At 48.5% G+C, this 66416-nt stretch overlaps 3 protein-coding genes across 10 annotated transcripts in view; 2 read left to right on the forward strand and 1 right to left on the reverse strand.

Annotated features, from left to right (window-relative positions):
* Positions 1–12610, forward strand: part of Tspoap1 (TSPO associated protein 1) — a 25723-nt gene extending 13113 nt beyond the window's left edge. For 5 of the 7 annotated variants that reach the window (XM_028772317.1, XM_028772319.1, XM_028772320.1 and 2 more), the window contains 15 exons: positions 1291–2121; positions 2277–2428; positions 2748–3113; positions 3200–3442; positions 4016–4201; positions 4725–5564; positions 6163–6262; positions 6363–6514; positions 7118–7286; positions 7781–7852; positions 8213–8245; positions 8417–8520; positions 8608–8679; positions 8880–8984; positions 11451–12610. In XM_028772317.1, the coding sequence (XP_028628150.1) occupies positions 1291–2121; positions 2277–2428; positions 2748–3113; positions 3200–3442; positions 4016–4201; positions 4725–5564; positions 6163–6262; positions 6363–6514; positions 7118–7286; positions 7781–7852; positions 8213–8245; positions 8417–8520; positions 8608–8679; positions 8880–8984; positions 11451–11627 (3602 nt within the window). In that variant the 3' untranslated portion in view covers positions 11628–12610. Of the gene's footprint in view, positions 1–1290; positions 2122–2276; positions 2429–2747; positions 3114–3199; positions 3443–4015; positions 4202–4724; positions 5565–6162; positions 6263–6362; positions 6515–7117; positions 7287–7780; positions 7853–8212; positions 8246–8416; positions 8521–8607; positions 8680–8879; positions 8985–9589; positions 9652–10204; positions 10254–11450 lie in introns of all 7 variants that reach the window. The other 2 variants (XR_003712009.1, XM_028772321.1) reach the window with 2 other exon arrangements.
* Positions 12611–20587: 7977 nt separating this feature from the next.
* On the forward strand, positions 20588–30760 carry Mpo (myeloperoxidase). Its single transcript, XM_028772448.1, has 14 exons — positions 20588–20867; positions 21117–21194; positions 21335–21428; positions 21762–21937; positions 22390–22513; positions 22608–22737; positions 22818–23024; positions 23871–24189; positions 26269–26429; positions 27373–27628; positions 27959–28129; positions 28863–29100; positions 29758–29969; positions 30677–30760. The coding sequence occupies exons 1-13, from the start codon at positions 20861–20863 to the stop codon at positions 29960–29962; spliced, it is 2166 nt and encodes a 721-aa protein (XP_028628281.1). The 5' UTR covers positions 20588–20860; the 3' UTR covers positions 29963–29969; positions 30677–30760.
* Positions 30761–32716: 1956 nt separating this feature from the next.
* Positions 32717–51946, reverse strand: Lpo (lactoperoxidase). 2 transcript variants are annotated; one of them, XM_028772469.1, is made up of 13 exons: positions 51579–51946; positions 48180–48257; positions 47043–47130; positions 44350–44504; positions 43728–43845; positions 43300–43429; positions 42423–42629; positions 40931–41255; positions 40293–40453; positions 36740–36992; positions 35769–35942; positions 33524–33761; positions 32717–33342 (listed from the first exon to the last, which is right to left on the reverse strand). In XM_028772469.1, the coding sequence occupies exons 1-13, from the start codon at positions 51583–51585 to the stop codon at positions 33135–33137; spliced, it is 2142 nt and encodes a 713-aa protein (XP_028628302.1). In that variant the 5' UTR covers positions 51586–51946; the 3' UTR covers positions 32717–33134. The 2 variants fall into 2 exon arrangements, with proteins under 2 accessions (XP_028628302.1, XP_028628303.1); XM_028772470.1 differs by lacking the exons at positions 44350–44504; positions 47043–47130; positions 51579–51946 and having other exon boundaries at positions 32858–33342; positions 48180–48255.
* Positions 51947–66416: the final 14470 nt, after the last annotated feature.

Below are 66416 nucleotides of genomic sequence, written 5' to 3' on the forward strand. Positions count from 1 at the left end.
CCCTCTGTAGAGCAGGCTGGCCTCAAACTCACAGAGATCTGCCTGCCTCTGTCTCCTGAGTGCTGGGATTAAAGGTGTACATTACCACTGCCTGGCAAAATGATTGTTTTATTTTTATTTTTTTTGTGGATTGATGTGACATCTGTGTGAGGACATTGGATCCCCTAGAACTGGAATTACAGACAGTTGTGAGCCACCATGTGGGTGCTGGGAATTGGACCTGGGTCCTCTGGAAGAGCAGCCAGCTCTCTCAGCTGCCGAGTCCTCTCTAGCCCCTCATGAGCCATCCTCACTTTTGAGATATGATATCACTATGAGATGAGATATCGCTATCTAATCCAGGCTAGCCCCATCCACCTGTCTCTGACCTGCTGAGAGCTAAGATGATAGGCATGTACCACTGCCCCCAGATACTTGAGCCTTTTAGTATGAAAGTTTCTAAATATGTAGAATACATCCAGAGGGGTAGGGGTGTACCTTATTTGGTAGAGCACCTGCCTACTATGTGCAAAGCTATTGGTTTAGTCCCAGCACTGCGTAAAACCATGGGTGATTCACCTTTGTTATTCTAGCGTTTGTGAGGTGTGTGTGTGGGGTGGGGGGTGCGGTGGGGTGTGGAATCAGAAGCTCAGAGTCATCCTGAGTTACACAGTGAATTCAAGGCCAGCCTGGGCAATATGAAATCACAACAGAATGAAGTGAAACAAAACATCAAAGCCCAGTGCTATGAATGTCTACATACCTCCCACCTAGATTTTCCAGTTGTCTGCACCTTGCCATGCTTGCTTGATCTGTATGTAAATGGGGAAAAAGAACTAAGTGGGTTATGGACATCATGACATTTTTCCTAGAAATAGTTCAGTATTCATTGCTTTAGGACACAGATGTTCTCGAAGGTCCTTGCGGTGCCAACCTTGCCTGGCAGCTGCATGGAAATACTGAAACTCGATACCTCCCAGACTGGGCTTACTTACAATCTGAATCCTAGCGATCCATAGTCTAAGTGATCCATAAACACAGTGAGATTTAAGTGGCCACATCCTGAGGGATGAGAACCCTGCCACCACACCCACAAAAGCCAACTGTAGCTCTCTAATTAGAATCTTTTTTTTTTTCTAATTAGAATCTTGATTGCCTTTGTAACTTAAAATCACTGATGGATAAAGGTTGACTAGAATCAGATGCTTATGAAGTAGCCATTGAGAAAACGCATTTCCAGATCAGCTTTTCTTTGCTTCTTCTTTGTCTGTCTTCCCTTCCCCTGGTCCCTCCTCCCCCTTCCTCTGCCAGGGGAGCTCATGGATGGTCGAAGGGGCCTGGTCCCCTCCAACTTTGTAGAGCGTGTGTCTGATGATGACCTTCTGTCCACCCTCCCTCGGGAGCTGGCCGATTCATCGCACAGCTCTGGCCCTGAACTCAGTTTTCTGAGTGGAGGCGGGGGTGGTTGCAGTAGTGGGGGCCAGAGCAGCGGGGGACGTAGCCAGCCCAGACCAGAGGAAGAGGCTGCAGGAGATGAACTCAGTCTGAGCCCCCCACCAGAGGGACTGGGCGAGCCTCTGGCTGTGCCTTACCCCCGACAAATCACGGTCCTCAAGCAGCTAGCCCACAGTGTGGTGCTGGCCTGGGAGTTGCCTCCTGAGAGAGTAGATCTACGTGGCTTCCATATCTTTGTCAATGGGGAACTTCGTCAGGCCTTGGGGCCTGGGGTGCCCCCCAAAGCTGTGCTTGAAAATATGGACCTGCGGGCTGGGCCTCTCCATGTGTCTGTCCAGGCCCTAACCAGCAAGGGCAGCTCAGATCCTTTGCGCTGTTGCCTGGCGGTGGGTGCCGGAGCTGGGGTGGTACCCAGCCAGCTACGGATCCATCGGTTGACAGCCACGTCTGCTGAGGTCACCTGGGTGCCAGGGAATAGCAACTTGGCCCATGCCATCTACCTCAATGGAGAAGAGTGCCCACCTGCTCGTCCCAGCACCTACTGGGCAACCTTTTGTAACCTGAGGCCTGGCACACTCTATCAGGCCCGAGTGGAGGCTCAGATCCCATCTCAGGGGCCTTGGGAACCAGGCTGGGAGAGACCAGAGCATCGAACTGCTACCTTGCAGTTCACCACACTTCCAGCAGGTATGTATGTGGGGGTAATTGTGTCCCCAAAACCCAGGAGGCCAGGCCATGAGTGCTCATGGGAAACTGGCTTTGTATGCATTCTCAGGGATGTGGCTATCATTTCTGTCAGGGAGAATCCTACTTTGTTTCTTCTTGTGCCCCACTTCTCCCAGGCCTGCCTGATGCCCCACTGGATGTACAGGCTGAACCAGGACCCTCTCCTGGAATCTTGATGATCAGTTGGCTCCCTGTCACCATTGATGCTGCTGGTACCTCCAATGGTGTCCGGGTTACAGGCTACGCCATCTATGCTGATGGGCAGAAGGTATGGCTTGGGGACTCCAGCTGATTAAGCCTAAGGGGCAGCATGTGGGTCCTTCCTTTCTATGCTTAGTCAGAAGCCTGTCTTCCTGGCCTGGCAGAGATGTACAGTCCTGGCCTTTGGGCACCGTATAGTAAACCTGTTAAGAGCATGGGTGTTGGCAGCCTATGAAAGACTGCAATACTTGTACTCGGAAGCCATGTGGTCAGGAGGACCAAGAAAGGGGCTTGGGAAAATGCTGTCAGGATGCCAGCAGCTGTCTATCCTGACCCCCTACTTGGCTATCTTAGTGTCCCTTCCCTGTTTTCCCTCTTCCCTATAGATTATGGAGGTGGCTTCCCCCACAGCAGGCAGTGTGCTGGTGGAGGTGTCCCAACTGCAGCTGCTGCAGGCCTGCCATGAGGTGACTGTACGCACTATGTCACCCCATGGCGAGTCCACTGACTCCATCCCGGCCCCTGTTGCCCCAGCCCTGGCTTCTGCCTGCCAGCCAGCCAGGATGTCCTGTCTCTCACCACAACCAAGCCCAGAGGTCAGAACACCCCTTGCTTCAGTCTCCCCAGGGCTTGGGGATACTAACTTTCCCCTCCGGCATCCTGTCCCCCATGGAACTCAAGATTCCCCTGCAAGCCTTTCCACAGAGATGTCCAAATGCTCGCAGGAGGAGCCTCCAGCCCCTTGCTCTCAGGTACGTATCTCTTTAATGGGAAGCTTGAAGTGCAAGTTGAAGGAAGGGTTGGCGTTTGAACTCATTCTCGATGCCATCCATTCCAGGAAGAGGCTGAGGCAGCTGTGCGGAGCATCTCAGAGGAGAAGAGGGCTATTGGGCCAACTTTGAGCCAGGAAGGCCCTGATCCTGTGGCTCCTCCCTCCCTGGCTAAGCAGGCAGTGGACTGTACTTCAGGAGATGCTAGCCCCACTCCTTGTTCCACCCAAGGAGAACTGACCCAGAAGGAGCCAAGTACCGAAGCCTGCCACAGGGGAGATATGGACTCTGGGCTGAACCTCAGATCTGAGGTAGAGCTGGAGACAGGCTGTGTAGAATCAAGACTTACCTCTCTCTACACTTCGTTAGCTCCTTGTGCTGGTCCTCTTCCCTGGCCTGACTCGGATAGGCTCTTTTGCTTTGTGTGTCAGCTTCTTTGTTACATTTTTCTGGATTTTGTTACCTGTTACGCTCTCTGGCTTACCTTCCTCCACCCCTACCATATTGTGCATTCTGGCCACGGCTCTTTCCTCTGTCAAGGGACCTTTTATGATTCTGGCTGGAGCTGACTCTTCCTAGAGCCCTTTCTGATTTTCCTTCTCAACTCTGCTTTTTTTTTTTTCTTTTCAATTTGATATTCCTGTTTGGAGACAGGGGCTTATTCTGTAGTCCAGCCTGGCCTGAACTCCCTCCCGGGAGGGAGTGAAGAATTCTTTCTGACTGCCCCGGCTTGCTCCCTCATGCTCCTGCCCCACAGGGACCTATGTCGTCCTCTGTCCAGTCTGGACATGTGTATGACTTAGATGGACTGTCACCCTCCTGCTGTAGCCTTCTGAGTATTAATTAGGATTGCAGCCGTTAAGCACCAGCCTTGCCTTTTACAGAAGGAAGATATGGCAGAGCTTGGAGTTCGCCTGGTGAACTCCCTTGTGGATCACCGCAACTCAGACTTATCAGACATCCAGGAAGAAGAGGAAGACGAGGAAGAAGAGGAAGAGGAACTGGGTTCCAGGCCTTGTTCCTCCCAGAAGCAGGTGGCTGGCAACAGCATCAGGGAGAATGAAGCCAAGGTAACGGGGTGGGGAGGAGCTGGTGGGCCCCAGTCCTCAGGCTCCACAGGGCTCCACTCCCATGGCAGCTGCTCCAGCAAGTCTAGGTGTGTGGCCTGGGTCCAGTCCTAAGCGGTGGATGTGAAGAGGCTCAGGGCGGCTGCCCTCATGGAGTGGGGGAGGGGAGCACGTTTCATTTTTTCCCCTACTCTCAGATGTAGCATCCTAGTTCTCCGAACCCTTCTTAGACAGGGCCTTGTGCTAGGAGGCTCGGGAGGGAATGGAGAATTTTTTCTGACTGCCCTAGTTTGCTCCCTCATGCTCCTGCCCCACAGGGACCTATGTCGTCCTCTGTCCAGTCTGGACATGTGTGTGGCTTTGGTCCAGCCACTGTCCCCTCTGATTCTTTCCTCTTGGCAGGAAGCTAAGGGAGGGCTGGGTGTGTGGCCCCAATCCCATGTCCTCGTCTGAGGGCAAAGGTCCCAGACCTCTCATCTTTCTCCTGGACGTCTCTTCCTTGCTGCTCTCTTCTCCCCACTCCCAGCCCCAGCCAGACCCCTTTTGTGAGACTGACAGCGACGAGGAGATCTTGGAGCAGATTCTGGAGCTGCCTCTGCAGCGGCTCTGCAGCAAGAAGCTGTTCAGCATCCCTGAGGAGGAAGAAGAGGAGGATGAGGAGGAAGGACTGGAGAAACCAGGGCCCAGCAGCTCTTCCCAAGACCCTAGCCAGCCTGAACTCGCATTGCTAGGGCCGGACTGTGATAGCAGTCAGCCACAGGGACTTGGCCTGTGTCCTTTGTCTCCTGAGCTCTCTGGGGCTAGGGAGCACCTGGAGGATGTGCTGGGAATAGTTGGTGGAAGCAGCCGGAGGAGAGGAAGTGGCTCCCCTGAGAAACTCCCAAACCGCAAGCGACCTCAGGACTCCCGAGAACATTGCAGCCGGCTTCTTGGCAATGGCGGGCCCCAGACCTCTACACGGCTGGTTCCTCCACGGGAGAGGGGCAGCCTCCCTGTGATTGAGGGCACCAGGGTTGGACAGGAGCCTGGTGGGAGAGGGCGGCCGGGTCTTTCCCGGAGGTGTCCCCGTGGCCCTGCTCCAGAATCCAGCTTGGTCAGCTGCCTCTCTCCAAAGTGTTTGGAGATCAGCATTGAGTATGATTCTGAGGATGAGCAGGAGGCGGGCAGCGGGGGTGTCGTCATCAACAGCTCCTGCTACCCCACAGATGGGGAGGCCTGGGGTACAGCAGCGGTAGGAAGGCCCAGGGGACCTCCGAAGGTCAATTCAGGCCCCAACGCCTACCTGCGCCTCCCAGCCTGGGAGAAAGGGGAACCAGAGCGGAGAGGCCGCAGTGCGATTGGCAGAACGAAGGAGCCACCCTCCCGGGTCTGTGCCCATTCCCTGCTTTGGGCGGCCCCCTGCCTGCTGCTGCCTGGTGGCTCTGCTTGCTGCCCGCCAGCCACTCCCATTCCACGCTGCCACCTCCATCAGCAGAGCTGGGGCTGGGCCTCAGGGCTGCCTCACCTGTCTCCTCCCACCCACATTCCACTGCTTTCTGCTTCTGCTGAACGGAACTGGGATGCACACTATTCTGTTATCACTGGCTGCTGGCCACATGCCACCTTGGGCAGGGTGGCCCTTTCCTCTGAGTAGCTAGTTGTGTCTTCAGAACACTTGACTGTGATGCCATGTTCAGAGAGTCACGAGCCCTGATGCTGATGGGAGACTGTCCCCTCACATTCTCCTTGGCCACCTCAGGCCCCTCTACTGCACTCATCCATTGGGGAGCCGGGCGCCTCCCGCCTATCCTCCCACCGTGTGGGTGTCTGGTGCCTCGGTGAGGCTAGCCCAGGCCCCTGGAGAGGAATTCTGTGCTCCTGTTCTGCTGTGTTGCTTACGCTGCTGCCGGGGCCAGAGCCGGGGAGCGTGGGCCACCACAGGGGATAGAATGTCACCTCTGCCTTCTGTTGCCCTCTCTTTGCAGGCAATAGAAACTGGGGAGTCTAGAGGGCAGGACAACTCTGTGCGGAGGGGACCCCAGAGGAGAGGGGCCCGGGTGCCTAGGTCTGGTACCACTGAGCTGGGTGAGCACCTGATTGTGGCCGGGGTGTATCTAAGGGAGCTTTTCCCCTACCTTGGATGGAGCTCACTAGGTCATTGCCATGTCCCTAACCCTCTCCACAGCCCCTCCAAGGAGCCCTCAAGAGGCACCATCTCATCAGGACCTACCTGTGAGGGTCTTTGTAGCTCTGTTTGACTATGACCCTGTATCAATGTCACCGAACCCTGATGCTGGAGAAGAGGAACTGCCCTTCAGGGAGGGCCAACTCCTCAAGGTAACCAACTTATCCTGCAGGGCCAGAGCTCCTGTCTCTAGCCAGAATCTTCTCCAAACTTCCTTTTGCATAGGGTTGAGGGAGGCTCAGAGAGCATGACTTTCTAGAGCCTGATGGTTGGATTTGGTTGAGCTTCTGCTTCTGCCCATGTAGCTTTGAATAGGCTGTAGAACCTCTCTGGGTCTGTTTCCTCTCTGGTAGAATGGGAATGGTCCTTATGACTTCCCAGAGTTGCCTATAGAGTGAATGATTCAAGGTACACACAGCACCTTAATCTACCATATGGTCAGCACAGCGGGATTATCTGCTGGTTAATATTAGCATTTTTATTATTCCCCAAGTATTGATGGAAGACTGATGTGCCCTGGGGCTGGAGAGATCCAGCCTGGGGAGCTTTGAGGTAGACAGCAGATGGGGGAGGGTACAGAAGAGGCGATTTTCTCAAGTTCCTCTTAGTCCTCAAGTTTTAGCTGCTTGCCCTCTCCTCTGCTCCACTCTGCAGAGGAGAGCATTCTTCTGCAGTTCTAAGTGGGGTGCTACATCAGGGCTGGGGTGCATGGAGAGGGCAGAACTCATATTGAGACAACCGGCCTCTGCTTCCAGGTGTTTGGAGACAAGGATGCTGATGGCTTTTACCGGGGCGAGAGTGGGGGCCGCACAGGCTACATCCCCTGCAACATGGTGGCTGAGGTGGCTGTGGACAGCCCAGCAGGGAGACAGCAGCTGCTCCAGCGGGGTTTCTTGCCCCCAAATGTTCTCACTGAGGGCTCGGGTATGACCTGCTGCTGCTTCTCACCCACTGCCACCTATGCTTGTCCCATCCTGAGAGACTCATACATCTGTGATGCCTCATTTGTCTTGAGTGTAGTGGAGACACTGAAGCCTGGCATGCCTTCCCCTGTCCCTCATCTTTCTGCAGCTGCCCCCAGGGTATTGGCTGTGGAAGAGATTACAAAGATGTAATTTAGGTCCTGAGGATCAGTTTAGCTCTTATTGCACATATGAGGTGCAGGTCCTTAAGTGAACTTGTGTATGAAATGCAAATAAAATAAAATAAAATGGAGGAAAGAAACTAGCTCAGAAAGCTCAGAGGACAGGAGAACGGCTTAGAGCTCTTGCCTAGTGTGCAAGGTCCTGCACTGGATTCACAGCACTGCAAAACAAGATAACAATGACACGGGAGCCCTGGGAGAGGCCTCTAGTCTGCCCTATTTCCTGACTCCTGCCTCAGTTGCTCTCTTAGATCTATCTGTCTTCTTCATTCAGGGAATGGTCCCTCTGTATACTCCTCAGCACACACACCTGGGCCTCCCCCCAAACCTCGCCGGTCCAAGAAAGGTAAGGCCCCAACATCCTGTGGTACCTTATGATCCCTCATGTGGGTTGGGGTGTGGCATCACCGTGTGACTCTCTGAAGAGACACCTGTAGGATTTTGAATAGTTAACAGGATGTAAAGCAGACTTCCACCCACATTGACCACCTGTAGTGGGGGTCTTTGTTGTGGCTCTGAGTACCCTGAAGCATGTTTCTTACTGGCTCTGGGTCTCAGTTCATTACTTAACCAAAGGCCTGTGCTGATGTTCCAAGTATCTCTCCTCCTGTGTCCTTCATGGGAGGGTGAGTACTCTGTCCCGCACCACCCCAGCCTGGGACAAAGGGAAAGGCAGGCAGGACTCAGAGTCACATTCTCTCCACAGTGGAGCTGGAAGGTCCTGCACAGCTCTGTCCAGGTAAGGAGCCATCTCTGGGCAAGGGTGTCTGGGAAGAGGTGGGCTAGGGAGGCTGCACTCTTCGAGAGTGGTGACAGTGGACTGGTGGGGAGTTTGGGGTGGTGGCCATGGGTCTTCAGTGTAGAGGACAGTGTATGGAAGAGTCCAGGGGCATCTTTCTTCTCTCTGTAGGTCCTCCTAAGCTGATCCACTCTGCTGCCCCGAAAACCTCCCGACCTATGGTGGCTGCATTTGACTACAATCCTCGGGAGAACTCCCCCAATATGGATGTGGAGGTGAGGGCCTCAGATGATGTCCGGTGATGGGGAGTGGGGTCACAAGGCTTTCCCAGGTCTGACATCTGCCCCTTGCTCCCTTCCCAGGCAGAGCTGCCCTTCAGAGCAGGGGATGTCATTACTGTGTTTGGGAATATGGATGATGATGGCTTCTACTACGTAAGATCCTCGTGGGGGAAGAAAGGTGTACTGTACTCTGGTTCACCGGCTGGGTAGGCATACGGGCAAGCCTTCCTGGCAGACGGCTGGAGGAATGAGCTGGATTACTTTCCTTAGTGGCCTCAGGCTGTTCCCCAGGGTCTCAGGGTCAAGGGGACTGGACTGGGGACTTCCCAGTCTCATCAGCATCTCTTCCTCAGGGGGAGTTGAATGGACAAAGGGGCCTGGTTCCATCCAACTTCTTGGAGGGCCCTGGGCCTGAGGCAGGCGGCCTAGAATCTGGGACATCTCGAGCTGAGAGTCAGGTCAGTGAGGAGCTGGGCTAACAAATCAGCATTGTGTCTCTACCTTGCTGGTATCCTGGGGCTGGGATAGTATGGCAGAGAGTCTCAGAGGCCTGAGTCCATGATACCAAGGAACACTAAGTCCTCAGCAGAGGAGGGCTCCTAGGCTACCATTTCCTCCTATATGGCCCTGTCTGCAGATCAGTGATGGCAGGGACCCTTCTTCTCAGGCCATCTGACCCATCTGATGATACTCTGGGGCTGATGTAAGTGAAGAGCCCTGTGGAAAAGGACCTTTCCACTAGCCAGTTATTCAGGCTGTTCCCACCTTGCTAGGTCTGGGTGCCTCCAAGGTTCTATTTAAATCATTTGTCCTGCAAAGTCCAACCTCTTGGGTTCTCTTTACATGGGTCTCCTTGGGATGGGTGGAATGCTATTAAGGTCCAGACTCAGAGAGCAGGAAGGGCATGAAGAGGCCACGCTTCAACCAGAAACCCCACACAGTGGCCACAAACGCAAAGGCTCTATCAAGCTGGAGCCACCAGGTACCTGAGCCACTTGGTGACTGACAAAGAGCATGCAGGCCTGTTGGTAACCTGTCTCCTCTCTTTGTTCCCTGTTCTCAGAGAACGAGGAGGAGAAGAGTCCAGTGCTAGACGGAGATAGGTATTTGTAGAGAGAGCAGCATGTAAGTGGGGGACTGCCTTCTGTGTCTCATGTAACCTCCATTCCCCACCTCACCATAACACCAGACTTCATCTCAGATGGAGTGCATGAGTGGAGGAGGGAGGTCTTGCCATGAGCCAGGTGTGGGTATGGGACCTCCACCCTCCCTGCCTCACCTTTACCCTGGGCAGTGCCAGCTAGCTGTCATGTGGTGGCATGTCATCCTAGCATATGACACCGCACTTTAGCTGACTCCTCATGTTCTGTCATGTGGCTTATAGAGCATCCTGCGATCCACACGTTATGACTCAGTGGTATCATGATACTACATGGCTGTGGTATTATTGCGATTACTATTGGTGACAGGGAAGTGACACAGTCATGTCACCAGTAATAATAGTCTTCCCACCCTGGTCCTCTGTGATCCAAACTATTAGAATATCAGACACCTGCTTTTATTCCTGTCTCCTAAGTGCTTAGAGGATAAAAGGGAGAGCTTGAACAGTTGAAATCTACAGGCATTCTTAAGCATCTCTTCTTTGGGGATCAGTGAGCCCTTCTTTTTGTTTCCCCAGCCCCCTCTCCCTCCCAGGAAAGGATCAGAAGTGGCCATGAGCCTTGGCTGTAAGTTTATTGACCCTTAGGACTGGACAGACTCACTCTGTATGCCTTTTTGTCTCCTCTGCCAAGTCACCGGTGATGGTGGCCGCAGCGATAGCTTTGGTTGTGTACCCAGTCCCTCAGCTCTCATCTGGGCTCTCTGGCTGGTTTTGGTCAGGAGCTTGCTAAGCTCTTGGCAGCAGTGAGAGATAGAGAGAAAAGAGAAACTGTAGTTTGCCAAGAGTTGGTAAAGCATCCAGGTCATGTTCATTTGGGAATAGTTTCCTGGTGATTATCAGGTTGGCCCGATTTCCTGCCCTTAGGTCACTAAAGAGCATCTTAGGTCACTAAGATGCCTGGTGGGCCTGAGTCAGGAGGAGACTCAGCATTATGGATTGAGCAGGGAGGAGGGTTATCAAGAAGGTGCGCAGGGAGGGGCTGTCCAAGAGGCCCCTCAGGGGCCATTCAGGGCGGAGCCTCACTACCTCTCCCTGGCTTGGTTCTCTGAAGACCCTCAGAGCACTGTGCCTACTGCCTTGATAGAGATGTGCCTGTCTTTTTGTCTGTGAGGGCGTTCCTACCTCTAAGTGTCTTTGTCCTTGCTCTTCCTCCCTGGGCAGAGAGATAGATGGTGTGTGAGAAGGTGAGTCAGCTTGGCACCTACAGTGAGGGCCCAGGAAGGGAAGGGGCACACCTAGAGCTACTCGTGACAGTGCAGAGCTCAGACTCTGTCCCATGGGACTTCCTTAAGCAGCTTCTCATTGTCATCTTCCTTCATCTCCACGCTGCATGTGCATGCGTGTGTGTCTTGTGAGTGTGTCTGTGTGTGTATGTGTGAGTCTATGTGCATCTGTATGTGTCTTGTGAGTGTGTGTCTCTGTGTGCATTTGTATGTGTGTATGTTTTGTGAGTGTGTTTGTCCGTGTGTACTGTATGTATGTGAGTGTGTGTATCTATATGTGTGTATGTCTTGTGTGTGTGTCTGTATGTGTGTATGTGTGTGTGTGTGTCTTGTGAGTGTGTCTCTGTGTGTATCTGTATGTGGGTGTATATTTATGTATGTGTCTGTGTATATCTGTGCGGATGCATGTGTGTATGTGTGTATTTGTGTGTATGTGTGTCTGTGGCAGCAGCAAGGTCTGTGACAGAAGAACAAAGGAGTAAAGGCATGGGTGGGAAGAGCTGGCCCTGGCCTTACCGTACTTCTTTCTTACATTTCAGGACTCTAGAATCACCATACAAGGGCCTCCAGTGCCCTCAGGCTGGCACTGTGCTCTCAGCTCTGGAAGTTCCTCCAGGACCAAACTGGGGGAGTCGCAGGGCATTGCTGAGAAGAAGCAGGGTCTCCTCGCCAAAGGAAAGGAACTCCTCAAAAGGCTGGGCTCCAGAAAAGACTGAGGCCTCCATCTGTCCTACAGGCAGAAGTGGCCCCTGAAAGCTCCAGATCAACTCAGTGGCTGGACAGGGAAACCCAACTCCTGTTCTCTGAGCAAGCTGGCACTCAAAGGGATCCAGGGGACTGAGTGAGGGTGGGGATACATGCATCGTTAGTAAGAAATTCTCTAGATGGGCTCTTCCAGGAGGGAACTGAGCCCCTGAGTAAGTAATCAAGCACCAAGCACTGTCAGATCAGGACTGGACCCACGCCTCTGGCCTCCCAGTCTGTCCTAATCTATTCCTAGTTTTCTACCAGGCTCTGTAGGTCCCTTGTCGGCCTTCCCTGCTCCAAGGATAGGCCCTGGGTGGAGACAGGGACCACGCTAATGATGGCTCTGGCTGTCCTCCCTCTGTCTTCCTCCCCCGAAGGATCGTTTGCACTGGACTGTCCTCTGAGGCAGGGGCAGAGCCATGTATATATGTACATACTCAGTGCCTCAGTCCAGCTCCTCCATCTGCTTCAACCCACAGGCCAGGGGAGGAGAAAGGCCATGCCAAAGCGGGCCTGACCTCGCCCCATAGTGCTCCACCCCTCCCTGCCCAGGCCACCTGGCCTCTGTGTGATCCCATCCCCCCAAACCCAGGGGACCAGGGGGCGGAAAGCAGGAGTTGGGTTTGCCTTATTTTGCTCATTGGATTCAACTTCTCTCTTGCATCATTTTCTTCCAGTCCCTGTTGGGGTCCAGGGGCTGAGGGAAAGGACGGATTTATGCAGCTATTTTCATAACTCCCTGTTCAGAGTGGGTAGGGGTGTCTCCCCTTACTCTAACCATCCCATCTTTCACCCCTTGTCTGGGCGAGTCTCTTTGCATGTTTTCTTTGCTGTGGTGGGAGATGTTTGATTGAACCCTCACCTCTCCCCTGGTCTCCAGGGGTGTGGGATGGTGGGGGCATTTGTTTAAAAAGACATTTTACTATAATAAAGTCTATTTTCACAAAATTGATGCTGGGCTCTGCCTGGGCAAAAGACTCCTTAGAGGGATGGGTCACGGTCATGGCTTTGGATTCATGACTTTAATACCTAGAAGCTCACCTTGAAGGGCAACTGAGACCAAAACTCATCAGCACTGAGTGCCTCTTGAAACCTTCCTGAGTCCTGGGCTCTGAGGAAGGGCAGGCTGGCAGAGGAGAAGCACCCTAGAAAGTGATTACAGGAAATAGAAGAGAGAAAGGCATCATTTCAAGAGAGCGGCCAGCCACACACTACCCTCTCCCCCCGCCCCCCACCAAGTCCATAGAAATAACAGACCTGAGGGGAGAAAAACCCATGAACGGACACGTTACATGCGAAGTCCTATTTGAAAGCAAGAAATGGGCCCCTCTGGCTGGAAACAGCAGACTTGTAAGAAGACAAACCAGTAGGGTTCATGACCAAAAATCCTTGGAGTAGGGTGTGCACGGGAAAGTTCAGCCCACTGCTCCATTCCAGAGACATAGCAACCGCAGCAGCCGCAACAACAACAACAACAACAACTCCCCCCAATCTCCATCCTTAAACATATTAGACAACTACAGTAGTTGCAGTGGTGACATATTAACACAGGATAGGTAAATGAACTAGTAGACCAGTGGATTGGAACATCTAGAAATACTCAAGTTATGGGTAAGTGGTGAAAGTAGTTATCACAAGGCAACAGAGAAATTACATCAATATTAAGAGAACTTGCTGGGTGTGGTGGTACACAATCTTTAATCCCAGTGCTTGGGAGGCAGAGGCAGGTGGATGCCTGAGTTGGAGGTCAGCCTGGTTTACATAGTGAGCCCCAGGTCAGCCAAGGGCCACATAGTGAGGTCCTGTCTCAAAAAAGAAAGTTTTGAGACAATTTGTTGTTTATGTGAAAAGAAATCTTTATATCTTCCTGTTTATATGCACAAAAATTTAAGATGAACTAAAAACCTAGTTTTTTTTTTTAAGGGCTAAGGTTTTATAAGCATACACAAGAACATACATTTACTCCCTTAAAGGGGACAGAGACAAAAATCAAGGTCTGAAAGAGAAAAATTGTCAGATTTGATGACTTGAAAATGGTATGGAAAATAAATGAAAAGCAATTATGAAGAAAATGTTCATACCATACAGAAGAATGGAAAGGTTAGTTTATTTAGGACACAGACAGCTTTTAAAAATCAATAGAAAAGTCTGGGCAGTGGTGGCGCACACCTTTAATCCCAGCACTTGGGAGGCAGAGGCAGGTGGATTTCTGAGTTCAAGGCCAGCCTGGTCTACAGAGTGAGTTCCAGGACAGCCAGGGCTACACAGAGAAACCCTGCCTCGAAAAAAAAAAAAAAGTGCCAATTCAAGAGAAAAATGGACAAAACCAGGCAGAAAACTGACAGTGGGTTGCAATGCAAATAAAAACATACCCATTCTCACTGTTAATTCAAGGAATGAAACCGAGCCATTATCATGTGATCCCATTTTATTTCTGCAAAAACAAAATAAACCAAACCGGAGACCAGTTTGGAAAAATCTATGGAATGAAAATTCAGAACAGTACCTTAGAGGCAGGGGATATGCAATGAAATATCTCCTCCTCTTAAAACGATTAAAATGCACAAAACCAAGGCTCAGTGGTTGAATCTTTGTCTAGCATAGGAGGGGCCAGTTCAATCTCCACACAAATGCTAAGTCCAGTTTACACCAGAGAATAAGTGTGAGTGTATAAAAGAGGCTTCCTACCTCATTGTTTTCAATAATGGGGAAATGTCAGCTTGTATTAAGAGAAAAGTTAATCACATAAAAGCCTCATAGCCCAATGAAGAAAAATGTAGCAGTTCAAATATATATGTAATAAGTCAAAGGACTTTTGGCAAAACTGTGAATTCACATGTGCACAGCAAGTGTTTACCCCTGAGCCAGGGCCCCAGCCCTTATAAAACAATTTGAAAAGTGACATGTTTTTAGAACATTTTTTTATTAAGAGACATTCATATACTGTAGTTTGATTATATGTATGTACCCTTCCCTCAACTCCTCTCCATCGTTCCTTCCCTTAACCACCCAACTTAGTGTGCATCTCTCTCTTTGATACATCTTGAGTTCAGTTTGTACTGCTTACATACTCCTGGATGTGGGGGCCAACCACAGAGCATGCTCTGCCTACCAGGAGCCACACCCTTAATGAAACCAGCTCCCCTGTAGAGGAGTGGTTCTGATGCTTTGATTGAATTGGGAATCTGTGTTTACCGACGCTGAAGGTCCATGCCCCTAATTGGTTTTTGATCTATCAATAAAGATGCCAGTGGCTAATGGCTGGGTAGAAAGAAAGAGGCAGGACTTCCAGGTTCCTGCAGGCTAAGAGAGAGGAGAAGGCAGGAGGGGGAGAACTGAGATACTTCAGGGAGAGACTGGATGCCACAGTTTTAAATATCTCCCGCAACAACACTCCCCCCACCCCTCTCTGCAGCTATCAGCGGCAAATAACAGCTAGAGGCTGGACTTGTGCTCACCTCTCAGTCTCCCCACGCTGGGATTTTGTCTGGCTTGAGCTTGTGAAGATCTTGTGCATGCTAGGTGAGTTTTTTTTTAAGTAACATAAGACAGATCTGCAAGAAATATTGTCTTCAGTGATGAAGAATGAGCCCAGGGCTTTGTTTAGGCAAATGTTCCACCACTGAGCTACACTCCCAGCCAAAATGTACTGCTGGGTGAAAGAAACACATTGCTGAGCAGTATGGATAGAGTAAATCAGTTATTGGAAAAATATTCTCCACAGATCCACAAATGAGTGACTATAAGGCAAATGGTTCAGAGAGAGAAATACAAGCTGGCTGAAAAGAGAAAAAACAGGATCAGGGTTGAGAGTGTCACTGTAACCCTGTGTAAGGGGAAGTATAATCTTGTCTGTAATTTTTTTTTTGTCCTAGGGTTCTTGTATTCCAGGCTGGCCTTAACCCTGCTATGTAGTCAAGCATGATCTTTAGTTCCTGTCTCTGTCTTCTAACACTGGCATTGTAGGTGCATTACACTATATTTATGCTGTGCTGAGGACTGATCCCTGGCCTCTTGCATTTTAAACAAGCACTCTACCAAATGAGCTATATCCTCAGCCCCTTGTGTAACTTTAAACTTTCACTTAAAGAAGATTTTGAAGAAAATCAAGGCAAGATCAGTCTTGGTGTGTTTGCATCCCCAATGTCAATGCCTGGTCTCCAGCTTCTATAGCTGGAGATACTTCTTTACACACACGCACACGCACAAATCTTGTTAAGGCCTAGGTAACTGTTACCTAGCTAGCCTGCCATTTTGTGCTATTACCACTGTTATAAGGAAATTTTCTCATATGTTGTTACTAAGAAACTTTCTCATGTTCAAGTTGTTTTCATATTCTGTTATAGTCTGTGCTCTTGGAAACCAATCACAATAGAAGTCAGAATGGCTTCATAGAGTTAGCCACAATAAGCTTGGACCTCAACCAACCGCCTAGCAGCACTTCCTGCATCTGTGTATAAGCTTTTATATTGTTTGCTGTTATAAGCTGCCCCTGGGATGGACCCCAACATAAGAGAGAGACACCTGCACCAATATAAAAAGCTATTTGGAGTAAGACTTCCATGTGGAGTAGTGGTCAAATAAAAGCTCAAGTTCCCAACACTTCCCTAGGAATTGTCATCCTACTTGGCAGAAAGAGACATGTGTGTGGGTAACTAGTATATTGGTTGTCAAGTTAAGACACAAATGTTAGGCAAGATAAGTCCCCTGCCACAGTTGAATTCTACAACCAGTGGGGGCAGGATAAGTGTACAACAAAGGCATGTTCTTAATGAAGTCCTCTATTCATAAATCCTGATCAGTGAAATAACTTAGCACAGATATTTGTGAATCTCAGTCTTAAAAACTCTATAAGATTCTAGCTGAGCATTGCAATCAGCTCCTGAGTCTGATCTGAGGCCCTGATCGATCAACCCCGGGGTGAATGCTCAATAAACTATACCTATCTGAGATTAGTGTTCTTGTGATTTGAGAGGTGATCCCTGGACCCCAACACCTCTAATTCCAACTGAACTGTTTCCTAAACAGTATTAAGATAAAAACCAAACAAATGAAAAACCAAAACCAAACAAACAGTGTTAAGAAAGAGCAATCTGTTTTGCAATCAGTAGCTGCCCAGTTATCACGCAGGAAGCTGGGCTAAACCCTAAGGCCTATGGTGTTTGGGAAAGTTCAGTAGGGAAAAGGGAAAGCAGAGAGATGTCTGTACTGTGTAGGGTATTCTTTCCCATGATGACTGTAGTCTGGAGATGCAAAAGTTCCAGAGGTACCCTTCAGAGACTTTCCCTGGGACAGGGGACTGAGGCTTGACTGTTGGGGCAATGCTTGTTTGGAATCTTTTTTTAGGGAGCCATCTTTCCTTCAGATGTCCCAAGTTCTCAGAGGCCTCTGAGACTCAAACACATATAAGGCTTAGCCAGGTGAGGGAAACAGAGCACAGATAAGGGAAGTTGCTGGCTTTCCAGTGGCCACAAATGTGGCAGGGTCAACTGGTCAGGATCATTGGAAAGTCACAAAGCATCTCTGGGCCCTGTGCCTGTTCAGGCCCACAACCCTAACCCTGAGCAGGTTAGACAGACTTCTATTTGAGAATTCGCCTCTCCCATGAGTAGAGAGTTACAAATATTTGCTTTCTCTTTCCCAGCATTCCTTGCTTCTTGCTGCCTATGGAAAGGCAGGACCAGCATCCCAATTGGTGGGAATTCACAGTGCTTTCAGCTTCTGGGTCTACAATCTCTGTATGACTGCCCTGTGTTGCCTGGGTGACCCACACTCTCTTGCTGCCTGGGCCCTTAAGGACAAAAAAATCAAAAGAGTATTGAGCCCTGGGCCCTGGGCCCCTCCTCAACCTAACCATGTGCCACTCTGCCCTAGTATTGAACCGATCTGAATGATGTCTTGTGTTTGGGGTACCCAAAATGTCTTTCCCAGTTTGTTTTTCTTTGGTCATCCCAAACATCCTTCAACACAGCGCCTAAAGCATAGATTTCTCAAGGAAATCTTTTTTGGTCTCCCTGAGTCCCAGCTGACCCAAGTGCTCTGATGTTCTGTGGGGTGTGTCAGTTGTGCAGGTGTATACCATTGTTTACCTTCTGGCTTCCTCCTGGGGAACTCCTTGAAAAGCAGGCCCATACATTGCTCCAGGGAGTGTGTTCCCTATCCACCGTAGGCCAAAGAGCAGCATATGCAAGCACTTAATAAATACCCATTAAATAAGTCACTGACGGAAGGTCAGCTGCAGAGACCTGCTTGGCTTGGAAGTCAGGGAGCCTGACAGACCTGAGCTGTGCCACACTGGTATCCTTGGCAACAGCATTTCCTTATTGGACTTTCTTCTTACTATCTCTGTTCTTTGTTTGTTTGCTTGTTTGTTTTGTTTTGTTTTTGTTTTAAGCCATTAAATGTGTCTTCCTTCCAATCACGTCAAAAGGCCTGATGAAGGCAATTGGGAGCAAGTGTTGTCACGCTTGGCTGCTGAAAGGAAGGCATGTAGTCTTCACGAGACACATTTGGCAACACATTCTGAAACCCTAAAATTGTGCAAGCCCAAATTTTATTGCTAAGATATTTTGAAAAATAAATAAATAAATTGAGACTGGGTCTCACTCTATCTCAAACAGGCTGGCTTCAAGGTCAGCATTCACTTGCCTTGCATACCCAGTGCTGGGATTAGGGGCAAACAGAGCTGCCCCCAATGGAGACTTCTTGCCTAAGGAAACAACCTAAGACGTGTCTGGAGATTTAACTCCAAAGATGTTTCTCCAAATATTGTCCATAGCAGTGAAAACTGGAAACAACCCAAGTATCTAACAAGAAAGGGTTATTTAATAAAGCACATACACTATCCATACAAAATCTGCAGGCATGAAAATAAAGCCAATGGTGCCCAGAATGGCACTGCAAATCTTTAAATCCAGCACTTGGGAGGCAGAGGCAGATAGATCTCTATAAATTGGAGGCTAGCCTGGTCTATGTAGTGAGTTCCAAAACAACTAGGGCTACATAGAAATACTCTGTAACCTCAGGCAGTGGTGGCGCACGCCTTTAATCCCAGCACTTAGGAGGCAGAGGCAGGCAGATTTCTGAGTTCGAGGCCAGCCTGGTCTACAGAGTGAGTTACAGAACAGCCAGGACTACACAGAGAAACCCTGTCTCAAAAAAAAATTACTCTGTCTCAAAACAAACAAACAAACAAACAAACAAACAAAAAGGGCAGAGACAAAAGAGGTCAGAGAGGTATTCAGTGGCTAAAGTCACCTGTATCCAGCATGAGGATCCACATAGTGAAAAGAGAGAGGGCTCCTACAAAGCTGTCCTCTGACAACGGTGTGTGTACGTGCATACACCTCCAACCAAGGAATAAATACACACAATGAAACCAACTTTAAAAATGGAACAAATGCATATATGCTGACAAGTAGATGTGCAGACTAAAGTGTTGAGTCCTGCAGGAGGTTGTACCAGGCTAGGTGGTAGCAAGTTCAAGAGAAGCTTAAGTTTAAGATCAGCCTGGGCAATGCAATAAGATCTTGTCTTAAAAATGATATAAAATAATATAAAATTGTTCTCTCTCTCTCTGCATCTCTCTCTGTCTCTCTCTTCTGAGACAGGGTTTCTCTGTATATCATTGGCTGTCCTAGAACTCATTCTCTAGACCAGGCTGACCTCGAACTCACAGAGATCTCCCTGCCTCTGCCTCCCAAGTGCAATTATGGGAAATTTTACTCTTTCTTGTTGCTTATTTATATGAAACACAATGATAACTCTTGAAAAAGAATCACCTACAGCCGGGCGGTGGTGGCACACGCCTTTAATCCCAGCACTTGGGAGACAGAGGCAGGCAGATTTCTGAGTTCGAGGCCAGCCTGGTCTACAGAGTGAGTTCCAGGATAGCCAGGACTACACAGAGAAACCCTGTCTCGAAAAACCAAAAAGAAAGAAAAAAAAAGAATCACCTACAGAAGCAATTGATTATAGGTTATTTCTATTTAATTTGTTTTATTTTGAGACAAGGTCTCATGTAAGTCAGGCTGGCTTCAAGTTAGCTATTCAGCTGAGGCTGGGCCAACTTCTGATCCTCCTGCCTCTGCTTCTCAAGTGCTAGGATTAGAGGCTTGTGCAAGCACTTGAGGCTCAGTTTATGTTAATCTCTTGCTTATTCTTGCCCCACAGGTTCTAATCAATGAAAATATGTTACCTGTAGACTCAAAAAATATTCTGGAAAGCTTGTAACACTCTAGACTCCAACTCTTAAAAAGCTACTTGTCGGAGTTCACAAATAGCAAAACCAGAAGAATAAATGATTTCTTTCTCCTGAGCCTGGAATCAGCTTCCCAGGTGATAGGACCTGGGACACAGTGGGAAGATGTTTGGGTGTGGCTTTGTCCTTAGCCAAGATGGATGGGATCTGAGCATAGATGAGAGTGGTTCATAGGAGATGACCAAAGTAGTCCTGCCCCAGGGTCTCTGGAGGTGGGCAGGCACCGGACTGTTCCTGATCGAGACTGTCTTGCCTTTCTCAGGGGAGAAACCCCCCCTTTTCTATTTCATAACGATCTTTAACCTGAACCTTCCTAACTGACTGATCTTGCTCAGACAGGCCCTGGGCTACTTCACCAACTGACCCTTAACCACAACCAGCTCTGCTCGCTCCGAAATCAGCTATGGGTCCTTCCCTGCCAGAGGTTGAGAGGAAGGGGCTGTGGAGAGAGAGGAAGTTGCCTTTGTCCTGAGCCTGTAGCCCCCAGTGTCGTCCTTCCTGAGACGCCTAACTGTCTCCAGCCAGATTTCCTGTCTCCTCTGCCCCACTGAGAACTGGGGGCTCCCTACCACGGTTAGCATGGGGGTGACTCTGAGGCCCTCAAGGGGGTCAGCATTGCTACATCTTCCCTGTGACCTCCCTTCCCTCCATGGGGCTACACTACTCCCCATAACTTCTTAGCCTTAGCTCCCTGAATTTTGGTTCTTTCAAAGGAATTGGGACACTCAACCAACATTTTGAGGGGCTAGTTGTTTGTGCTCTCTGGGAGTATCTCTGATCCATTCCCCTGTCAATCCCTCCACTTCATGGGCCCCTCTCTGTGCACCCCTAACCCCAGTGGGGGAGGAGAGTTTAGTCTTGGGATAGGTCTGTCTCTTTTTAGGTCAGCCCGCCCCCAGCTTCAACGGGATAAAAGCCCATTGCCAGTGAGAGGTGTTGACAATGTCAGGTAAGTGGTGGAGTGGAGCTCTTGGGGACTGGGGACTATAACTGGAGGGGGCCCTTAGGTTGGAGACCTCTTTCTCACAGAGGCCTTCCTCATAGACCAGGCCCACTGGGGTAGGACTGTGTATGAAGTGGGGAGGAGGGAGCTTGGGAGGAAGGGAAGGGTAAACCTCTTTTCTCTCAAAAGTTCAGGGCGCTTCTTGGGATGGTGTTTTTTGTTTTTTGTTTTATTTTATTTTGTTTTGTCTTGCAGAGATGAAGCTATTCTTGACCTTGGCAGGCCTCCTGGCCTCCCTGGCCATGCTTCAGACTGGCAATGGTGCCACTCCAGGTAATAGTGCCAAAAGGGGTGTGAGGGTGGGGATTTCCAGCCCAACATCTCCCCTTTCCCTGGGCAGTCCTCCTTTGGCTTTGGGGCCTGATGAAGGGCTTTGGGGCCAGCCCTGATCTTGTGATGTACGCTCTGGGCAGCTCTCCTGGGGGAAGTGGAGAATTCAGTGGTGCTGAGCTGTATGGAGGAGGCCAAGCAGCTAGTGGACAGAGCCTACAAGGAGCGGAGAGAAAGGTGAGAGTGCCAGGCCCTGTGCAGCCCTGGGCAAAGCTGCTCCAAGTCTTCTGGAGAAAGGACAAGCAGTAGGGGGTGGTAGACCGGATGAGGGCTTACAGGTGAGACCGGACCTGGTCTGTCTGTAGTTGAGTTTCTGGCTGTCAGAACATCTTCAAAGCCACTCCTTCAATGGCCTTGCTTTCTGTCTGGACATCCAGGTCCATATCTTTTTGACAGAAGAAATCCACTTCTCCTCTGTGGTTCTCTACATAGTTCTTTCCGGCTGCTCGCCACAGGCTGGCCTGTGCTGAGTGTCTGTACCTCTTCTCTGGCCCTCTCTTGTCTAAGCAGCATCAAGCAGAGCCTTCGAAGTGGCTCCGCCAGCCCCACAGAACTCCTGTTCTACTTTAAGGAGCCGGTGGCGGGCACCAGAACAGCTGTGAGGGCTGCTGACTATCTGCACGTGGCCCTAGACCTGCTGAAGAGGAAGCTGCAGCCCCTGTGGCCACGGCCTTTCAATGTCACAGGTACTGTAACTCCTTCCTTTTTAGTCACCACTCCGTGTCTCTCAGCAAATTCTGCCAGAAGCCTCCCTCTAAGGCAGTGGTTCTCAACCTATGGGTCACGACCCCCTTGGGTAAGCCGAGCGAGCCTTTCACAGGGGTCACCTAAGACCATTGGAAAACACAGATCTTGTGATTACGATTCATAACAGTAGCAAAACGACAGCTATGAAGTAGCAACGAAAATAATTTTACCGTTGCGTTCACCTCACGAGAAACTGTATTAAGGGGTCTCAGCATTAGCAAACGTGAGAACCACTGGTCTAAGGAGTCTCAGAGGCAACCTACCACTCTTTCCGCCTCTGAGCTGGCCAGCCCACTCCTCACCCTCCCTGGGCTACTCAGCCCCAGGCTGCCTAGCATAGGAAAGGAGGTGGGGGAAGGCTCAGATCTAAGATCGTGGCTCACTCTCGCAGATGTGTTGACACCTGCTCAGCTGAATCTGTTGTCTGTGTCAAGTGGCTGTGCCTATCAGGACGTGGGAGTGACATGCCCACAGCAGGACAAGTATCGCACCATCTCTGGACACTGCAACAACAGGTGCGGGCCCAGGGCAGTCAAGGATGTGTGGTGTAGAGGGTCTAGGTCCTGCCTGTGGCGACCCATTGGGCCAGAGCTCTGTGTTTCCCTCTAGACGCAGCCCCACTCTGGGGGCCTCCAACCGCGCCTTTGTGCGCTGGCTGCCTGCGGAGTATGAAGATGGCGTCTCCATACCCTTCGGCTGGACGCCCGGGATCAATCGCAATGGCTTCAAGGTGCCCCTGGTGAGTGTCCAGTAGAGGGAGATGGAGCCCAGCCCTATGTGCAGGACCTAGGCATCCAATGACTCCTGTTGTTGCTGCAGGCTCGCCAGGTCTCCAACGTCATCGTGCGCTTCCCCAACGATCAGCTGACCAAGGACCAGGAGCGCGCGCTCATGTTCATGCAGTGGGGCCAGCTTCTGGATCATGAAGTCACCTTGACTCCAGAGCCAGCTACGCGGTTCTCCTTCTTCACTGGCCTCAACTGTGAGACCAGCTGCCTGCAGCAGCCACCCTGCTTCCCCCTCAAGGTGCTGCCTCCTTCCATCCACCATGGTCTGTGCCTGGAGAGAGGGAAGACACTTTACATGAGTGACAGTGCCCCTTCTCTGCCCTAGTTCCTCCCCAGCCCTTGAGCAAGGCTGGTCCTCATTCCTAGGTCCAGAGTCAGTACTTATCTCCTTCAGCAGAGCCAGCTGTCAACTCAAGGAGCCTAATATGCACCCTGAACCTAGCATTGCCCTGTGTCGTGGAGTGACTGGCTCTTTGTGAGGTTGGGAGAATTCTGGGATGTGGACCTGACCTGTCTTCTTCACACTCCCAGTGGAGGAGCACTGGTCTGTTCTCTCTCCTGTGGGCACTTACTTCCCTAACCCTGCTTCATACTGTGTGTGTGTGTGTGTGTGTGTGTGTGTGTGTGTGTGTGTGTTTGGGGTGTTTGGGTTCCCCAGTAGTCAAGGTCAGGGTTTGAGGCACCTTCTGTGTAGGGGGAAAAGTGTGGAGAAAAAAAAAGGCAGAGATGAAGGAGATAAAGGGCCAGGAGTCTGACAGGGCCAGGGTGACAGACAGACAGAGAGGAAAAGGCAGACACAGGCAAGAAGAGAATTAAGAGGCATAGGGAAGAGGGGTCAGAGGGCTGGCCTTGGCCAACCCCAGAAGGCTCTCTCCATTCCAGTTCAGTGAATTCTTTGTCATCCCTAAACCTCAGTCTCATTGCTAGCTGAGCCCCAGTAATTCTATGGAACCCTGAGAGACTCCCTGCAGCTCGGGGTGTGGGGGGGAGAGGGGGTGTCAGAGTTCTCTTCTGCAGGGTGTAAGCTACAAATGACCACTGTCCCAATCCACAAAAGTCAGACTAGCTTCTCTCTGTGCTGTAGATCCCACCCAATGACCCTCGAATCAAGAACCAAAAGGACTGCATTCCCTTCTTCCGCTCCTGCCCGGCATGCACCAGGAGCAACATCACCATTCGCAACCAGATCAACGCGCTCACTTCGTTCGTGGATGGCAGTGCGGTGTATGGCAGCGAGGACCCCCTGGCCAGGAGGCTGCGCAACCTCACCAACCAGCTGGGGCTGCTGGCGGTCAATACACGCTTCCAAGACAACGGCAGGGCCCTGCTGCCCTTTGACAACCTGCACGATGATCCCTGCCTCCTCACCAACCGCTCTGTCCGCATTCCTTGTTTTCTGGCAGGTCAGCTTGGGGACTGGACTAGAGTGGCTTGGAGCTGTTTCCAGCTTGTGGCAACACAGTGAGCCTGTATGTGAGCAGCATGCGGGTTTGTGATAAGAGACACTGGTCTCAACAACTTATTAGTCCAGTTGCCTTGGTAACAAGTTGGTTAGAGACAGAAAGGAGAATAACAACAGCAAAAACAAACCACATACACATACAAAAAAATCCTCCATCCATCAACCTAAGATGAAGACACAGGGCTGCTAAGGACCCTCTATTGTCTATCTAGCTTTTTCTGTCTTTTCCCTCCCGTGGACTGTGGAAAAAGAGAGAGCCGAGTCTTTGTCCGCAAGGGACAGAGAACTAAAGGCAACAGAGAGGAACAGGGTATCCTCTCCCTTTAGAACAGTCCTGTCCAATCTGGAGCCAGTAGCCACATCTGGTTATTTCAATTTAAATTATTTGTAGCAGGGATTACTGGCTCACACCTTTAATCCAGTCTTTGGGAGGCAGAGGCATGAGGATCTTTGTGAGAGTTCAAGGCCAGCCTGATCTACAGAGTGAGTTCTGGGACAGCCAGAGCTATATAGTGATAGTGAGACCCTGTCTTGAAAAAGAAGAAGAAAACTACCAATAAATACATAAACAATTTTAAATTAAATTAAATTAAAAGTTTCTGTAGTAACCACATTTTAAGGGCTCAGGAGTCCCGTGAGCTAGTAGTTCCCTACTTGGTAGTGAAGTGATTGTTTTCTTCACCCCAGAAAGTTCTAGTAGATTGTGTCACAGAATATTATTCCGTGGGCATTTTGGTTTCTTAGAAAGACAGAAGGTGGGGTTTCAAAAGGAAAGATACCTGGCAGTTTGGGTATAGGACTGGGGCAGGGATTGTGGTCACACCCAGCAATCGACGCCCCTCCCCCCACCTCTCTGTGATGTTAGACTGGGTTATATAGCTAGCCTTAGCAGGTCCGGTACTTGCTTTGAAGCCCAGACTAGCTTCAACCATTCCTCAATCTTCCTATCTTAGCCTGCCAAGTGTTGAGTGACTCACAGGTACTATCAAGCCCACACACAGTGCTAGAAGTCTTTCTTCTAGGGGTCCTGATGGTCTCTCCTGGGTCCCCTGGCAGGAGAGTCAAAGTCAATACCAGGTTGCATCTCCTAAGGGAGGGCCCGCTCTCTTCTGGGCTAGTTATGACCTCTGGTTACTCATAGGGTGGAAGCTGCTCTCAGGAATATATTTTCCTCTCAGAATTTTCTTTCTAAGTTGGCAAGGGCTGAGCCCAGTCAGTGTCTTGCAGCAAAGGTCCTGGGCCTCACCTTCTAGCCTTCCCTGATGAAGGTTTATGGAGCACTAGAGGAATCGGGGACTTTGTTTCCTTGAACAGTCTTAGGTGTAGATGCACACATCCTGTGTCTCCTCACCAGGACAAGTTGTACAGTTGACTTATTGCGAGAGAGCTAATGACAGCTGTCTTCAAATAGTGGGGGTTCTGGGTCCTGTTTGGAGGAGGATTCTCAGGTTGCCTCCAATTTGAGCAGAAAACATGCATGCTACTTTTTGGCTCATGCCAAATCAAGACAATAAGATGAGTACTTGCTCTTGGGGTTGGTCAGGTATCGTGAGACGTGTGTATATGTGTGTGTGTAGTATGTATGTATATGTGTATGTGTGTGTGGTATGTGTGTATGTATGTGTATATGTGTGTGTATGGTATATATGTGTATAGTATGTGTGTACATATGTGTGTATATGTGTGTATAATGTGTATGTATGTGTGTGTAGTATGTGTGCATGTGTGTATGTAGTGTGTGTGTATAGAAAAGGGCAAAATACAGAAAGACACAAGGCTTGGACTTGTGCCTAAGGATCTCTTGGTCTGAGCTACAGGCAGGTGGCAATCAAATGTCATGCCTAGTGGGTAAGGCTTCAGGAAAGACTTCAGTGCTCCCAAGTTCTTACGTCAGCCTGTGGCTGATACCTGAGTCTGGGGTGTGGGGGCAGGTGGAGGACAGGCACATGAGAACCACTGAAGGTCTTTGTTGGACAGGGGATGGAGACCATAAAGATGACAAAGGGTTTGCTTCCCTAAGGGGACATGCGCTCCAGTGAGATGCCGGGGCTCACCTCCTTGCACACCCTCTTCGTCCGAGAGCATAACCGGCTGGCCACACAGCTCAAGCGCCTGAATCCTCGATGGAATGGGGAGAGGCTCTACCAGGAGGCTCGGAAGATTGTGGGGGCCATGATCCAGGTAGACTGTGTCCTAACACATCTTGGCCATGTGTTCTTGGGCAGGTTTTTATCTCTCCTGAACACTGGCTTCTTTTATCTGTGATATTTTAAAGCTCAAAGGAGCTAAATGAGAACGCCCAGCAGACGTGACATACTTGACAAGTGCACTTCCCTTCCTCCTGTTTCCCCAGCCTCTTCCTTCACGAGGATCTTTTACCCACTGTCATCATCTTGAGCATTTTCTCCCCTGAGGCAGTGCTCCTGCATTTGGTTTGTGATGTTTCCATGACTTGTATTTTCCCAAGAATGTAAACATTCTTGTACATCACACACACACACACACACACACACGCACGCACGCATGCACGCACGCACGCACGCCTTTGCTAGACTTCAGGGAGAGAGGAGAGGGTGCTGAGGGCGGGGGTTTTTGATTTATACTCACATCCACAAGTGAAATTCATTTTAGTCTCAGAAGCAGTTCTAGCCTTGGACCCAGAGTGACACTGCCTCACAGCCTCCTTTTCACTGAGGACATCACACCGGAACAGACTTCTGCCCTCCATCTGTAAACCTGTAATGAGCCCCTACTGTGTGCTAGGCTATTGCTGGATACTGTGGATAATCTCAGTAATCTCAACTTCCCTGGCTCCCAAGGAGAAATGAGACCACTGATACCTTAAAGGCAAGAGAGACATTACAATGACTAACAAGACATTTTGTTTAGTCCCTTGAAAGAGAAAGTAATATAATTATTACTATTTACATTTATTACTCTGAACCACTGTGGTTCAGAGAGTTTAATAAATGACCCGAGCCAGCTCTATTTATGTCCTGTTAAATTCAGGTCTAAGACTATGGGAGACAAGCCCCTGATCCTAGCCAGGTAGGGGCAATTCCCCCAAGCTGGAGACCACAGGGAGGAACAAACAGACATCTAAAGCAAAGTCACTTCATTCTAGATCATCACATACCGGGACTACCTGCCCTTGGTGTTGGGGCCAGCAGCCATGAAGAAGTACCTACCCCAGTACCGATCCTACAATGACTCAGTAGATCCTCGAATCGCCAACGTCTTCACCAACGCTTTCCGTTACGGCCACACCCTCATCCAACCTTTCTTGTTCCGCCTGGACAATCAGTACCGGCCCACAGGGCCCAACCCCCGTGTCCCACTCAGCAAGGTCTTTTTTGCCAGCTGGAGAGTCGTGCTGGAAGGTGAGCAACAGAACCTGAGAAAAGCCAGCAAGCAGCTGAGGATGGGATGGTGTGGGCTTGGCTTCAGGGAGAGATCTTTTCTCATCTTTGGGCATCTAGTCTCGCTTTCCAGTTTCACTGACCCAGAAAGCTAGAGCATCCCAACTTCGTGAACCCTCTGTCAAAGAGTGCCTGGAGATGACTGGTCTCTGTGGCTGCCTTGGCCCCAAGTGTTGCATGTGCTTATAGCTTCTCTCTGATCCCTACGGTTCCACTTGGACCAGCCCTGACTCCACTGTGTGCTCTTGTAGCAAGATAACCTTTCCTTTCACTTCCGTCTCTTGACCTCAGGTGGCATTGACCCCATTCTCCGAGGCCTCATGGCTACTCCTGCGAAACTGAATCGCCAGAACCAGATTGTGGTGGATGAGATCCGGGAGCGACTGTTTGAGCAAGTCATGAGGATAGGGCTCGATTTGCCTGCTCTTAACATGCAGCGTAGCCGGGATCATGGTCTCCCAGGTGAGAGGCCAGCCTCAGCTCCATCCCACCTCCCTGGAAGCTCCCTTTCTTGCTCAGGACCTCTTTTCCAGTTCTCAGACAGCACCCGAGGCCCTGTCTTTTCTAGGCCCCTATGGCCAAAGTTCAGCCTCTCCCGGCTTTTTCACAAGCTGGACTTTCACAACCTGGGTAGCATCCCAGGATCTGGAACTCTGTCTCCATCATCAGCTCATTCTGACTAATTCATGAACCCGGGGGTGGGAGAGTACCACAGTCGTTTTTACTGACGAGGAAACTCGGACTTAGAGCAGTTCGGAGCTTGGCTGGGTGAGAGACGTGGAGACTGGACCCAAATGGATCAGCATAACCCAAAAGCCCCATGGCTGTGTTGTGGAGTAGCACAAGTGGCCACACCCCCGGGAAACATTTTCACTCTCTGAGTCAGAGACAGATACATTAGGCTGCTGCTCTAAGGGACAATGTGCTGTTTCCATACTTGAGTCTGGTGGGATTTGTGGTACTACAGGGCTTGGCAGGGTAGGAGAGAGAGAGGAAAAGAGTGAGAGGTCTGGAGGGACCCAGCTGTCCACTTTGGCCTGAGCCAATCACTTAGGGATCCATTCTGCTTATGGCCTTGTGCACTGAGATGGGCTTTTGAACATCTGTGTAGCTCTTTTCCTGTTCTTCCCAGTACTCTTTCTACCCGGGAGGAGAGGGGTCCATTTACAGCTAACTGTTCTCTGACCCAACGCAGGATACAATGCCTGGAGACGCTTCTGTGGGCTTCCACAGCCCAGCACAGTGGGTGAACTCGGCACGGTGCTGAAGAACCTGGGACTGGCACGGAAGTTGATGGCACAGTATGGCACGCCCAACAACATTGACATCTGGATGGGCGGTGTGTCTGAGCCCCTGGAGCCCAACGGCCGCGTAGGTCAGCTCCTTGCCTGTCTCATTGGCACTCAGTTTAGGAAGCTACGCGATGGAGATCGGTAAGCAAGCTGTGGGAAGGCAGGGCGCCACGGGAGAGGACGCATGCGCACCACAGCAGTCAGGCGGAGCTTAGAGGACAACTTAAATGAGTTGGTTCCACCAGGTCTAGTCCAGGGAGGGTAGTCAAGTTCTCAGCCTTGGTGGTACGTGCTTTTGCTCATTGAACCATCTTGATGGTCCCAAAAATGTCACTCTTAATACGTTCTCTGGGTTTCTCAGTGCTACTATGGAGGCGTCAGTTACCATGGAAAAGTTCCAAAAGTCTCCCGCTGACCCCCTTTCATGTCATTTCATCGCGATCCTGGCATCTCCATGTCTAGTTCTTACCTAACTTGCATTACACCTTTGGCAATATTGTAAAAGGGTATCCCAGGCAAGGAGAGCAAATCACAAATGCCACCCAGACGTTCTTTTACCCTTGTGGGTTCGTGTATCAGACTGGGACCCAAGCAGCTGAGCGTCTGTCTTCTGGGCTGAGTGGGCACTGCCCACGACCTGAGCTCTCCTGTGCTGTAGATATTCTTCTGTGGCCTTCTCACATTCGCGGGGTTGGGGGGTGGGGCAGCTCAAGCCAGGTCATGTCCTGGGTATCCTCAGCCCAGGGTGTCCTCACTCGGGACATCCTCAGACATAATGTCCACGATGCTCCCATGCAGGTTTTGGTGGGAGAACCCAGGTGTGTTCAGCACACAGCAGAGACAGGCCTTGGCCAGCATCTCCTTGCCCCGTATCATCTGTGACAACACTGGCATCACCACTGTGTCCAAGAACAACATCTTCATGTCCAACTCATACCCCCGAGACTTTGTCAGCTGTAACACCGTTCCTAAACTGAACCTGGCTTCCTGGAAGGAGGCCTAGAGGCTGGGTAAGGTCATGACACACTGAAGGGTATACCCTGGTGGGCTAGTGGGAATCTCAGAGAACTCTCTTCCCTGAGTGAATCCATCTTTGTGGATACTGTGGGTGCCAGTGGGGGCGGGGAATGACTGGACATTCACTTGTGAGTGCACAAGTATGTTTGCATATACACTTGTGCACATCTATGTATATGCAACATATGTAAATTAGTATGCCATGTGTGCATCATCTGTGAGCATGGGCAATGATTGTCGTGCCTTGTGTGCTTGTCAAGCACATGAGTCTGGGCTCACTGCTTATGACAATATTAAGAACGTGAGAGGCAGTGAGCAGACAGCTCGAGTTCAAGTAATCACTCTGTAGCATGGTACTGTGTGTGACTTTGGCCAAATGACTCTACGTGTAAATTCTCTTCCTTATAAATAAAAACAGCCGTGGCTTGTTAGAGGGCCTATTGCCTCCTCCAGCTCTCTACTCATTGGGCAGCTACCAGGTACTGTGCTAGCCACGGGAAACAGAAGCAATAAAGATGAATACCAAAGATGAATGCCAAATCCTCGATCACGTTCTGGCTGGCAGAAAAAAAGGCATTGGCCTCTGGAGGGGAGGATGCAGTTAGCAGTTGGGCTGTGTGGTTGTGACACAGTCCTAGGCCAGCCTGGCTCAGCTAGTGGTTTCTCCTCCTCCCTTACTCTGTTCTCTTGCTATTCACAGGGGTCTCCCAGGAGAGGAACGGAGGTCATTGGCCTTTCTGTGCTATTTGTACCTGAGATTCACACTAATAAAACATGGTGGATGAGCTCTTGTTCCATGTCTGTGAAGGGGCTGCACCTTCAGTGGGAGGTTCTCCCTGGTCTGAGAACTTGAGCCAGTGTGGTCTGTACCTCAGGGTGTTTCTAGGCTGATGATTGTGCTGGGGTACCCTCCTTTGGCTATTCCATATGTGGAGGGCAGCTTGCTCTTAGAAGCCTTGGGGCCAAGCCACACTAAGCAGACCCTCATCCCTCACGGACATCCTCCACCGCTCTGTGGAACGGGAATGTGGCCACAAGCCCTGGTATTTGTTCATTGTTCTGGCATTTGCTGACTGCATGCTCATTCTGTGTCAGTCTCTGAGAAGGGGAGGGGACAGAATGCTAGCCAGTGAGAGCAAAAGCTGAGGTCTGGTGGGAAGGCTTTGCTGAGAGAATAGAGGCCTCTGTGTCTCTGCAGACTAACACAGTGAGTGGCCCAGGGACCCTCCAGGGGACAGATGCCTCCTTATTTCAGGCTTCCAGTGATCAGACCCCAGTGTCTGGGAAGGGGAGGGCTGTGTCTGGCCAGTGGTCTTGTAAGGAGCTGGTCCATAGTGGATTAGCAGACTCTGTCTTCTCCTTTCCTGTCTTCTCACTTATGAGGAGTGGGGACCCCCCCCCCCACCGTGGGGGGAGCTAAAGGTAAGAGAACGGTGAGGTAAAGCCAGACCCTCGCTGTGGAGAGCTGCAGGACCAGTACCTCTCATGATTACCTCACTGAGTGGGGAGGGGTGTTCACAGAGGCAGAGCCTCATCCAAGACTGGTGAGGAGGGCTGCAGAACAGGGCTATGAGCAAGGACTGTCCTTAGCAACCTTCATAAGACGAGGGAATGACTTCCTGACTGGTTTTACCTGTAGGGTAAGTTTTGCCCCTGTGATGCTGGTATTGAACTTAGGACCTTGTATATGCTAGGCGAACACTACCACTGAGCTCCAGCTTCAGACCCCTTTTTATTTTGAGACAAGATCTTGCTAAGTTGGCCAGGCTGACTTGCTCTGTAGCATGGGTCAATCTTGAACTTCTGAGTCTCCTGTACCATCAGGCCTTGAAAGGGTAAATTTAATCAACTAGTTAACCAACTGATCATTTCATTAACTAGCTAGTTAATTTCTGTGGTGCTAAGACTGAGCTCAGGGCCTTGTACACTGGAGGCCTCTTCATTTTACTATTTATTCATTTCTAGAGTTTTGTTTATGGGTATGGATAGTCTGGCTGCAGTATCCCTATGTGCCACACGCATACAGTACTCTCAGAGGCCAGAAGAGGGCATAGGATCCTCTGGGACAGTTGAGAGCAGCCTTGGGAGTGTTGGGAATTGAACCAGGATCCTCTGGAAGAACAGCCAGTGCTCTTAATCACTGGTCCATCTCTCCATCTCTCCATCTCTCCAGCCCCTGGAGCATTTTTTGTTTTTTTGTTTTTTTAAGAACGTCAACCCGGTCATAAGTACAACCCAGCATGAAGGAGGCTGGAGTTATCTAAATTTAGGAGGATGGGGTTACTCTGCACTACATAACTGTTCTAGGCCCACCTAAAATATAAAGTGAGACCCTATGAACCAAATTAAAGAATGTATGAGTACACATTGGGTCACAGCCCAAGGAATGTTCTGGAACTGCCTCCTCAGACACTTCAAGGGTTCCGAGAACTGCTCAGGAAGAAGAGATCGATTGTAGTTCCTGGGAAGTCCAGGCTTGCTTACCCTTGGTACCCCAGAATAGTGTCACCCCAAGTTCATGCTCTCACTACCTGTGTGATATTATTCACTCCCTTATCCCCACCCCGACCCCAGCCCCTCGACCCCAGCCCCCAACCAGAAGTCCCTTGCCTCCTCCCTGCTTTGAGAATTCTTGACTCTCCCACTCGGTTACTAGGCTCCCTTGTCAGACTGATTGATCCCCAGGACCGCTCAGCAATAAGACACAGCTGGACTATAAACATCTAGTTACTCATGTGCAGCCTGCCCCTAGGACGGGACAGTCGGACGTTTATTGAGCACTTTGTGTGTTGAACACCATGCTAAGTGTCACAAACCATACTCACAAGGTAGGCTGAAGTCTCTGGCTCAGGACGCTTATGATCTAGTCTGGGAGGATGGGAGGAAACATAAGAGTCAAAGGTCACAGCCCCAGCCAGGGCTCATTCAGGGAGAGGGTAGGCGATGTCTGACAGGCTGGAAGGACATCTTAAGAAGCCTAAGTCTCGTCAGGCTGAGAGGGTGGCGAGGGTAGTGACAGCTGAGTGGATGGGCTGGAAAGGTTGAGGCAGGCTTTAGCCTTGGAATCCAACTTGAAAGGAGTAGGTCATTGAAATTGTTTGAAATGGCATCTTGGACCACGGACATGTGCACTGTAGGAAGCTGTGGGCAGCGGGTTCCTACTCCTTCACTGAGGCCCAGGGTGAGAGGTCCAGCTTATCAATTGAAGAGCAGTCCACAAAGTCATGGGGGTAGGTGTTGGCATGGAATGGATTCAGCGGGACCTTGTCGATGCCAGTGTTGTCACAGACGAGGCGGGAGAAGGACATCTTCTGCAGAGACTCCTGTTGTTTCTCTGTGAAGACCCCAGGGTTCTCCCACCAGAACCTACGAGGACACAGCAGGGTCATTTCACACAGTCCAGTGGCTAGCTCTTCCCCACACTGCCAGAGGACATTCTTGGGAAAGGGGTGCTCTATGGTGAGGTATGGAGTCAGACCTCGTGAAGAACTTTGGGGACCCCCGCATAAGGGAATGGATCCTCCTGCCCCGTAATGGTTTCACTTGCCTGTCTCCATCTCGGATCCGCTGGAACTGCTGGCCCAGGAGACAGGTCAAGAGAGGCCCTACCCGACCCCCATGGACCAGGGGTTCAGCAATGGCCCCTAGCCAGATATCAATGTTGCTGGGCGTTCCGTAGAGGTCTAGCAGTTTCTTGGCCAGCACCTCGTTTTCCATGACAGCACTCAGCTCCTCTAGTGTCTTTGGCTGGGACAGGCCACAGAAAGCTCTCCAGGAGTTGTACCCTAGGGGAGGGAAGATAAGGCTGGCTCACCTCAGGAACCTCTCACTTCAGTTTTCCCTTGGGGATGTACACTACCTCCAGAAGCCTGGAAAGTCTGGGACTTTTAAGACAAGGAAAGTATAATACATTGCCTGTCATCTGTGGCACTTCAGTCTGGGGGAAGACTTGTGGCTTACTGAAGTGGAAACTTCTAGTTTCTTTGGTAAGTTATGTCAAATGATGTTTTGCTGAGGCACACAGGTGAAAGGATGTCTTGCTAGAGCAAACACGTGAAAGACAGTTTTCCTGAAGCAGACACAGGTGAAAAGATGTTTTGATATAGCAAAGACATGAAAGGACCTTTGATGAAGGAGTACAGGACCCCACAGACAGGGGGAGAGGAGCACGGAGCCTTGGTTCAGTTTGCTCGGCCTCACTATTCTTTGCTTAAAGACACTCGTGTATTGGTTCACCTTACATAGTGTTGTTGAGCTCGACTTGTGATAATGCCGCCGTTGAGAGAAACTGTTCAAGAGGTTCCTGGAGCAGCTTGCCACTTCAGTGGCCTCATCCCAGGCTGGTTGACAAGCCTGGTAGTTTCTTCAGGATTGAACTACAGCTGCTGGTTTGTGTCTGGTGTCTGCCTGCCTAGAGGACTTGTCTGCAGTTGCTCAATCGTATTTGGTGTTTGCTACAGGACTGAACTGCTGCCCAAGAAGATCAAGCTCGCCCCCAACTGAACAGGTTGTGGACCTGCTGAACAGGTCCACTTCCCCCACATCCTGATAATTCTTTTCTTCTGTTACCTCTTCTGGGTGGTGGGCTAGAGGAGAGGTTGAACCCTTATTAAAAAGTAGATTGCAGGGCTGGAGAGTTGGCTTAGAGGTTAAGAGCACCAGCTGCTTTTCTGGAGGTCATGAGTTCAATTCCCAGCACCACATGGTGGATCACAACCATCTGTAATGGGATCTGATGCCCTCTTCTGGTGTGTCTGAAGACAGCAACAGTGTACTCACATACATAAAATAAATCTTAAAAAAAAATAGGTTGCAAAATTTTTATGCCTACAGCTTCCTATGGGTCCAGCTACTATTCCAGGAACCATGCGTACAAACAAGGGCAAAGCTTTTAAGCTTGCCTCCAGTCCTATAACCAGTGTGATTGTTAACACTGATTGTCAACGTGACAAGAGCTAGAAAACCCTAGGAGGCAAATCTCCGGGCATGCTCATGAAGGAGCTTCTAAATAGGGTTAATTATAGTGGGAAGCCCCGCCCTGAACATGAGCAGCTCCAGCCTGTGGGTCTGAACACGGACAGGAGGGAAGCTGCAACATCATCCATCCGTCTCTGCTTCCCGACTCAGCTGCCTCATGCTCACGACACCATGCCTTCCCTGAATGATGGGCTGTGTAATAACACCAGATGTGTATTCACAGCCCTGCATTAGGAAAGCAGAAGATTCCATTTCCTGGATGTCTTATATGGGTTTTAAAATGGGATTTGCCTCTAACCTGAGACCACAGGGGCTCACAGAGGTCAAATTGCCAAACAGGGAGCCTGCATGGGCTGGACCTAGGCCCTCTGCACATATGTAATAGTGTGGTAGCTTGGTCTTCTTGTGGGACCCCTAACAGTGGGTGCAGGGGCTGTCTCTGACTCTGATGCCTGCCTTTGGGACACTTCCATTTACTGGGCTGCCTTGTCCAGCCTTACTAGAAGAGGAGGTGCCTAGTGTTACTGCAACTTGATAGGCCATGGCTGGTTGATATCCATGGAGGCCAGCCCTTTTCTGAAGAGAAACAGAGGAGGGGTGGGTGGGAGGGGAGAGGTGGCAGGAGGGACTGGGAGGAGAGGAGAGGGGGAAGCTGCAGTCAGTGTGTAAAATAAATAAAAGAAAAATTAAAAAAAAATTAAAAAGCCTCTAGCTTCAGGATTGATTGTCCCCTGGGTTCCAGAGGAGAGTGTCCAGGAGCCCCAGAAAGTAGCCAAAAAACTCTCCAGACCAGGTGAGACCTCAGACCCACTCACCAGGCTGTCCGTGGTCTCTGCACCGCTGTATGTTGATGGAAGCCAGGTCGAAGCCATGGATGGTGTGAGTTGGCTGGAATAGCTTGTTTCGAAGCTCCCCTGTCATCATTTTGTTCTGATGCATCAACTTGGCCTTTTTGGCCAGCAGGCCTCGAACCAGAGGATCAATTCCACCTGCAGAGGGACACCAAGAGGCCATCCTTAGGATAGGACTAGGGTGAGGGCATCATCCATGCTGGGTCCTCTCTGCTCCAGACACCTTCTCTCAACAGGAAATGGGAAAGACTAGGAAATGTGTCTACCTGGGGACAGAGAGAGAAGAGGAGGGCACAGTGCAGTCTGCCCTTGTGCCAGGGTAAGAGGAGTCCAGGCTACCCTTTCTGAGGTGACAGGAAAGAGTACGCATAGGCTGATGTATGAATGAATACCCGGAGGCTTTTCATGTTCGAGATCACGGAGTCAGCGCCTTTGTTTTCCACCCATTCCCCCGGGAGGAAAAGGGACAATATATCTTGAAGAAACAGCTCTGACCGGTTAAGGTTGAAGGAAAGTCAAATTCAATCTATGATACCTCACGGCGGTAGGAGGTTCTAGAACAGAACAATTTACCCACCCCACAAACTCTCTCTTCAGGGTTCAGGGAAGCCCAAGGTAGGAAATGGCAGAGGAATCCCAGCCCTGGGAAGCTGGACGGAGGAAGTGACTTGTATCCACTGATCACTCCTTGGGTCTTAGGAACCACAATAGGATACCTTACACATCAATCTCATTTCAATTGATATCCTGGCAAGCTGGGCACTATTATTACCCTTATTTTACAAACAGGGATATGAAGACTCAGTAAGATGAATTCCCTTCCCCAGGACCACACAGGAAGTGTATGGAAGATGATCTCCACACCAGAAGTCCCTACAAGCTGCTCGAAGAAATGAGAGGGCTCAGGCAAGAACACGTCCCTAAAAAAGACTCACCATCTTTGACCAGCCTCCAGGTGTTGAAGAAGACAGTGTGCAGGGGGAGCTCAGGTTCTGAACCCCACGGCTGGTAATTCTCATCCAGACGAGACACAGTGGAGGGGATCTCCAAGTGGCCGAAGCGGAAAGCAAAGGTGAAGACATTGGAAACTCGGGGGTCTACAGACTCATTGTAGCCTTGGTACGGGGGAATCCACTTCTGCATCTCATCGCCCAGTACGATGGGTAGATAGTCCCTAAAGGTGATAATCTGGAGAGAGAAAGGGGTCGTGAGGAAAGGATGTGACAAGGTGTGAGCTTCTGCAGTGGGAGGCTGGAGAGAAATTGCTGCCCAAGAGGATGCCAAGTGGGTAGCGTTTGTACCCGGTGTCCATTCCTACGGCCATGGCAGACATTGCTAATCAATCATGGCATTCTTTCAGCTATTTCTCATTCTGTCTCCACATTGGTTATACTAATTGATCATTTCAACCTGATGCTTTAGCAGCAAGAATTCTGACTTTATTATTTTATACAGCAATAGGTTATCTTAATAATTAAAAATAGTCGTGTGAGTGTGTATGTGGTTTCTGGTTTTAGAACAAGGTGGTGTAGTCTTATTTTTCTTTCTCCTCTCTAATCACCGTAACTAAACATCCTGGAAATTATTCAACAGGAAATAATAAAAGGACTTCAAGCTTGTGTGGTGATACATATCTATAATCCTAGCATTCCAAAGACAAGAGGTTTGCAATTTGAGGCCAGCCTGGGCTCCATTGTGAGGCTGCTATTTCCAACTCAAACAACCCTAAAACAACAACAGCAATAACAAATGACATAGATCACCACATCTGTAATCCCAGTCCCGGCGGTGTGACGGCATGAGGGTCAGGAGGTCAAGGTCAGCTTTGTGAGTTTAAGGCCAGCCTGAGCAACATAAGACCCAATAACACACATACACACACACATACACACACACACACACAGAGAGAGAGAGAGAGAGAGAGAGAGAGAGAGAGAGAGAGAGAGAGAGAGCGCTTAGAGGTTATAAGAGTCCTCCTCGAGAACCTGAGTTCAGTTCCCAACACCCATATCAGATGGGTCATAGGTATCTGTAACTCCAGCTCCTGGGGATCTGATATTTGCTTTGATCTACACACACAGACACATAAGTTAAAAATTCAAAAAGACTCTGAAAACTAGAAAAAGAATATGAACTGTCTGGGGGCCCCAGAACTTGGAGAATTGGCAATGTGGTAAGTCCTACATACTCCCAGATTGAACTGGATGCACAAGAGTCTGGCAGCATGAAAGCTCAAAAAAAAAAAAAAAATGCTTACTTTCTCTTTCCAGAGACCAAGGGCCAGGGAAATCCAACACCGACTAGCAGAGAGCCCCAATCCTTGCCTCAGCCCAAGTCCTCAGCCCTGGCCAGCCCTGCCCACTCCTCAGTCCAGGCTGTGGGCGATCTCAGCCTTCTGTGGGAGCAGTGGAGCACTGTGTCTATTTCTTCTCACCCTTGGTTCTTCACCAAGGAGACCTGGGCACCGTGGCTTCTGCTTCTCTAGGAGGTTGCTTAGCAACAACAGGCAGCCAGGAAAAAACAAAAACAAAAAAAACCCCAAAAAACAAAAACAAAAAAACCCCCAACATTTTGGTGCCCTTAAGACAGACCTAGCAGGATTGGAGTGGGAAGTTCAGATGCCCTGGAAGAGCAAAGCAGACCCAGAGGAACACCAGAAGAGCTCAGAACCAAGCTGTTACTGGAACAGTGACAATGGCAGACTAGAATCTAACCAGGGGAACCACAAACTAGAAAAAAGATTCAGATAGAACTAAAATCACTAAAGTATTCAGTACTACCAAGGACCTGGAAAGCCACATCTTGAGTGAAAAAAGACCGACTGAGGGCAACAGCAACAGGGACCCGGTGGAATTAGCTCACCTGTCTGGGATTCCCAGAAAAAAGCTGGGCATGGTAGCATGGACTTGTAATCTCAGAGCAGGGAAGGCAGAGGCAGGTCCATTCCTGGAGCCTGTTGGCCAGCCAGCCTAGCCTACTTTGTAAGTTCAAAAGTAAAGCGTATATTTGGCTTTCTGGAGAAATGACACAGGAGATGCTGTCCTCTGGCCTCCACATACACTTATGTAGATGCATAGCCAAAGCCCCATGTGCACAACCCACACGCACACAGACAAACACATAGATATTTACTTATTTGCTGCAGTATTTCAAAGTGAACCCAGATCCTCGACTGTGCTAGGGTAAGCACCCTACCACTGAGCTGCGCCCCAACCCTACAGTCAATACAGGTTCAAAATTCCTCAATTGATTATGTATTTTTCTGAAACAAGTGTCGGGACATAGGAAACATCTCAGCAAAGGAGTGGAAATTAAAAAAAAAAAAACCTGTGGAATTGAAAGTACACCACTTGACATAATAGTAGTAATAACAGCAATAAGATTGAATCCATCCAATTGTAGAGTAGAAACGGCAGAGGCTAGAATCAGGAAAGGTCAGTAGATGTCACTAATCTGTACAAAAGAGAGAAAGGAGGTGAATGAAGAACTTCCAGGAAGTGGGTGGTGGTGGCTTTAATCTCAGCACTTGGGAGGCAGAGGGAGGCAGGTCTCCGAGTTCAAGGCCATCGTCGTCTACAGAGTGAGTTCCAGGACAGCCAGGGCTACACAGAGAAACCCTGTCTCAAAAAACCAAATAAGAGGAGAAAGAAGAGGAGGAAGAGGAAGAAGAGAAAGAAAGATAAATAGATGGATAAATAAATAAATAAATAAATAAGAAAAGAACCTTCAGTAAACTAGACCCTAAGGATTCTACAGGACAATAATAAAAGATCTAACTTTTAACAAGTCAGATATGGTGTTGGATGCCCATGATCTCAGAGTTTGGAAGGTAGAAGCTGGGGGATGAGGAGGTCAAGGCCAGTCTGAGCTAAATGAGACCCTGTCTTAAAATCAAACCACAACACACACACTCATACTCATGTACATTCATGCACACTCACACAATACATGCACACACACTCACACTCACACAAACATTCACATAACACACACTTATACACACTCACACAATACACTCACACACTCACACACTCACACTCTCTCATACAACACATACTCACATAGACACACTCACATAGACACATACACATACACACACACACACACACACACACACACACACACACTTGACCCTTCTAACTCTTTCAGTTAGCTGATAAAGCAATCTAAAATCAAGTATGCCTATGGCATGTAGTTTATATAGAGAGAATTCAAAAGGAAGAGAAGTCAAAAATAGCTCCAGTCATTGCGAGGGAGCAGCCCCATGAGTGAGAGAAGCTGTAGGCTCAGTGATGACGACAGGACAGGCCCACGGAGGCACGTGTGGACAACTCCCCACATTCAGAACGTGGGGATACATTTATAAACAGAGCCTATCAGACACTTGGAGAGAAGCACAGAAGGAGGAGCAAGGAAGAAGAACATTGAAACAGGATTTGCGGCTGGAAGTGACTAACAGAGCCGAGATGGCCAACCCCACCTCCATACCTGTATGAAGGCTCCCATGATTTTCCTAGCTTCCTGATAGAGCGTCTCTCCGTCCCAGTGAGGGTTGAGTCTGCTTAGTTCTCTGGCTAACCGGTTGTGCTCCCGGATAAAGAGTGTGTGAGATGTGGCCAGCAAGATCTGCTCTGAGGCTCGGGAGTCTCCTAAAAGCCCAAAAGACAGGAAGATGCATTCTCCCTGAGCAGAGCCAGGGACCTGCACAGAGAAAGATGGTACCCACCCAGTCTCTCTCCCAAGCCTCTCCTTCAAGGTCGACTAAGGAAAGTCAGGTGGAGAGGGTCAGATGGGTGGTGAGGAATAGTGTACAATTATGGATTGTGCCACCAAGCTTGGCTAGAACAGCCTGTGACAGAGAGTACTAGAAAGGTTTATATTAAAAACGTGAATAACCAATCCTGGTGGATAATGGGGTCATGGGATTTTTTTTTCCCTGAACTTCCTTCTTTTCTTCTACAGTGAATGCTTGTTCTTTGATCAGGCCCTTACTCTACTCCTGGTTTAGTGTTACAGACAGGGGTGACTTGGGGGCATTTTCCTGGACAAATGCTGAGATGGAACAGCCTCCTTCAATGATCCCCTTGTCCCTTAGACCCTCTTTTTTCCTCCCAGGCTAGACTCACCTGCCAAGAAGCAGGGCACACCAGCTGTGGCATTGATGACCTCACAGGGGCTGGGTTTCACTTTGACAAAAGGCGGGAAGGGCCGTCCATGGTCTGAGACTTCTTCATTGACAGCCATGAGGCCCAAGGGGCTGCTGAGGTTTCGGAGTCTATTTGCCAGGCTCGGCTCGGGGCCATACACTAGGCTAGCATCCAGGAAAGGGGTTAGAGCATTGATTTGCTCTCGGGCCAGGGACTGGTAGGGTGATGTGGGGCAGACAAATCCGGCTCGGAAGAAAGGCATGCATTTCCCCTGAGTCTTCAGTTTAGGGTCACCAGTTGGGAACTGCAGAGAGATGGGTTGGGGATGGTTACACAGCATATCTATGCCCGGGCAATTCTTCCCAGGGTCAGTCTGGAGGAAAAGATGCTCATGGTGGCCTTCTGGGACTCTTGCCCTAGATGCCTCCTGATGACAATACACTTCCCGGGCCCATGACACTCCAGAGTTCATTATATCATGATGCACAAGAGCGGAAAGCCATGATTCATTCTTTCACAGTAAGCGCTCAGAAATGGCAGAGAGGATTTCGGGAGAGCCCTAAACTGGCAAGCAGTACATGAGATTTAATAATTACTACCGAAATATCAACCCTGGAACTGCCTCGCACCAGCCTCTCGCTATGCATATTTCATCTCATTCTGGCCCTCTGAGAGCCTGTGAGTCAGAGCGCCGAGCCCTTTACACTTTAGAGAACGGTCTCAATTGGTCCACAGGTTAACTTGTCTCAGCACCCACAAACTAGGAGGGAAAGATGTAAGACTCGGTCTTGGACTCAGCCCATGGTTCAGATTTTTTATACCACAGCACAGATTCTTGATTTGTTTGAGTGAATAAATGACTAAGTAGGAAATCTATGGTTAAGAAGAGACCACTGCAAGCCGCTCTCTCCTGCTCTGCTGCCGGACACTCCCCGTTCTTTCCTTCGCTGAGTCACTACTTTCAGCTCCTAGGAACAAAAGTCATCCTCCAGGGAACGTACATAGTTCCACAAACTAAGTACAAGATGACTCCCTTGGCCAGAAGGGGGCTAAGTGGGACAAATGCTTGTGTTTTGATAAAAATGTAAACTGTATCTCCTAACACCTGACGGGGTGGGGGTGGGGTTTGCGGGGCAGTGAGGCTTGAGTTTGCCTTTCTAATCAGCCCCCAGGAGACTCAGAGCCTGTTGGGTGGGGGTGCAGACAACCCTTCACAGAGTTCCCCGTTCTGTCAATAGCTCACGAGCTCACTTTCATGTCAGCCTTTTGTCCTCACCTTTGAATCCCCAGTGCTTGCTGCACTCCCTGACAGAATACCGTTACTGTCTAATTACTGAGTGGATGGTTGAGCATCCAAAGCTATCAAGAGATCCCGCTCTTCGGGCTGGGAATGTGTGCTACATGGAAACTGCAAGGGACACATGACCCACGGATAGTGGACAGGGACAACTGTCTGGCTGCAGAGGCCTACCATGATGGGGAAGCAGTTGTCTCCCTGGAGACAGTGTTCATCACACTGGGCTTTGGTGTAGTTATCACTCCCCATTTCAGTTTCAGGGGCAAAGTCCATGTCATGGTCCACGATTTGACCCCACTGCATGAACAGCATGGATCTCTTTTGGTCCAGAACGTCCTCCTCATTCAGATAGGCAGCGATCTGGTTAGAGACTTCACGGGGCTGCACAAGGAGAATCAAGTTGGAAGAAAGCATGCTTTGAAAATTAAAATCCGACACCAGTTTGTTGAGGACCTATGATCCAGTCCCAAGAGGAGCTTGTGAGCTGCTGGGTGCATGATAACACTTTGTAGGTGAGGACATAGAACATTAGGGAGAGGCAAGCCGATGCTCTTGGTCCTGCAGCTGCAAGGGGGCAGGGATGGGATTGAACCTAGGTCTGTATGACTGACAGTAATCAAGTGGCCTTACTATGGAGAGGGAAAACAAAGACAAGCTGCTGCTGACGGCCTGTGACAGAAGTGCCAGTTTTCTGGATATGGGAAGAGGGACCCTGGGGACTGGCTGCCAGCTCAGATGAGGCCAACAGATCGGACCTACAGGAAAACGACAGCTGGTGCACTCCAGGGGCTGGGACAGGGTAGGCGCAAGTAGAATAGTGCAAGGAAACCATCTGCCTGGGAGACCAGGGTATCAGGCTTGTGACAGTTGGGACATGACCACCACCACCTGGCTGGGCCCCGGATTCTGCTGCCCTCTTGCGGCCGTTTGGGGAACATATCGCTCGGGTGCAAATCTTAATTTCCGTTGCGCCTCCCATTTTCCTTTTCAGAGAGCTGACGTACTTGCGTGTGGCTCTTTCCCTCCCATCCTCTACCCCACCCTTCTTTACCGGCGGGAGAGGGAAGCCATTCCGCGTCTTCCCCGGCGTCCACCCGTAGGGGAGGGAGAGCCCGTCCTCGTACTCTGCGGGCAGCCATCGAACCAGCGCCCTGTTGGCGGATCCCAGCGCTGGATTCTTCCTGAAACCCAGCAAGAAGGCTCTCAGCCTCGGCAGCTGGCCTCCTGGATTGCTGCCCTCACCCTGCCGCCCTTAACCTGAGCTCTGTGGGAGCTAAAGCAGATGTGGAGGAGGGGCCCTCTGCATTGTGAGGTTCTGAATTTCCCCAACCCCAAGACCTAGGACTTTCTGGAGTAGTGGAAAGGATCATTCCCAGTGGATCACAGTGGCCTCACTGGAGATACGTCCTCTCAGGAGCTGTGCCTGCAGTGTGTCCACAGGGCAAAGACGCTGGCTGCGGTGGTGGGTGTTAGGGTCACCTGTTGTTACAGTCTCCAGTGATGGTCCGGTAAGGGCTACTTATGTTACAAGTCACTGTTGGAGCAGGGGGGTCACAGCCAGCCTCCCAAGAGAGCGAAGTCAAGTCCAGGCCTTGGCCTGAAACAGAAGAGAACCCCGGATAGGGCCGAGGTCTGAGATACTGGCAACAGGCAAGGAATCAGACTAGAGATGACAGCTCAGTGTTCTCCAGAAGAGAGTACAAGTTTCATCTCTTGAGACATACTTCCAGCCAACCTAACTGACGCTGGAGGCTTCACCTACAGGAGAGAGAATACTGGTTTGGAGTAGGAAACCCTGTTTATTGATTTTGGCATTTCTTCTAGGCAGACGCCTTAAAAACCACTAACACACTGAACACAGATGTCCCTTCTCTATCAGTTGGCAATATAATCTTGTCACAAGGAGTTCTTTCATCTGCCAAAAGGGACGTCAGCTTAGCTGTCCCCAAAGGGCTGCTGAGGTCTGCCAGTATGCCCTTTGGATTTAAGAAGGGAAGCGGATGTGCCTTCCCACGTCAACAATTCCTAACAGCTCTTGATGGCCTCTGTTCTGTACTGATGATCCCTTCCTGTCTTTAGATGTCTAGTGAGTTTTCTTTACCTGTGACATTGGTGAGAAACTGAGTCAGTTTCTTTAGAGACTCCTCCCACACCTGCCCGCTTCGGATTGCTGTGCGTGTGCGGCCTTTAGCATGCTTGAGATAGTCTGAGAGAAGACGGGTGCTATGTACCTTGGTGATCATGGCCATCTTCAGCCTACAGAAGGAACCAAGGAGGACCATGAGCAGGCTCTGTAGAAGCATGTCAGTGGCTCAGGGAGAGGTGCAAGAGTGTGTGTACAGGGGAAAGCCCCAATTCTGAGGAGTAAATGTGGGCTCTCAGCAGCTTCCCCTTGTCTCTCCTGATGTTGTTGGAAAAACCTCTTCAGGGAGGAGAGAGCCACAGAGGCTGTGGAGCATTAAGTCTGACCTTAAGTAAAGCTGGTGGATGGACCAAAAGATTCCTGAGTTCCAAGTCAGAAGGCTGTACATGGCCTGACTATTAACTGGGCATTGTAAGACCAGCCAGGTCTTACAATGGATGAATCCAGACCTGAGAACCTCTGGTTTACTGCTGAGCCTCATACTCTAAGAATTCTAGAAGGAGGACCCACATGGGCCTCCAGTTCTGCCTGTGAATCTGGGCCTAGAATTGGTGTGGAGTCTGTGTCTGGAACCTAGCCTACACTGAACAGGAAAACTCAGCCTAGTCCTGTATCTTTTATGTGCAAAACATGAATCCGAAATGCCTTCTACTCTGAAGTCTGTGACAATTCAGAAAGGCTAGCGGCATGAGAGCCCTCTGTTGTCTCGCTGTGCCTCAGTTTCCTTGTGTGTAAAGTTCTATCTACAAGACCGCTATCTCCAAGTCTCTGAAATATGACTCAGATTCTCACAAACCCAGCCTTCTTGGTTGTGTTTAAATCACTGGTTGTAATGCCTGTCCTGTCCTTCACAGAATGCCATTAACTCCATTTAAAGTGCTGGTAGATGCCATGGTTTAGACCAAGGGACTATCTACATGAGAGAAAAGGCACAGGAGAGCTAGCCTCAGCTTAACCTCCCTAAAGAGAACCAGGATATAAGCCATGCTGTCTTTCGCTGCCTTAAAACAAAACCAACCAACCAACCAAAAACTCACAAGTTTTTACTAGTCAACAACTCTGGCTAGCCTGAATATGTAGACCAGTTCGGCCTCAAACTTACAGAGATCTGCCTGCCTCTGCCTTTTGAGTGCCAGAACTAAAGTCAAACAACATTACACCCAGCATTCTGCTGTTTTTATGAGACAGTATAGCTCAGTAGCCTGGGACTCAACTTTAAAGCCAGATACCTTAAGTGCAGGTTTGGAGCTCTCAGTGTAGCCCAGAGAATTTTTCCAGGTCTTTGAGTTGGTAATAGATTTCTTTGAGTACTCAGAAAAGTCCCCAGAGACAGGTCCCACTGAGGCACTGAGCTATTAAGGACAGGTGGATTCGCCACCCCTGTCTTTCCTGCTCCTCTCTCCACTCAGCCCTGTGGAAGAGTTGTTGGGGTGGGAGGAGCATCTCCTAGAATAAGGGAGAGAACCTCTGGGCTCTCCCTTGTCACCCTAGAGCCCAAGCACTTCAGAGCCAAGAAAGTCCGCTGCTTGGGACTTTGCCTCCTTAGACTGATCTTTGACTTCCCAAAATGATACTATTTCCAGAGGCTAAAAGCAATCTAAAAGTCACCAAAAGAGTCATGGGAGTGCTTTAAAGAGTCCCAGTCCTCTGCCTGGGGTAGATGGTGGCTTAGTCTGTTGATCCAGGCCTCCTCAGATCTATCAAAAGGGCTTCTGTGCTTCTGTGGGTACAGGCTCTAGGCTCACCCCTGTAGCCTTATTTGACACTTGTTCTTGAACCCTTGCCACTGCCTGACCAGAGTTCCCAATATTGTCACCAATATGCTGAACACTTGTCACTGGAGCCCCAAGCCTGGGCCACGTCAACCTAATGTGGATATGTGAAAGTTCCTCTCCCTTGCTCTGAGGTGGGACAGGTTCGGAAGTGCACCTTACACTCTAAGCTCTCTGTAGGTGGATGGTAGTGGTGGTGTAGTCAGGCTGAGGCCTTGTTGACCCAGACCTTGACCTCTTCCACCGTGTCATGGATGGTGACAGTTTTGGAAGTTGGGGCTTGGAGAGGGAAAACCAGGAAGCAGGGTATCAATTACCACTCCTTTGAGATGTCCTTTGGTTCTTGGTCCCCTACCCCCACCGTCACCCCAGCAGTCATTACCTCAAATCTCAAACCTGAGCAGGTAGAGGTTTGAAATTAGGATATGCTACAAGAGTCCTCTAAGCAGCGGTCCTCAGTCTTCCTAATGCTGCGACCCTTTAACCTTTTGCTTGAGAGCACTTCTTTCTCAAATTATCCGGACTGACTCCATGCCTATGGTTCTGTTTCTGAGAGCCTGACCCAAGTCAGACGATATTAGTTGAATGAAAACCTTTCTGAATCCGGCAAGTTATAACCAAAGGAAACCCTGGGCCACATGGAGGGAAGCGCTTATCAGATTATATTAGGTGTCCTCTCAAGGCCTCCTAGAAGCCGGGATTTTTAGAACTCGGAAACTATTGTTTCTGTTTGCTACGTTCCTAGTGGGGGGTGGAGAGTGGTGGAAATGCAAGTTTTATAATTGCGTTGGCTCACTGGCTAATTGAGGCTGGTCAAGGTGCACTTGTCACTAACAGGAAGCCTGTGAAGGGGAGTTAACACACACGAGTCTCATTTACCTGGCCCGGGAATCCAGGAAGGCCTTGTTGACCCAGACCTTGACCTCTTCCACCGTGTCACGGATGGCGACAGTTTCAGCAGTTGGGGCTTGGGGAGGGAAAAGCAGGAAGCAGGGTATCAATTACCACTCCTTTGAGATGCCCTTTGGTTCTTGGTTCCCTACCCCCACCCTCACCCCAGCAGCCATTACCTCAAATCTCAAACCTGAGCAGGTAGGGGTTTGAAATTAGGATATGCTACAAGAGTCCTCTAAGCAGCGGTCCTCAGTCTTCCTAATGCTGAGACCCTTTTATACCGTTCCTCATGTTGTGGTGACACCCTCACCATAAAATTATTTTTGTGACTACTTTATAACTGTGATTTTGGGTCTGTAATGAACTGTAATGTGAATATCTGGTTGCTGAGCATCTGATAGGCAACCCCTGTGAAAGGGTCGAATGGCCCTCACAAAGGGGTCGAGACTCACAGGTTGAGAACCACTGCCTTAAAGGGAGGTGATACAGAATGGGAAGTGACCTGCCTGTTCTTCAGCAAGATATCAAACTTGATCTATGGGACTCTGGTACAGTGTCCAGGAAGAGGACAATAGGACATTTAGTGTGACCTCTCAGCTTGGGCTACTTGGGATCTGGTGAGCCCATCAGTGTGTAGCTGATAGCTAGGACATGAAAAGAGAGATGTTCTCCTTGCTCTCCCTCAGGTTGGGGTGTGGAATATGAGAGGCTGCCCCTTTTCTCTGCAAGGAGACTGCAGTGGATTGGATAGTGTCCCTTTGGACCTTCAACACGTGACATTATTTTCAAATAAGCTTTGCAGATCTGATTCATTCAGATGAGGTGAACGTGAAGTCCAGTGACTGCTGGGTTTAGGACAGGACACACAAAGAAGGCATGTAAAAATTAGGGTAGCTACAAGTTAATGATATAAGAATACCTCAAGCCATCAGAAGCCAGGAGAGGCAAGGGAGCCTCTTCTTTTAGGGCCTTCAGGAGGAACATGGCCCTACCATTTACCTTTGTCTTGAATTTCTAGCCTTCCAGGCTGTGTAAGTATAAATCAGCATTGATTTCAACCACCCAGGTTATGGTACTTTGTCCAAGTCTTATTCCAAGAAACAAATACAGTATGACGCTTACCATTTCTGGCAGATGCTGCAGTCTGGAGCAAGGTCAGGGAAGCCAGGAGGGCCGGGAGATGCAGAAGCACTTTCATCACTGAAATGAGACCAGGGTCATGTACTAGGAACCTTAGTGGAGCCCCACTGAGAGCGACAGCATCTCAGAAAACAAGGAAATCCCAGGCAAACTCAGATGCCCTAGCCAAACAAACTCACGGTATCCACAGGCTGGGAGAGGCAGAAAGGTACAGGAGGGAAGGAGGCTTCAGGGTCTGAGGACCTGATATAGCACTGCACTTGCCCCACCCCATGATCTTGGGCAAATTTCTTAACACTGTCCTGGCCGTAAGGGGGCAGGGTCTAATGACCCAGGATGTCCCGTTGTGCCTGGGGAGCCTGGGCTTGTTATGTCACAGATAGGAGAAATGTTTTCAAGCTTTAGGGGTTCTCTTGCCTCCTTCAGAGAGCTTGCTTCCTGACAGCCAGGCTCTGCTGGGGTGGCACAGGGGAGGGGACACACCACACCTTTCCTCAGAAATTCCACAGGGCTTTCCCCTCCCTCAAAACTTAGGCTCTTGACCCATGGAACACCCACCTTTCCACTTCCTGCGCCATATCTGATTAGGAGACTTGGCTTCTCGTTTCTCCTTTACTTTGACACACACTCACACTCTCTCTTTCTTTGTTAAAAAGAGGAAGAAAGAATTCAAGGCCAAAGCTGAATTATTTTCTGTGACATGGCCATGTTCCTGACTGGTGTGATGGAAGGGTGTGGGGCGGAAAGCAGAGCCAGGAAAATGTGGGGTCCTGACGCTGGAAAACAGATGAACTGCAAAAGTCTGCAAAAGACATTGTCTGCAGTTGAAGGCAGCCTGGGTAAAGCATACAAAATACTGAGATTCTGTGATGTTTAAGGCGATTATCTGCCTTCTTAGCCTCACATTCAGTTTAGGCATGTCCCAAATTCTCAGTTTTCATCGTTCCCTGTGACTCAAAGCATGCTCTGAAGAGAGATCCACAGCCTCTTCTCCTCCTGTGTCTGGGGAGGGGAGGGGAAGATAGAGGAAAGCGCAGACACACCACCATGCCTCTTCTCAAGCCACATCTTCTCTGCCTCATCAACTCCTGGGTGCTTTCAAAACCCCAGCCAGATATCCTCTTCTTTGTGACATTTAATGGGGTTTCTCCAGGCAAAGTTAGGCTATTCCCATCCAGTCCTACCTTGGTATTTTACTCTCGTCTTTTCATGCCTGTTTTTCAAATGAGGCCACAAGTTCCTGGACGCCAATAACTTATTTAGTGTGTGTGTGTGTGTGTGTGCTCAGCATTGGTACAGACTAACACGGAACACATACTGAGTAAGTGACAGAGAGGAGAGGTTTAACTTCTTGAGTTTGTATGGGGTCAGCTGATAAGCTCTTAGTCAGGTTCCCATACTGTAGTGTGTGTAAGAATCATCTAATGATCTTGGAAGAGTACAAACACTGGTTTAGCAGATAGTGGAAGGTGGCCCTGGTCTACACCAACAGCAAGCACATGGACAATAGTTTTGCCCGGAAGACCATGCTGAGAGTACTGTGACCTTCCAGAGTTTGACTCTCAGATTTGCAAGTCACCAAAGAGGTCAGAAGACTGAGCAGGAAGGAATTGTTGGAATTCATTTCCACCAACAGCAAGAACCTGTTGAGGTTGATGGTGGAATGTGCCAACTGGAAAGCCAGTAAACACCCATCTCCAGGAAGAACACTGTATTTGACCTTCCAAGCAGCTCCGAAATAAAGAGGAGAATGCAGAGGCAATAACTGTAATATTACAATAGATGATATCTCTCTCTCTGTGTTTCATATACTATAGATCTCATTTGATATATGATCACACCCAGAGCCAACGTCCCTCCCACACATAATTGTCATCCACAGTAATTCCTAGTTCAAAACTCCTTCCCTAAATTATGATGTAGAAGCCATGATTTCTATTTCTATTTCTATTTCCAGAGGACAAACTCTCTAATCACCCCCCCACACACACACACAACCTTTCTGTATTGGTGCTGACCATGAAATTCTCAGAACTATGTTATCTGATAATGGACCACAACCCTCCCATTTCAGAAGGGATCTTGCCCTTTGTCTGAGAGGGAGGGAGGGAGGGAGGGAGGAGTGATGCTCAGAGAAGCTAAGAAAAATCTCAACAGACAAGCCTTATTGAGATTTCCCCATCAGCCTAATATTAGGTCTGCTTTGGTTGTATTATGCCATAAGACTCCAGAGGGGTTCTAGATGGTTGAACATGTGGAAGTTGCTGGAAAGGATGTGCCCAGAGAAAGCAGAGATACTCCACATTCCTTTGGACATACCCAGTTGCCCTGTGTCCTTTGAAATAACCAAAGTAAGTGTTCCCCTGAGTCTTGTGGGCATCTCTAGCAAGTTGGTCAAGTTTGAAGAGGGGTTGTGGGAAGACTGTCAGACTCCTAGACAGAGGAGCCTGGATCTCGTGACTGGCCCTGAAATCAGGGTTCATTCTTGGGGACTGAGCACTCCACCTATGAGATCTGATATCTCCAGATAAAGACTGTCAGTACTGAATAGGATTAGCAACACCCAACTGACATCCAGCTATACAGTGTATCTTGTTGGTGGGTGGGGATTTCTCCTAGACCTCGAGTCAGAAGCAGGCTGACATGCCAATAGAAGAAATTGAGTTTGAGATTTGAGTTTATTTTCCTTCTATATTCTCAGGGATTTTTTATCAAGCCCTCCATAGGAGAAAGATTCCTTTGTCCCAGCTGGAGGCAAGGCACTGAGTAGATGCTGACTATAGCCAGTTACATAAAAAGCAATACAACTTAACCCCTCAGTTCTCCCCAGATGAAACCCATCTAGTACTTACAGTTCCGGCACCTGGTTGAGACCCAGAGGACTTCAGAATCTTTAAAACAGGGACTAGATTATCAGGGCTGACCAGATGTTCAGATCTGCTGCAGCCAACAGGTGTGAAGGTGAATCTCTGAGAGCACTGGCTTAGGTCCCCACCACCCACTCTGATACATTGTATCACCTTACTACAGCCAGGAGTATCATTTCAACTCTGTCTGGAGAACACCGCATTACTAAGCAGCTGTCTCGACTTTCTGAGTGACCCTTGACACCTGTCTTGGGTCTCAGTTTCTAAACAGTATAGAGGAGAAACAGTTTATGAATGGTTCTGCCAGGTTTCAGGTGCAGAAAAGTCGTCTCGCCCTGCAGCAGATTTAGTCATCCCCTAAAACACACAGCGAAAAGTTGCCGGTCCATAGCTAAATCTGGCACCAGAAAATTCCCAAGGAAGACGAGACCAAATCAAGGACTAAATGTTCTCCAGTCTTGAGGAGATTTCATCATCCACTTTGCAGGAACCAGGAAAGGTTAATATGACTTACCTGCCATGTGCCTTGATCTCCTGTGGCAGCTAGAAACTTTTTTCTGCTTAGACGAGTTGGTCTTTTATAGCTGCCTGTAAGAATGTGTTTATGGGAAAGGCCCAAAGGGAAGGATTTTGAGAGGTTGAAGTGGCGTAAAGGACACACACACACTCGGGCTCAGTAGGGAACACCCTGTGACTCCATGTAGATGCAACAAGGAAACCAGAGGATGTCAGGGAGTAGTTGGTGCAATATCGCTGACTAGGTGGCGTTACTCCTCTCTCCACCTTCCAGCTTAAAATCTGCCAGCCTGGTCTAGGCAGGGAAGGTTCAACTCCAAGCCCTGTGCGTGCGTGACCCCCAGTGAGTCTGAATCGCTCTTAGAACTAAGTCTAGTTAAATGTCACCCTCATTCAGTTACACGTCACTTTTAACTCTTCCCTTACCTTCTATCCAATCCATGGTAGGATTAATGGACTAGTTTTTTTGTATTTAGGGTGATTAAACAGCATTAATTTGGGGAGATCAAATTCTCAAAAGATTTGACTTTTTGGAAGGAGTCACCAGAGAGGAGAGAGAGCAGTCCTCATTCATCATCAAGACGCTGGGTCACAGACCCCTCAAATCGATTCACCTTTCAGTGTTTTGAATTGTCCAGTGGTAAAAGTCAAAGGTTAGTTTAAATGAGTATTATGGGTCTTTGACTTCAAGCCTTTTATACGGTGTCTCCTTAAAAACAATCATGGCCTCAGAAATTATCCACCGAAAGTCCAGAGACCAAAATCTGACTTTTTTCTCAGTAACTTGGAAAGTGTCAAATGTGTCAGAACCAAATAAGAAGGAAATGGATCTGAGAAGACAGAATTTCATCAGCGTGTTTTACGAGATAGGAAACTTAAAGGATGGGCTCTACAAAGTCATCTTTGAATGAGAAAACTCAGAGAGGACACTCATCCACCATAACCCACACCACTAGTTTTACCCTGAGGAAAGTGATAGCCCATCTCCATCACTGAAATACACTTAAAAACTATTTCTTTTTTATTTTTCTTTTTGTTTTTGAGACAAAGTCTCATGATGTAGCCCCAGCTGCCTCAGACCTCAATATGCAGCCCAGGTTAGCCTCAGAGTCACACGATCTTCCTACCTCAGTCTCCACAGTCCTGGAATCACAGGTCTGAACAGTCAGCTTCTTAAAGAACATTTCTCTTCTGAAGAACACAGGCGAATGAGCTGAACATCTCAGAAGGCTGCAGCCCAGCAAAGGGCACAGATGCCGGGCTCTTCTTATTTTCTTTGAAACAATTGAGCTCTGCAGCCAAGCATTGTTCCTTTGCATCTATTTCCTGAATGCTGGGGCCTGTTTCTAGTTTTTGCATCTATGGGTTCAGGAAGCTCTGTCTTAGATGGATTTTATTTGAGGGTGGTTGTATTTGGGATCAGTCTCAGGCCTGGACACTGCTAGGCAAGTGCTTTATCACCAAGCTATTTCAAGATGGAACTTTCTTCTACAATGCTCATTGGATAACACTGTGTCCTTAAATAACATATAGTGAACTACAGCAACCAAGGTAACAGCAAAAGCAGGTCTTAGATCTCTGCATTTGATGAACTATGTCCTGAGTTTGGTCAGGGATAGAACAGCATCAGCACCAAACCAGGGTGGCCTATCTGTTGGTGTTAGTAGGAAGCATGGTGGTTGGTTGGTGGGCACGCCGTTGTCCTGTAGCTGACTGCATTTTCGTAGATTTACAGACATTACACTGATAGCTTATTCACATGAGTTTCGCATTGTGCTCAAATCCTCTTAGCACAAGCACCTGACTCCCCAGTAGAGAACTGGTAAATCGGTCTGAAAAATGAAGATTAGGAGACTGAAAGTTCAGAGGAAAGCTAAAATTTGCCAGAAACTTCTCATAAGTCAGCACAGAGATTTCAGTAATAATTTTACAGATATTTTAGTAATAGCAACAGTGGAAATGGAGAGTGCCCAGTGAGGTCAGGGTGCAGATAGTGGATCCCTTAATCAACCATACATGGGCACACACACACTCAAACTCACATGCACACCCAAACCCACACACACATCTACACTCACACACATATGCACACACACTCACATGCACACAGACACACATACTCTCACACACTCACATGCACACACACACACACACACACACACACACACACACACACCAGCATTCAGTGGCCTTAAACATACTTTGCTTACTTCCGTTTCCTTCCAAAATGAGAACTCTTGGGCAAGTGAGGAGGACAACTCTGCTCAGTTATGAGATCCAGCTGCAGCTGCTAGGGATGACCATAGGCCTGGTTTTGGTCTGTGGCCTTCCAGCCACTTCTGCTATCTTTGGGGAGGGGACAGCTCCTCTCTTCCCTCACTGTCGGCCTTAGACTTCTTTTACTGGCCTGGCAGTCACTTTTTTTTGGGGCAGGCTATTTTTTTCTGCTTGTGCTAAAATACATTTCCTCTTGTTGGATTCCTAGAACAACACATAACTAGACTTCCTGACCTGAGGCGGGCTCTGAACGCCAATGTCTTCTCTGTAGGATTCATTTGTTGTCCTACCTCAGAATGGAGGATCTTTGTCATTCTGGTTTAAGCCATCCCCTGGTCTCTAGACCAGTATGACTATAACAAGACTCTGAATGGTGTCCCTGAGTAATATGGACCCTGGGGACAAATAGAAACACTGCCAGGTGACTGCCTTCAGATGAGGAACTTGTGAGCAAGGAAAAGAAATGTCTGAAATGGATTGCATGTTTCCCTGGAGACAAGAGACTATTGTCTTCTCAGATTTTTTATTGTGTGCTTGTTTTAAGCAGGACATTGATAAGCTGCATAATGGCTTCTGGGACCGACAGCACACAGCACAAGGGTTTTGACCAGAAAACCCAGCAACAGTGAGTTATTCCAGTTAGTCATAGCCTGTTGAGTCTGAAGAGTTGGTGTCGGTCGAAGCCTTCCTGGGACCTGCCCATTGAGGAGAGCAGGGGGAATTCCTAAGAACTACCCTGATTAGGTGAGCAGAATGCCGTGTCTTCCTGTTCTTTCGTGATGGACCGCCCGCCCCTCCCAGTCAAACCCATTCTTATCCATGTGCTGCCTCTCGCTTCCACTTAAATATTTATTGAGCTCTTGATATTATGTGCTTCCCGATTCCTCCTTCCTCTCTTCCTCCCTCACTCCATCCAGCTTACAAATTATGAATTTTTATAAGCTCACTTCAAATGAGAAGGGTTTCAGATCTGCTCCACGTCTTGTCAGGGCAAGGCATAGAAGTGGCGGGGGGAGCGGGGGAGCGACAAAGCTTAACAAGCAGCAAAGATAATTTATCCCAAATAAACCCTAAGATGGCCAGGATAGAAGTGAAGCCATGAGCCAACCCTCAAAAGTCACATAAACTAAACTAAACTAAACTAAATTAATTTTATTATTGCTATAGCTTTTCTCTGGGGAATCTGATAAAATATATCTTATAGTAACCCCATATAGATGTTTCAGAAAGTGTCTCGATTCTGGGTTGGGAATGTAGCTCAATTGGAATAATGCTTGCCCAGAATGCATAAAACTCTAGGCCACCACACACATGGTGCATGGTGGTGCCCACCTGTGGTTTAAGCACAAGATCAGGAGTTCAAGTTCACCCTCAGCTAGAGAGTTTGAGGTCCACCTAAACTAAGTGAGATCTTGTCTTTAAAAAGATGGGGGGGGGCCTCAAATCTCACGCAGACACATGTATGCATGCCCTGCCCACCCACCCACTAAGTAAGCAGTAGGAAAAAAAGGAGTACTGGATTATTAAGACAGCAAGTCAATCTCTAGTCCTAGCCTGATACTTTGGCCATGTGACCTTGCAGAGTCACTCTACTGAGACACCGGGGTTTCCTTATCTGTGGAGGGGAGGGGGACACACTAAATGACTGAGGGAGTTTCCTTGGGTTCCAAAGGCTAGAGTTCTGTCACGAGCCACCAACTCTAGGAGGTTCCAGCTCTAGTGTCCCTCTACTTCACTGGACAAGCCGGCCCATGTCTCATGCCCTCTGTTTTCTTGTCAATGTTAGGATCGGCTGGGTCATATGGTAGGGAAGTGTCCTCCCTAAAAGTCATTGTTCTTTATTCTGAGGACAGCCGGACACAGAAGAATGGCAGAGCTCTCGTTGACAACAGTTTTATAAGGAACTTGGTTGTTTTGCAGACACCCATGTCGGAAGCTAGGGGGACACCCGGACTCCCGATCTTTCTGCTTTTCTCCTTCTACCTCTCTCACATGCCGTGTGTTACCAAGTCTGTTTGTCAGAAATCTCTTGCTTCAGTAGCTTTCCTCATGTTTCCCACATTCTGCGGCTCCCCTGAATCAGCTCCGAGTGTATGGCCTCCTTACACAGCTCCCCGCCACACCCGATCATCCACCCCACCACTTCCTCTACCCTGACATTTTGGTCAGCCCGGCACTGCCCATAGGACACAGCTCAAGTGTCAGTGAGACTCCATAGCATGGGTGCTCCTGTGTCTCCAGCCTGCCGCCCATCATGCTTTCACCCACCCAGACTCTCCCAGCTGAACTAACCCGTTCAATCTTCCCCAACCCGCAGCACGGGCTTCTGCTTCTACACCTCTCCCTGTCACACTCCATGACTGTGCTCACAACCTTGTCCCCACCACCCCAGACTGGAGATAGACCTTGAACTTTTATCCTCCTGCCTCTGCTTATCCAGTGCTGGAATTACAGGCATGGACCACCACATCTGGTTTATGCTTCATGCAAGCACTATACCAACCTACTGAGATACATCCCATCCCCAGACCTCTGATTTCTTTATTCGTCTTTCCTGTTGCTCAAACTAGACCATAAATTCTGAAGAAACTCAATTATATTGGGCAATCCATAACATTTGCTTTGATGATCAGGATGACATTAATATAAAAGGTATCTTGCTGGCTTAGCCTACTTGTTCCAGTCTTGGCTGTCAGTTCTAACGCTGTCCCACGGATCCATTTTCTAGCTTGTTTGAAATAGCATGGTGATTTAGAGTGTAGCTAGAGTCTATGATAACTGCATTTTCCTTTGATCTCCCTTCTTCCCTGTCTTAAAACCCCCATAGCCTATTACAAATTAGACGGATTCAGAGCAAGCTGAGCTGTCGTGAGTAACATCGTTGCTGAGTTGTAAGCTCAGAATGGGGCCAGAAAGTTGGGATTGAAGAGTGTCAGGAGCCTCCTTAGTGAGCTCATATACCCCATACCAGTTCCCACCTCATTTCAATGCCTGTTTCCTAGAAGCCCCTTCTCTCTCAGAAGTCATGGGCTTCCAGTGTTATGCTTTGCACTCTTCAGTCTCTGTGTCAGATGGAGGCTGGAATGGGCATCCCTGAGAAGGCTTCCTGTTCCCATGATGATTAAACCATGAAGGTGACAGACAGCTCAGGGTACCACACTGTGTGCTCATGTGACTTAGTAGATGGCTGAGTTCTTGCCTTTTCCCTTCTGGAGCTCCACCCAGATGCTGTAGAGCACATCAGGATAATAGAGGCTCTGGAAGACTGTGATGGAGTCTGGAATGAGGTGAGGTTTGCACTGGAATTCCTTCTATTCTGGTGAGAAGCTATGGAGAGCTAAGTGGCTATTTGCTTCTTCCTTCCCTCAGTGCTGAGGACAGACAGCAGGCAGGGCATCTCTACTGGTTTGCTGTTTTGATCACTTAACAAACATTGTTAGTTTGCACTGACACATGTCCTTCTAGTCTGCAAGGAATACAGCAGGAACAATGCTTTCCAAAAGTGCCTCTACCCCAGTGGGCTAGCCAGAGCAGTGCTGGAGAGCTCACCCTGGTGGTGTGGATCAGGGAGAGCCGGTGGGCTGACTAGCTAACCACCCAGGCCTACCGTACAGGTCTTTACATCGACTCATCCCCCAAACCTACATCATCTATGAACTGTGGAGTTCGTGAAAAGGTTGGTCTTGCTTACCCAATGCTGCAGGATTTCCATGACACAGGGCAACAGCAGGATAGCCATGAGGAGTCCCAGTGAGGACCCAGTATTGATGGTGTGACAGAAGCCAAAGGTCTCGGACCAGGCCAATGATGAATTACAGTGAACATCTTGCAGGTAAAGATGTGTGGACAGAGAGGTATACCGTGGGACACACTGTGACACACGACAGCTTCCATGACGAGGTGTTTTCTGTGCTTTGTTTTGCTTATTTTTCTTTACGGAGGAGGTCACAGGGAGGGAGGGCGGATGTGAGAGGATGGGAGATGAGTGAGTGAGGTTTGGGTGCACGGTGTGAAGCTCACAGTCAATAAAAAGTTGAAGAAAAAAGAAGCTGCTCTTCTAGAGGACCCAGCATGTGAGCACACTCATGACAGCTCACAACCCTCTGCAACTCCAATCTCGGGGACTCCAACACCCTCTCTAGCCTCTGCATGCACTCGATGCACAGACATAGATGCAGGCTAAACACCCACAGACTTTAAAAAAGAAGTCTCTCACACTGTTATAGAAATTAGTGAGGAACCAAACACCACTCAGAGAACTGGAAAACTTGGATTTAAAAGGACAGAAGCATTGGACTTCCTAGAACTGGAGTTATAGACGGTTGTGAACCACCTGATGTCAGCACTAGGAAGTGAACTCTGATCCTCTGGGAGAACAGCCAGTGCTCTTAGTCACTGAGCCATCTCTCCATCCTGGCATCTGTTTTCTTGAAAAGAAAAGGAAGAGGGTTTTGGTGGAAGCAAACAGGAGTTTGGCTTATTTTAGTCCTCCCCGCCCGCGAACCACAAACAAAATGGAACAATGAGCGGGTTCCATTGGAGAAGGCTGAGGTCCCGAACTTCCTTAGAATCTCATTTTATACACACACAGATTTACATCTGTGGAAAGGAGTAAAGCGTACAACTCAAAGAAGTCCTTGTTGTTTACAAGATGGGGTTTCACTAGGTAGCTTAGACTGTCTCAAAACCCAGGACCTTCCTACCTCAACATCTCCAGCACTGTGGATACAGATCTGGGTTCTTCAGTATCTCATATATTAAAAAAAAAAAAAAAGATTGCTTTAGTGGTGTTATAGATCCACTGTATTCTTTTTTAAAATAGCACTTTCACCTCACACCCAGTTTCCACTATTATTGACATCTTCCTTTAATGTGATGCATCTGTCACAGTTCGTAAACCAATGCTGTTTCCATATTAGTAATTAAAATTTAACTTTAAATTTTTATACTTTTTGACCTACTTGAGAACGTACCTGTTTTGACATGAACGTTCAAATTTTCCTTTTTATCAGGTTAAAACGGATGTCTGGGGAACACAGTGTGCCTGGGGACACAAGCCACATTTAACTCAAGCTTTGTCTCCTCCCCAGGGAAGAAAAACAACCATCTTGGGCCTTGTGAGTCACTCAGGGTAAACTCAGAATGGGGCCAGAAAAAAAGGCCTCAGAGCTCGCTCCCTTGAGGTGGAAGCCCAGGACACTCACTTCATCTCTGACCCTTGGCGTTGTCCTCTGGTGAGAGATAATCATACCCATAGTCTGCTTCCCCAGCGCTGTGACAACCAGCTGATATGCTTCCACAGACACGTGCAGCATGATTACATAGACGAGATTTTTATCAAGGCTGGTTTCTAGGCTGTGGGAGTTAAGCATACACTTCAGGGTGAGCTAGCCTGAGATATTACAGTTGAATTTCCATCTGCCACCCTGATGAGAGCATGAATCGACTGGAACCAGAAACAGAAGTGTCCTCATTGCTGGGACCTGGCTGTAGCAGGGCTGGAGAGGTCTTAAGACTCGAGCACAGCGGGTTCTCGCAGACTCACATGTGGAACCACCGTCCCTTCCACGTCTGCCTTTCCCTTTTTACCATACACTTTGGGAGATCTATGCTGATCAAAGCACCAGGTCCAGGAGTTGATGTCCCCCTGTTACTGTCTCCTCTCCAAACCTTGAGATCTTTCTCCTGAATCTCAGCCCACCATTTAGTCATTGTTACTCCAATAATTTAACTTGGGTTCACATGGATCAAACAATTATACATCAAAGGATTGCTTGGATGACCCAAGAGTACCAAGGCAAACTGAGCTCAGTTCATCCTCTCAGGAAGGTTGTAGGTTGACTGAGAACCCACCAGGTACTGGGTGCTTAAAGTTCTGATGGACAGGGTTTCCGCCTTCATGGAGCCTAGGGTTGATGGCAACTTTTAAATATCAGATGCATAACTGATGATTATAAGGAATGTTGGGGGTAAAGGGGTACACAGAATTTGAGGATAGATAATAGGGGGGTCCAGTACAGTCAGTATGGGGAGGCTGCTCTGATCTAGGGGGTTGGAGGTAGGGATGGAAGGTAGGCTTGACTAAGGCAGTAGGACAGAGAGCATATGAGGCAGGAGAAACAGGATGTGCTTACCGGGTGATAGAAAAAACCCTTGTGTGCTGGTAGGTGATGGGAGATACACCTCCCCCTGGGCTGATGGGAGTCTGGCCAGATGGCCAGCTGTCTATAGAGCCCTGTTTTCTTCCCTTCAGCCAGTGCCCATTTACCAGGCTACTGGTATCGTATTAGCCTCTCCATATGTTTCTTTCTACCCCAGGCTACTACCTGTAGCCCAACAATGGATTTCCCATCTCACTAATCCAAGTGACCCTTCTCCTAATTGTTGCTATGGGGTACAATCCCTGCCCCACTCCCAGCCCCAAGATCTAAAACTTGGCCCCCATCCACCTCCACGAACCCTTCTGTATTAGTTACATTTCTTATTGCTCTGATAAAATCAGCTTAAGGAAGTTTATTTTGGCTCTCAGCTTGAAGGTACAGGTCATTTAGGTGGGGGAAGGGCAAGCAGCGAGAGCAACTCCAGCTGCCGCAGCAGGGACACTCAGTCAGGAACATGTGGTCACATAAGTCACGGAAGCAGAGATGAGAGCCAGTACTCAGCTTGCTTTTTCTCTTTCTCTTTTTTATTCAGTCCAGGCCCTCTGCCTATAGAACAATAATACCCACATTTAGAGTGGCTCTTCTCTCCTCAGGTAGAACACCCTCATAGACACTCACAGCTGTGTGTCTTCTAGCTGATTCTAAATCTGATCCTCAGTGAAGTTTAACTACCACGGGAGCCATGCTGCAGAGAGATTTAATATTGATGAGGGCAATGAAAAACAAGATTCTAAGCCAGACAGTGGTGGCGCACACCTTTAATCCCAGCACTTGGGAGGCAGAGGCAGGTGGATTTCTGAGTTCGAGGCCGGCCTGGTCTACAGAGTGAGTTCCAGGACAGCCAGGGCTATACAGAGAAACCCTGTCTCAAAAAACAAAAACAAAACAAAAACAAAAACAAGAAAACCAAGATTCTAAAGTGTTCAGTGTCTGCAGGGCTGCGGAGATAGCTCAGTTGGTAAAGTACTAGGCACACAACGTGAGTTCAGAGTTCAATCCCTGGCATCCACCTAAAAGCTGGGTTCAATGGCATAGCATGTGCCTGGTACCTGTGATCTGGGGAGGCAGAGGCAGGGGGATCCTGGAGCTCAAAGGCTAGTCAGTCTAGTTGAGTTGGTGAGTTCCAAGTTCAGTGAGAGACCCTGTCCCAAAAATTAAAGTGGAGAGCGAGTGTGGAAGACAGCCAATATAGATCTCTGAACTTTAGACCTATGCGTGCACATATACACAAACCTAAGCCAGCAGTTCTCAACCTGTGTGCTGCAACCCCTTTAGGGTCAAATGACCCTTTCACAACGGTGACAAATCGGATCTCCAGCATATCAGATACTTACATTACAATTCCTAACAGTAGCACGAGTACAATCATCAAGTAGAAACAGAAATCATGTTTATGGTTGGAGGTCGCCATAACGTGAGGAACTGTGCTAAAGAGTCTCAGGATTAGGACCGCTGCTCTAAACCCTCCTGTGAGACATCTGGAATTCTCTTCTTAGAGCTGCACCAGGAGCAAGAGTCTGTGTCTCTTTCAAGCCCACTTTAAATAATTCCTGCTTGGAAAGCTGCTTTCAATGTTTCTTTGTACCACTCAGGGTTGTCCTGCCTGCCTCTGTGTGTGTGTGTGTGTGTGTGTGTGTGTGTGTGTGTGTGTGTGTGTGTGTGTCATGTGCTGGCTCATGCATGTACATGTCTAGAGGCCAGAGGAGGACGTCATGCTCCCTGCTTGATCACTCTCAGCCTTATTACCTTACACAGGGTCTCTCACGTCACTCTAGATAGGCTAGCAGCTAGCAAGCCCTGGCAACTCTCTTGTATCTGCCCATTTCCCTGACCTCTCAGTGACTGACTTATAGGCACACACGACTGTGCTCGGCTTGTCACATGCTTCTGTAAACATGGGATTTGAACTTAAACTTAATGCTTTTACCTGCTGAGCCATCTCCCAAGTCTTCTTTCTAATTTTACCTATTTATTTTATGTAGGTGTGCACATACATGAGTGTATTTGAGTATGCATGCACATGTGTGTGCCATGCATGTAGAAGCCATGAGCATCAAAAGGCTCCATAATTCTCCACTTTGTTTGTTTGAAAGGATCTCTCACTCATTGATTGGTTTGAATGGCTGATCAGCAAGACTCAGGAATCTGCCTGTCTCTGGCCCCTATCCAGTGCTAGGGTTACATGTGTGTGCCTTTTGGGGGGGCAGGTGCTTGCTGGAGATCTAAACTCAGGTCTTTATGCTTGACTAGAAAGCATTTTATCTCCTTGTTCCCCAGAAGTCTCTTTAATAAAATTATATTGAATTGTTGGGCTGATGAACTTTTGACACATCATTAATAAAGTTATTTTGGGAGTATGGTATAAATCCTATCAATTCTTTGGAAAAAATGAGGTGAGAATTATGTAACAAGGAAATATTTGATCGTGGTGCTATTCCTCTGAACTTAAGAAGGTATCAAGAGGTTGACAAACCACTTAATTTACAATCTCTTAAATAGAATTTATAGCCTTTTAGCCCAAACATCCAGCCTTATTACTTTTTTTTTAAATATTTATTTGTTTTATGTACTCACGTACAGAACACTTAATCGTCCCAGCCATGTTCCATGGTATGTGTGTCAGATTCTTCAGAAATGAAACTTGGAACTTGAAATATACTTATGCCTGTGGCTCGGTGCTTCTCAAAGGCTGGGCCCAGGTTAGTAGAGAGTTTGTTCAAAACACTGAATTCAAATCTCTGGCTTTGGAGCTGAGAACTTTGATTTCCCATAATTATCTGAGGGAGGCTAACATGCAGACATGTTGGAAACATCCAACCCAGATGAGCTTCCTGCCATCATGGGATTCCCCACTCTATCCATGTTCCTTGGGGTGTGGTCCAAGGGCGTGCAGCAATAGACTCTTCTGGGAGCTACATATAGATCAGAATCTCAGACCTACTGAACCAGAAGCTGCTTCTTGACAAAATTCTCAGATAGTATCTGATCACACTGGCTGTATTCTATGACCAAGCACCTAGCCCCTGCTTGAGCACTTCCTGAGGTGGAGAGCATATTGTTTTACTGGCAACTTGCTTCATCACTGGGAAGCTCTATCTAATTATCAGATCCACCCTTCCTGGGTAAGAGTTGGAGGGGACAGTACCGGAGCCAGAAAGGTCAGGTAGGGACATGTCATCTAAACAAGATTTAATGGTAGCCTAGATTCCTTCCTTCCTCCTCTCCTCTTTCTTCTGCCCCTCAATCCCTCCCTCTCCCTTCCTTTCTTCTAGACTGGGCCCTACTATGTAGCCCAGGCTGGCCTGGAATTTGCAATCTTCATGATTCCACCTCACTAGTGTTAGAACCACAGGAGTGTAACATCATGCCTAGCTTGAGATTTTTCTTATAGAGAATTCACTCATGAATTTAATACTTAGACAAAAATGTGGAGGCACTTTAAAAGTCGACTAAGATAGACAAAGCTATATTTCCCCACTTGGTCCATTTTCTTTTCATTGAGGATGGAACCTCTCTTTACAGAGGTGTAGTTTATCCTTTGTTTTCGAATAGGCACAGTGCCAGTGAAGCTAAATCTCTTTCTGGTAGAGGATTAGAGATGGCCATTAGAAGTTGCTGACTCAGTCTATTATCTCAGCTTCCTCCCAGTGAAAAGTCTGCATAGCATATGATCCCAGTTCCAGGACACGTCAGTTCAATGCCTTGTTACCAATGCAGGCCCATATTTCGGCAGCTTTCACACTCTTTAGAACACAGGATCTCTTTCTGATGCTGTGTGTGGTTACTTCAAAGGTAGAGGTGGGAGTATTGTGGATTTTTTTAAAAAAATTTAATTTAATTTAATTTAATTTAAAAATTTTTAAACCCAAGAGTTCAAGACTAGCCTTGGCAACCTAAGGAAATCTTATCTCAGAAAAAAAAATCATTTTCCACCTTATAGATATTGAATTAGAGTCCACATTTGAACAAGATCTTCAGGTTATTTTTGGACATTATCTTCAAGAGGTTGACAAACCACTTAATTTACAATCTCTTAAATAGAATTTATAGCCTTTTAACCCCCAAATCCAGCCTTATTACTTTCTTTTTTAAATATTTATTTGTTTTATGTACATGAGTACACTGTCACTCTCTTCAGACACACCAGAAGAGGGCATCTGATCCCATTATAGATGGTTGTGAGCCACCATGTGGTTGCTGGGAATTGAACTCAGGATCTCTGGAAGAGCAGTCAGTGCTCTTAACCGCTGAGCCATCTCTCCCGCCCCTAGCCTTATTACTTTCACTTCAGTCAAATCCATAAAATATAAAATTTATTATTTTATTATTTTATGCAAATGAATGTTTGCCTGCATGTATGCATGTATGTTTGTTCCAGGATTTTCTTGCTACTGTTGTAAAAAAATTTCTAGTTGTAATAAAATACACAGAATATAAAATGTACCATCATAATCGTACAAAGTACATAACTCAATATTACACAGTGTGTCCAGATGACTATATAGTCCATATTTATTTCATGGTTTTGAACATCTGAAATTTTAAATTGACCAAACTCAGAGGTTCATAGACAGATCAGACTTGAGAGTTGATTTCATTCCATGGTTCTGAGTTCCTGTGCCCTGTAGTTCTTCTGGCTTTGCCCTCTATGAGCCTGAAGCTTCAACCCCACACTTTTTGAAGCAAGAAGCCAGACTACAGAGAAGTTTGGGGAAAAAGAAAAGAATTTCTCAAATAAAAGAACATCTGTCTCTAAAATTCTGGTGAGCCTTTTCTTACACATCATTGGCCTGAACTAGATCATGTACCCGTTCTTTAATTGACAAAGAGATCTTAAGCGTCTTCATATCGTGACTTAAGGAAGATCATTTGGGCTTCAACATGAGTAAAGGAGAGAAGGACAATAATGGTGCCAGATAGTCAGGTGGGTATTTGTCATCTAGGCAAGGACTAATGACAGTCTGGAGAAAACCGTTCTGGAGAGGAAGAGCTGTGGGGGAATCCAGAGACCTTTCCACGATGGAGATAATAATTCCGTATATATTTTTTTTTTGTTAAAAAACATAGAAGCACTTTCTCCTTTACTCTTCTTCAAGAGAACAATGAAAGCTTTGTATCCTAAACAACTGGATTTACTCTGCCTCCTGGGAGAGTCATCCACTAGATATGCTGTGGTTATTGTTTAAAAAAGCAAGTAAAATCAATCAATCAAAAATTGCAAACACTAGGGGTCCCCCGAAGGGCTGGAGAGTGGGGGATAAAGATGAGGAGTAGGGGGAGGGGTGAGAGGAGACTTGTGGGTTCCTGGAGAGTGGGGAGACAGAGCTACTGCTACCTTGGAGATGCAGGACCAAGAGACAGGGTATTTCAGCTCCCATGCAGGTACCTCTGTCAGGGTGGCATATGGTTTCCTGGGACTGGGGTCTAAGAGCTTTGTTCTCTTGGGGGCCCTAGGAAAATGACAGAGAGAGCTGAGAGTGGCCACTCAGCCTTAAGCATTGGTCATGACCATCTTAGTACTTAGTACATAGAAGGGGTCCCCTGTCCAGAGCATAAGGAAATACACCGTAGTACTTGTGTAGGATCTCATCAGCTTCTAGGAGGGAGAGGCTTAAGACAGATTTTCTTGAACAATATGTACAGTAAGGATGCATAAGCAGTCATAAAGTAGTTGAGCATGAAGATGATGGGTATGCATGCCTCTCTACCCTGCCTTGCTTTGACTGTCTCTGCCGCCTGCTACTTATCTACAAGGCTTTTTCCTCACCATCTTCAGATGGCTTATTGCTTAAACTGCATCATATCCAGGAACATTTCCCAATTTCCCTTTTCAAAGGGCTCACACTTTTCCTCCTACAATTCTTTATCCATCCTGGCTTTATTGACTGAAAGGACTGGTATTGGCCCAGAACCCCCAAGACCAAGTTGTCTTGGTCTTTATTTGCCCCAGAGAGAAAAAGGGCAGGGACTAAGAGACACAGGAGATAGAGGACAAGAGAGAAGGGAAGAGGACAAGGGACAGGGGGAAAAAGTGTTTGTCCTAGAGGTGGGGATGAAGAAGTGCCTCTGGATGGAGAGGGGACAGACGTGGCCTATAGGCAAATAGTGGTTTAAAAAGGTAAAATGGAAAGCCTGTGTTAGGATGAAGTGTTTAAATTTAATTGGGCATATTAATTAGGTGAGCCAAAGGGAGCTTTTGATTGCCGGACTTCAATTCTTTGATAGCCGGACCTTGGTAGTCAGCCTTAGAGGAAGTGGCCAAATAAGGGAATAGAATTTGGCAGCCAGCTTTAGGATGTAACACAATGGATTTTTAGCGGAGGGGAACGAGGAGAAGGGCAAGGTCTGCCAGAGCCACGTTTACCACGGTTGAGCCCACGTTTACCACGGTTGAGCCA

The sequence above is a fragment of the Grammomys surdaster genome, unplaced genomic scaffold (genome assembly GCF_004785775.1).
Source record: "Grammomys surdaster isolate TR1022 unplaced genomic scaffold, NIH_TR_1.0 213, whole genome shotgun sequence".
NCBI lineage: Eukaryota > Metazoa > Chordata > Mammalia > Rodentia > Muridae > Grammomys > Grammomys surdaster.

Excerpts from the sequence above, each read along its gene's own strand:
- Mpo (XM_028772448.1), top strand. Across the intron at positions 22,514-22,607 it reads TCTGGACACTGCAACAACAG|ACGCAGCCCCACTCTGGGGG; the intron begins GTGCGGGCCCAG and ends GTTTCCCTCTAG. Across the intron at positions 22,738-22,817 it reads ATGGCTTCAAGGTGCCCCTG|GCTCGCCAGGTCTCCAACGT; the intron begins GTGAGTGTCCAG and ends TTGTTGCTGCAG.
- Lpo (XM_028772469.1), bottom strand. Across the intron at positions 36,993-40,292 it reads TCATGGGAGCCTTCATACAG|ATTATCACCTTTAGGGACTA; the intron begins GTATGGAGGTGG and ends TTCTCTCTCCAG. Across the intron at positions 35,943-36,739 it reads CTGGAGGCTGGTCAAAGATG|GTGGAATTGATCCTCTGGTT; the intron begins GTGAGTCTTTTT and ends GTCCCTCTGCAG.